We start from the raw sequence: 51,868 nt of genomic DNA, 5'->3' as shown, positions 1-51,868 counted from the left end.
ACGTGATCAGCTGTCAGCCAATGACAGCTGATCATGTGATACAACGGAGCCGGTAATCGGCTATTTTTCTACCTCGCGCTGACAGCGCGAGGAGAAAAAAAAAAGCCGATCATCGGTGGCCGTGATTGGGACATCAGTCCCGATCACGGCCAGCTTACCAGTACCCACCTGCCCCCTGCCAGTGCCACCTCTGTAATAAAAAAAGGGGCCCTCCATCAGTGCCACCCAGCAGTGCCCATAGTGCCACCCAGCAGTGCCCACAGTGCCACACATCAGTGCCCACCGTGCCACACATCAGTGCCCACAGTGCCACCCATCAGTGCCCACAATCTGCCTCAACAACGGTGCTGCACCCCAGTGCCACATATCCGTGCCCATCAGTGTCATCTACCAGTGCCCATCAGTGCCACACATCAGTGCCCAGCAATGCCACCTATCAGAGCCACCTATCAGTGCCACCTATCAGTGTCCATCAGACCCATCTATCAGTGGTACCTATTAGTGCCACCCATCCGTGCCATCTTATCTGTGCCCATCTTTGCCCATCAGTGCCGCCTTATCTGTGCCCATCAGTACTGCCTTATCTGTGCCTATCGGTGCCACTTTATCTGTGCCTATCGGTGCCACTTTATCTGTGCCTATTAGTGTCGCCTTAACTATGCCTATCAGTGCCCACCAGTGCCGCCTCATCAGTGCACTTCAATGAAGGAGAAAAATGACCTGTTTGCAAAATTTTATAACAAACTATTAAACATGATTTTTTTATTTTTTTGCATCTTTTTTTGTTTGTTTAGCAAAAAATAAAACTCCCAGCTGTAATTAAATACCACCAAAAGAAAGCTCTATTTGTGGGAAAAAAATGATAAAAATTCCATTTGGGTACGGTGTTGTATGACCGCGCAATTGTCATTCAAAGTGCATCAGTGCTGAAAGCTGAAAATTGGTCTGGGCAGGAGGTGGGTTTAAGTGCCCAGTAAGCAAGTGGTTAAAGTGGTGCTCAGGCCAAAATTACACTTTTTAAATAAAAATACCCCTATAATACACAAGCTTAATGTATTCAGTAAAGTTGGTCTGTAAACTAAGGTCTGTTTTGTTAGGTCATTACAGCATTTTGAAAGTTTATAAACTAGCAGCAGACTGTGGCCATCTTAAGTGTGGGCATCTGAAGCCAGACCGTATTTCTTCCTGGATTTCAGCCTTGCAGATCTCGCACATGCTCAATGCTGCACAAGCAGTGTAATAAGTTTCAGGTCAGGTTTCCATGGCAACGGCAGTGTTAGAGGAAGTTGCCACCCATATCTATGCAAACCCCTCCTCCCTCCAGGAACCAGTAAATATACTGCATGTACAAGAAATATTATTCAAGAAACACACACACACACTATATATATATCGTGTTCTGTACATATACACACACACACATATCTACACTCAGCTGATACTTTTTTCTGTACAGCTTTTCATTTAACCACTTCAGGACCGCCGTATTGCCAATGTACGTCAACACAATGGCACAGGCAGGCACAATCACGTAGATGTACGTGCCTGCCTTCCAGCGGGTGGGGGGTCAGATCGGACCCCCTCCCGTTGGATACGACGGTCCGGTTCGCTCCAGGAGCGCTCCGTGATGAGGGGATGGCCGTTGGTTTTCGGCCACCCCCTCTGGATCACTCCTGGCCAATGAGAAGCTTCCTCCCTCTGTGTATTGTTTACACAGGAAGGAGGAAGTGATGTCATTCTCCTCGGGGCGGTCTTTTTGACCGGACTACGAGGAGAAGACTAATAGTAAGTGTGCACCAACACTACACTGACATGTAGGTACACACAGGCACACAAACCCCCCCCCCCGATCCCCCCCCCCCGATCGCCCCCCGATCGCCCCCCCTCCCCCCCCAGTCACAGTGTCACTGATTGCATTGATCATTTCTTTACTGATCAATGCATTCAGTGTCAGTTGTGACAGTAAAAACTGTCAGGACAGTTAGTGTTAGGTCCAGGGTAGCCCCCTATCACCCCCCAATAAAGATTTAACCCCCTGATTGCCCCTAGAGTTAACCCTTTCACCCCCTTTTGCCAGTGTCACTAAGCGATCATTTTTCTGATCGCTGCATGTGTCGCTAGGTAGCTAGTTATTTTTTTAGGTTCACCGCCAGGTTTTTATATCGCTAGGTACCCCGATATACTACCCAATAATGGTTTTAACCCCCTGATTGCCGCTAGTTAACCCTTTCACCCCCTTTTGCCAGTGTCACTAAGCGATCGTTTTTCTGATCGCTGCATTAGTGTCGCTACAGTCGCTAGGTAGCTAGTTATTTTTTTAGGTTCACCGCCAGGTTTTTATAGCGCTAGGTACCCCGATATACTACCCAATAATGGTTTTAACCCCCTGATTGCCGCTAGTTAACCCTTTCACCCCCTTTTGCCAGTGTCACTAAGCGATCATTTTTCTGATCGCTGCATCAGTGTCGCTAGTGTCGCTAGGTAGCTAGTTATTTTTTTAGGTTCACCGCCAGGTTTTTATATCGCTAGGTACCCCGATATACTACCCAATAATGGTTTTAACCCCCTGATTTCCGCTAGTTAACCCTTTCACCCCTTTTGCCAGTGTCACTAAGCGATCGTTTTTCTGATCGCTGCATTAGTGTCGCTACAGTCGCTAGGTAGCTAGTTATTTTTTTAGGTTCACCGCCAGGTTTTTATAGCGCTAGGTACCCCGATATACTACCCAATAATGGTTTTAACCCCCTGATTGCCGCTAGTTAACCCTTTCACCCCCTTTTGCCAGTGTCACTAAGCGATAATTTTTCTGATCGCTGCATCAGTGTCGCTAGTGTCGCTAGGTAGCTAGTTATTTTTTTAGGTTCACCGCCAGGTTTTTATAGCGCTAGGTACCCCGATATACTACCCAATAATGGTTTTAACCCCCTGATTGCTGCTAGTTAACCCTTTCACCCCCTTTCACCAGCGATCACAGTATAAGTGTCACTGGTGACGCTGGTTAGCCAGTTAGTTATTTAGGTTCCCCGTCAGGTTTTTATATAGCGCCAGGGACCCCCATATACTACCTAATAAAAATTTTAACCCCCTGATTGCCCCTAGTTAACCCTTTCACCACTGATCACCGTATAAGTGTTACGGGTGACTCTGGTTAGTTTGTTTTTTATAGCATCAGGGCACCCACCATTTATTACCCAATAAAGGTTTAACCCCCTGATCACCCGGCGGGTGATATCAATTAGGTTTTAGGGTCAGGGTCTGCGTCGCCCCAGGCAGCGCTAGTTTAGTGCCAGTACCGCTAACACCCACACGCAAAGCATACACCTCCCGTAGTGCTATAGAATCTGAACAGATCAATATCTGATCTGATCAGATCTATACTAGCGTCCCCAGCAGTTTAGGGTTCCAAAAAAACGCATTGTTAGCGGGATCAGCCCAGATACCTGCTAGCACCTGCGTTTTGCCCCTCTGCCCAGCCCACCCAAGTGCAGTATCGATCGATCACTGTCACTTACAAAACATTAAACACATAACTGCAGCGATCGCAGAGTCAGGCATGATCCCTGCCATCGCTAACAGGTTTTTTGGTAGCATTTTATATTTAAATCCGGAAGGCAGTGCTTGGTTTTCGGGGTGCCGTGCGCGACTAGACTCCCAAAAAGTCCCACACATGTGGTATCCCCGTACTCAGGAGAAGCAGCAGAATGTATTTTGGGGTGTCATTTCACATATGCCCATAGCATGTGTGAGCAATATATCATTTAGTGACAACTTTGTGCAAAAAAAAAAAAAGTTTGTAATATTCCCGCAACTTGTGGCAAAATATAAAATATTCCATGGACTCAACATGCCTCTCAGTAAATAGCTTGGGGTGTCTACTTTCCAAAATGGGGTCATTTTGGGGGGTTTTGTGCTATTTTGGCATTTTATGGCCTTCGAAACTGTGATAGGTAGTGAGGAGTTAAATCAAAAATTTGCACCCTTAGAAATCCTGAAGGTGGTGATTGGTTTTCGGGGTGCCGTGCGCGACTAGACTCCCAAAAAGTCCCACACATGTGGTATCCCCATACTCGGGAGAAGTAGCGGAATATATTTTGGGGTGCAATTCCACATATAACCATGGCATGTGTGAGCAATATATCATTTAGTGACAACTTATTGTAAAAATTTTTTTTTTTTTGTCATTATTCAATCCCTTAGGACAAAAAAAAAAAATATTCAATGGGCTCAACATACCCATCAGCAATTTCCTTGGGGTGTCTACTTTCCAAAATGGGGTCATTTGGGGGGGATTTGTACTGCCCTGCCATTTTAGCACCTCAAGAAATGAGATAGGCAGTCATAAATTAAAAGCTGTGTAAATTCCAGAAAATGTACTCTAGTTTGTAGACGCTATAACTTTTGCGCAAACCAAAAAATATACGCTTATTGACATTTTTTTTACTAAAGACATGTGGCTGAAAAAATTTTGCCCTCAATGTATGACTAAAATTTAGTTTATTCGATTTTTCTTATAACAAAAAGAAGAAAATATCTTTTTTTTTCAAAATTTTCGCTCTTTTTCCATTTATATCGCAAAAAAAAAAAAATCGCAGAGGCAATCAAATACCATCAAAAGAAAGCTCTATTTGTGGGAAGAAAAGGACGCAAATTTTGTTTGGGTGCAATATTGCATGACCGCGCAATTACCAGTTAAAGCAGCGCAGTGCGAAATTGCAAAAAGACCTCTGGTCCTTAAGGTGTTTATTGGTCCGGAGCTGAAGTGGTTAAAAATAAAAAAAAAATAATAAAAAAAATAATAATGTCAGCAACACAATTCATTTATGCATCTAGACGTATTGAAGACGACTTTATGAAGTTCAAACTGTGCATATTAATTTTGAAAAATTGTGCTTGTGTTAGGCCCCTTTCACACGGGATGGATCAGTAATGATCCGCCCCGTGATGATCCGCTTGCTCAGCGGGGATCACTCTGTTGTCCCCGCTGAGCCGGAGGATAACAGGGCGGTCCCAGTACACTGTGCATGGACCGCCCTGTCAGCTCTCCGCTCTCCTCTATGGGGGATCGTCTGTCCGTGTTCATCCGATCCGCTCTGCAGACGGATAGAAAAATAGGATTTTCCTCCGTCTGCAGAATCGGACAATTGCGGAGGCGGACGATATCGGGTGTTTGCGGATGTTCATCCGCCGACTCCCGCTATCCCATAGGAATGCATGTATGTCCGTACTTCATCCGCAAACGGATGGATGAAATACGCACATAATGTCCGCATGTGTGAATGGGGCCTTAGATGGGATGGTGGGAGTATTTAAAAACACAACTTATTTACAACTATTTGCACAAACAACTTTCTCTATGTTACATAGATAATCGGGTTAAAAATAAGAAAATATTCCCCCAGCACATCGCATCACCCCCCTCCCCGTAAAATCGCATCGCCCCAGCACATTGCATCACAACGCCCCCAGCACATCGAATCGCATCTCCCCCAACACTTCTCATCGCATCGCCCAAAGCACATTGCATCACCCCGGCACATCAAATCGCATTAGAACATCGAATCGCGTCGCCCCCAACAGATCGCATCAAATCGCATCACCCAAGCACATCGCATTGAATCGCCCCAGCACATTAAATCGCATCTCTCCCAGAACATCAAATCGCAACACCCAAGCACATCGCATTGCATCTCCCCCAGAACATCGAATCGCATCACCCCCAGAACATTGCATCACCCCCAACACTTCGAATTGTATCAGTACATCGAATCGCATCACCCCAGCACATCTCATCACCCCAGCAAATCGAATCGCATCTCCCCCATCACATTGCATCTCCCCCAGCACATTGCATCACCCCCAGCGCATCGAAATGCCCAAAGCACATCGAATCGCATCTCCCCACAACATTGAATCGCATCTCCCCCAGCACATTGAATCGCCCCCAGCAAATTGCATCGCCCAAAGCACATTGCATCACCCCAACACATCAAATCGCATCAGAACATCGAATCGCGCCGCCCCAAAACATCGCATCGAATCACATCACCCAAGCACATCGCATTGAATCGCCCCAGCACATCGAATCGCATCTCCCCCAGAACATCGAATCACATCACCCCAGCACATTGCATCACCCCCAACTCTTCGAATTGCATCATCACATCGAATCGCATCGCCCCAGCACATCGCATCGCCCCAGCAAATCGAATCGCATCTCCCAGCACATCGAATCGCCCCAGCACATCAAATCGCATCACCAATCGCATCGAATCGCAACACCCAAGCACATCGCATTGAATCGCCCCAGCACATCGAATTGCATCTCACCCAGAACATTGAATCGCATCACCCCAGCACATTGTATCACCCCCCAACACTTCGAATTGCATCAGCACATCGAATCGCATAGCCCCGGCACATCTCATCGCCCCCAGCACATCACATCTCCCCAGCAAATCGATTCGCATCTCCCCCAGCACATTGCATCTCCCCAGCACATCGAATCGCCCCAGCGCATCAAATCGCCCAAAGCACATTGCATCACCCCCAACACATCGAATCACATCAGCACATCAAATCGCTTTGCCCCACCACATCGCATCGAAACACATCACCCAAGCACATCACATCGCCCCAGCACATCGAATTGCATCTCCCCAGAACATCGAATCGCATAACCCCCAGCACATTGCATCACCCCAGCACATCGATTCGCCCCCAGCACATTGCATCACCCCCAAAACATCGAATCGCATCAGCACATCGAATCGCTTCACCCCAACACATCGAATCCCATCGCCCAATCGCATCGCATCGCGTCTCCCCAGAACATCGACTCTCCCCAAAGCACATTGCACCACCCGCAACACATCGAAACGCATCGCCCACAGCACATCACATCAAATCACATTGCCCCAGCATATTACATCACATTGCCCCCAGCACATAGAATCGCATCTCCCCCAGCACAAAGAAACGCATCTCCCCCAGCACATCGAATCGCAACTCCCCCAGCACATTGAATCACCCCCAGCACAACGCATCGCCCAAAGCACATTGCATCGCCCAAAGCACATTGCATCACCCCCAACACATCGAATCGCATCAGCACATCGAATCGCTTCACCCCAACACCTCAAATCCCATTGCCCAATCGCATCACATCTCCCCAGAACATCGAATCGCCCCCAGCACATCACATCGAATCGCATCACCCCAGCACATCGCATCGCCCCCCAGCACTTGGCATCACATCGAATTGCATCTCCCCCAGCACATCGAATCACATCTCCCCAGCACATCGAATCACCCCCAGCACATCGCATTTCCCAAAGTACATTGCATCACCCGCAACACATCGAATCGCATCGCCCCAGCACATCACATCAAATCGCATCGCCCCAGCACATCGCATCGCCCCCAGCACATCGCACCACATTGCTCCCAGCACATAGGATCGCATCTCCCCCAGCACATCGAATCGCATCACCCTCAGCACATCGAATTGCATCTCCCCAGCACATCGAATCACATCTCCCACGAACATCGAATCACCCCCAGCACATCGCATCGCCCAAAGCACATCGCATCACCCCAACACATCTAATTGCATCAGCACATCAAATCGCTTCACCCCAACACCTAGAATCCCATTGCCCAGAAGGAAGAAAGAAATTACTGCAGATCCAGAACTTCCGATTGCCTTTTATATTGTTTCACAAAGATAACACCAAAGACACCAAACTATGGTCATGTGGACGCATTTCACACATACATCTTGTGCTCATTCCAGTCATCTGCAACGAGATATTGGTAACATTAAAAAACACAAGGAGGATGATATGGGGCTTTAGGCCCCAATTATTGCATTAACAACCTTTAAAACACACTGCACTCAATTGTAATATTGACAAGCTAGGCATTTTAAAACAATAAAATGCTTTCCTGGCTTCTAAAAAAATAAAGCATTCAGCAGTAAAAAATATACATAATTTTCACATTATGGTTCTAATGCTAACTAATAACCGCACTAAAGCCTAACAAAAAAATTAAAATAAATCAATGATGTCCATTGTGTCTGAATACTGCTCTGTTGGGACCACAAAGAGCTGGAAACCAATGGGAAATCAATCACAATGCATTCTATGCTGTGCCAGGCTGGGCATGAATCAGCAGCAAAGGGCAAATCAATGGCATTGTATACAAACAATGCTACCGTGGGCTTGGGAGGGGGTCCTGTCGAAAGCCTAGCTGCAACAAATGGGCAGCAAGAAATCTATGTGCATTGCATCTGAACACTGCTCTGTTGGGACCACAGGGAGCCTGAAACGGGAAATCAGTCGCAATACATTCTATGCTGCGCCAGACTGGGTATGAATCAGCAGCAAAGGCCGAATTAATGGCATTGTATAAAACCAATGCTACAGTGGGCTTGATTGTGAAACACATCATTTGCATTTCATATAACTGGCTCCCCTAGAGCAGCCAATCACTATCTGCATTGCTTATGAATGCTGCTTTGTTAGGACCACAAAAAGCATATGCGCAAGGTGAAATCATTTGCAATGCATTCTACACTGCTCCAAGTTGGGCATATAAATGTGTAGTGGATGGGGAATTAATGGCATTGTAAACAAACAATGCTTCAGTGGGCTTGATTGCACAACACATCATTTGAATTTCATATAAACCAAAGGTCGGCTCTAGTAGAGCAGCAATTTACTATTTACATTGCCTATGAAATGTGCTCTGTTGGGACCACAGAGCATATGCGCAAGGGGAAATCACTGGCAATGCATTCTACACTGCTCCAAGGTGGGCATACTAATGAGCAGCAAACGGGTAGTTAACAGCATTATATACAAACAATGCTACAGTGGGCTTGGGAGGGGGTCCTGTCTAAATCCTGCTCTAGCAAATGGGCAGCAAGTGATATCTACGTGCATTGTGCCTGAACCCTACTCTGTTTTTGCTTGCTACTGGCTACACTATACATGGACATTAATGAATAGTTTTCATTGAAAACTTTCATATGGTTTAAATTATGGACGTTTAAACCTATTTGTGTGGGAATGGCATGTGTCATACCTTTTCCCCTATGGGGAGAAGACATCTTGACCCAGTCCCTAAAGTCTGAACCAAGAATAGGGCACGTTGATTTTGGCCTGGCCAAAGTTTGTTGGCTGTAGTATGGTGCCCTCATACTCTAACTAAGAAAAGCTAAGAACCATTCCAAGATCAAAACACCGAATTCCCAGGAAGAAAGGATAAACAGTTAGAATAGGATCTGCCATTCACTTCATAGGCCATAACCAAACATTTGGACTGCCTGCCATGTTGCCCTAGAAGCAGTTGGAAGAGAGAGAGAGAGAGAGACTGAATCAGATCTAGCCCGGCCTTCTCAGAGGAATGAGCACTCTTCCGCCAGTCCAGCACGAACTGAGATTGACCCAGTCCCTCAGCCCTCTACTTCAGAACAACCTAGCAACCAGACTAGAGGCTTAATTATAGCTTACAATTGAAATGTAAGATGGTCTTCCAACAGCCACCCTTTACTTTCAGAGAGCGGGGGCTCTCTGTAGACTTTCCCAAGAGGGATCAGACTGAAATCCCTGCTCTCTTTCTTATTCCTAACTCCATCCAGCAATATTTTTGGGTCCACAAAATTCAGTGGGTAAACCCAAGCAATGAGTTATGATTAAAGCTCATAACTCAGGCAGTTGATTGAGCTATATACTTTTTCATTTCTAACGCAGTCAAGCAATATTTTTGGGTCCACAAAATTCAGTGATGAACCCAAGCAATGAGTTATGATTAAAGCTCATAACTCTGACACTGCTTCTATAGCATGTTAGACAATTTATTTTATCATCCTTAACCACTTAAGGACAGCTGCATGGCAATGTACGTCGGTGCAGTGGCACCAACAGGCACAAGGGCAGCACAGTGGTGTAGTGGTTAGCACTCTCACCTAGCAGTAAGAAGGGTCACTGGTTCAAATCCCAACCACAACACTACCTGCCTGGAGTTTGCATGTTCTCCCTGTGCCTGTGTGGGTTTCCTCTGGGTACTCCGGTTTCCTCCCACAATTCAAAGACATGCAGGTAGGTTAATTGGCCTCTGTTCAAAATTGGCCCTAGTATATGCATAGGGACCTTGGATTGTGGGCTCCTTGAGTGTAGGGACCAATGTGAGTGTGCAATGTACAGGAATAGGGACAATTGTAGACACTCACTCAGGTTGAACTGGATGGACTGGTGTCTTTTTTCAACCTAAATAACTATGAAACTATGAAAGCACGTACATGTACGTGCTTGCCTTCCAGCGGGTGGGGGGTCCGATCGGGAGGGGATGGCCGTTGGTTTCTGGCCATCCCCTCTCGATCGCTCCTGGCGAATGAGAAGCTTCCCCCGCTGTGTATAGTAAACACAGGCAGGGAGGAAGTGATGTCATTCTCCTCGGGGCGGTCTTATTGACCGGACTACGAGGAGAACAGTGAAAGTAAGTGTGCACCAACACTACACTGACATGTAGGCACACATAGACACACAAACCCCCCCTCCCCCTCCCAGTCACAGTGTCACTGATTGCAGTGATCATTTATTTATTGATCACTGCATTTAGTGTCAGTTGTGACAGTAAAAGCTGTCAGGGCAGTTAATGTTAGGTCCAGGGTAGCCCCCTACCCCCCCAATACGGTGATCGCTGGTGAAAGGGTTAACTAGGGGCAATCAGGGGGTTAAAACCATTATTGGGTAGAATATCGGGGTACCTAGCGATATAAAAACCTGGCGGTGAACCTAAAAAAATAACTAGCTACTTAGCGGCACCAGTGACACTAATGCAGCGATCAAAAAAACGATTGCTTAGTGACACTGGCAAAAGGGGGTGAAAGGGTTAACTCTAGGGGCAATCAGGGGGTTAAACCTTTATTGTGCAAAAGTCTGCCACCCCTACCCATTCTTTTTTTCCCCCATCATTTAGGAAGAGGGGAGGGTTTTTCCTAACTCGTAATCCCCTAGGGGAGATCTTAGTTTCTATGTATTTTTCTAGAAAGAACCTATCCCACCATTGTGAGCTGGTCATGTGGATGGTCCTTTCTAGTTGTTTAAATTTTCCACAAAGAGTGTGGCGGATTCTTCCATTGAGATTAACTACAATGGAAAAATCCAAAGGTGATAGGTGAGAATATAGTTGATCAAGTGTGGTGTATCTATGGTGTGTAATGGCTGAAATGATATCCATTATTAACAAGAACTACAACACCACCACCAAAACATAACAAAAAATAAATAAATGATATGTATAAGTGTATACGTAGACAACAGTAGTAATATTATTTGATATGCAGCACAACGGTTCCACATATATAGTACACAACAAGTAAAGGCGCAAAAATCAAGTCCCAGGAAAGTGCATTTCGTTCCTTGGATAGGAATTCAACATACAGGGCTGCCACCGCAGGGAGCTGAAACCAGGCTCCTAGACTGTTACAGAGATATAAAAGAAGAAGAAGGGGGCGCCTCTGGGTGTAGATTTTTTTAAAAGCAATTTATTCACAAGTCTAAAACAGAGAGATTTTGCACTCACATTTTCCATAAAATAAATGGACATGTAGAATAAGAGGGGTCATCTGATTTGTCCGTCACTTCTTCAGATGACCCCTCTTATTCTACATGCCCATTTATTTTATGGAAAATGTGAGTGCAAAATCTCTCTGTTTTAGACTTGTGAATAAATTGCTTTAAAAAAAATCTACACCCAGAGGCGCCCCCTTCTTCTTCTTCTTTTATATCTCCGTAACAGTGTAGGAGCCTGGTTTCAGCTCCCTGCGGTGGCAGCCCTGTATGTTGAATTCCTATCCAAGGAACGAAAGGCACTTTCCTGGGACTTGATAACCAAAAGATCTCATATGTACTATCATCTTATATAACTTTATACAGACAGCCTCTTTGAGTATATTATTATGTGATTTTTGCGCCTTTACTTGTTGTGTAGTTAGCTACATAGGTGGATATAGCGGTGTGTGCTGGGTTCAGAGCACGCAGACAGCACGCACAATCTCCTACAACTGACTGCAAGCTCTATTTAAAAAGAGCAAGATAGTTAGCTACATAGGTGGATATAGCGGTGTATGCTGGGTTCAGAGCACGCACAATCTCCTACAACTGACTGCAAGCTCTATTTAAAAAAGAGTAAGATAGTTAGCTACATAGGTGGATATAGCGGTGTATGCTGGGTTCAGAGCACGCAGACAGCACGCACAATCTCCTACAACTGACTGCAAGCTCTATTTAAAAAGAGCAAGATAGTTAGCTACATAGGTGGATATAGCGGTGTATGCTGGGTTCAGAGCACGCAGACAGCACGCACAATCTCCTACAACTGACTGCAAGCTCTATTTAAAAAGAGCAAGATAGTTAGCTACATAGGTGGATATAGCGGTGTATGCTGGGTTCAGAGCACGCAGACAGCACACACAATCTCCTACAACTGACTGCAAGCTCTATTTAAAAAGAGCAAGATAGTTAGTTATATGGGTGGATATAGCGGTGTATACTGGGTTCAGAGCACGCAGACAGCACACAGAATCTCCTACAACTGATAGCAAGCGCTATTAAAAAAGAGAAATATAGCTAGCTATATAGGTGGATATAATGGTGTATACTGCGGTCAGGGCACGCAGACAACAGCCACTACAGAAGGCAAGAACGCAAAATCGGCCGATAACGATCGGTGTATACTGTGCTTAAGGTACACAGAACACCCACTAACTCCTACAGACGCTAACATACTACACAAGGCCGCCGCGCTGGCGGCCTTATATAGTGTGGGGCATGTACTACACAGCCTGAGCTATGATTGGCCAAAGGCATCCTGCCTGTGGCCAATCATGGCTCTCCTCGCTGCCGGCGCTGTGATTGGTCAAGCATGCGGGGTCACAGTGCATGCTTGGTGCACGAATTTGGCGCGAACGGCCCACACCGTTCGGAATTTGCTTAACGGGTGAACAGCCGATGTTCGACTCGAACACGAAGCTCATCCCTAGTGAGGGGTGGGTCTGTGGGGGGGCAGCATAGTACATTACACAGGGGGGGGGGGGAATAGCACAGTACATTACATGGTTGGCACAACACATTACATGGTGGATACATGGATACAGCACATTTAATGGTGGGCAAAGCACAGCAAATTACATAGTGGGCACAGCACGTTACATGGTTGGCACTGCCCAATACAGCACATTACAAGGTAGGCACAGCACATGACATGGTTGGCACAGCACTTGACATGGTTGGTACTGCACAACACAGATAATGCACAAAGTGGGCATAGGACTTAATATGGTGGGCACAGCACATGACATGGCGGGCACAGCTAAGCACATTACATGGTGGGCACTGCACATTAAAAGTGAGCACTGCACAGCGCATTATATGGTGGGCACAACATATTATATGTTGGGTACTGCACATGGCATAGTGGGCACTGCACAGCACATGACAAGGTGGGCACTGCATGACACCACATGACATGGTGAGCCCTGCACAACACAGCACATTGCATGGTGGTCACAACACAGCACATGCACAAGGTGGGCACAGGACCTTATATGGTGGTCACAGCACATGGCATGGCGGACACAGCTGAGCACATTACTTAGTGAGAACTCCCCATTACAAGTGGGCACTGCACTGCAATTTACATGGTGGGCACTGTACATAACATGGTGGGCACTGCATGACACATCACATTACATTACATTGTGGGCACTGCACGGCACAGCACATTACATGGTGGGCACAACACATTACATGGTGGGCACTGCATGGCATAGCACATTTCATGGTGGGCAATGCAACTGCACATTACATGTTAGGAATGGCATATTACATGGTGGGCACTGCTGAACAGCACAGCACATTACACAGTGGGCACAACACACTACATTCTGAGCACAACACATGGCAGGGTGGGCACAGAACAGCACATGACAAGGTGGGAACTGCACATGATGTGGTGGGCACTGCATGGAACAGCACATTACATGGTGGGATCACTGCATGGCACAGCACATGACATGGTGGACACGGCAAATTATATAGTGGGCAGTGCAAGGCGCAGCATATGACATGGTGGGCACTGAATGGCACAGCATATGACATGGTGGACATTGCACATGACATGGTGGGCACTGGGTGGCACATCACATGACATGGTGGGCACTGCATATTACATGGCAGGCCCTGCATGGCACAGTACATGACATGGCGGGCACTGCATGGTACATCACATGACATGGCGGGCACAGCACATTACATGGTGGGAACAGCACATGACATGGTGGGCACTGCAAGGCACATCATGACATAGTGGGTACTGCAAGGCATAGCACAACATAGTGGGCACTGCAAATCACATGAAGAGCAATGAAATGCACAGCACATTATATGGAGGGCACTGCAATGTACAGCACATGGCATGGTGGGCACTGCACATTACATTGTGAGCACTGCAATGCACAGCAAATTACATACTGGGCACAGCACATTACATGGGGGCACTGCAATGCACATGACACGGTGGGCACAGCATGACAAGGTGGGCACTGCACATGACAAGGTGGGCAGTGCACATGACATGGTGGGCACTGCACATTACATAGTGGGCACTGCATTGCACAGCACATGACATGGTGGGAACTGGGTACAAGAGAGCACATGACATGGGGGGAATCAGCAGTGTATCCCCTAGCACAATAATTACACAACACCTCCCTAACAAATTTACTAACCTTATGTCAACAGCATGGGAGATGTCCTTCCTCCCGGGCTCCTGCTGGTTAGGCCAACATTAGCGCCCCTTCCCCAGACAGCTCCCAAACACAGAGGATCTGTGTGAGTGTAACTAGTGATGGGAAGTCCGGATCTTTAAAGTGAATCGGTTCATTTCGAACTGCTCACTGAAATGAACCGATTCAATGAATCGATTCTTCGGTTCACTTGCTGAGTCTACTGACAAGCAAGTGAACCGAAGCTCTGATTCAACTACATTAAATGATTAACCACTTCCCACCCGGCCAATGCACATATACGGCCGGGTGGGAGCCGTCTACTCCTGATAGGACGTTCAGGAACGTCCATCAGGAGGAGCGGGATCATGCGCGCGCGTGCCCGCGCAGCGGCGCAATCCCGATGCGCCCGTGTCACCGAGACACGGCGCATCTCAGATCGGCAGGAGGGCTCTGTGATTGGCCCTCCTGATCACATGACGGCCGTGTCCAATCACGGCCGTCATGTGATGTAAACAAACAGCCGGTTGCTAGGCAATCGGCTCCTCCTCTCCTCACACAGAAGTCATCGCTGAGGAGAGGAGAGCAGATTGCTGCAGCCGGCTGATGATCAGTGAGTATGAGCTGTTTTTTACAGCTTTTTACTCACTGATCTTCAGTCTAGTGTAAACACACAACACACCACACAGTGTAAACACAGTCCCCACATATGTCCCCATAACACACATGTCCCCAAAACATACATGTCCCCACATGTCCCTAATAATAAAAACATGTCCCCCACATATGTCCCACTAAAATCACTTGTCCCAATGATTATGTGCACACATATGTACGTGATCACCTGCACATCATTTGCGTACATATGTCCGTGATCACACAAACCAATTATTATACACTTAACGGAATTTTTTTTACCAAAAACATGTAGCAGAATACATTTTGGCTTAAATTTATGACAAAATTTGATTTTATTGGATTTCTTTTAAAATAGAAAAAAGAAAATATTGTTTTTTTTCCAAATTTCCGCTTTTTTGCGCTTATATCACAAAAAATAAACAACGGTGTCGTGAATAAATACCACCAAAATAAAGCTCTATTTGTGCGAACAAAATGATAAAAATTTCATTTGGGTACAGTGTAGCATGACCGCGCAATTGTCACTGAAAGCGCTAGAGCGATGAAAGCTGAAAATTGGGCTGGGAAGGAAGGGGGCGAAAGTGCCCTGTATTGTAGTGGTTAAAATCAGAAGAGTGATTCACACAGAAGGTTGGCAGGTCCTGGGGACGTTTACTTTGATTTAGTTGATTGGTGCAGAGCACAAGCCTATTGTCACATTAGCTCAGTGTCATGAATTTTGGTGATACACAAACAGTTGTGTTAGGCTGGGTTCACACTTGTGCAATGCGGAAACCCTGCGATTCCACTACGGGTTCCTGCATCGCACCCGACTCGCACGACAGTTTACAATGACATATGCAAACTGCTGGGGAATGTCATACAATGTTAATGACACCCCCATTTCAGCTCACATGTCGCACTGCAAAAGTGTCAGTTTGGACATGAATCGGATTGCATGGGTGCCAATGCGATACGATTCTGGTGCGGACCAAAAAAAGGGTCCTGTGCGAGTTTAGTCCAGATGTGATACGATTTCAGCCATACTATCTGTATGGCTGAAATCGCATTGCACGGGCATTGCCTGAGATTTGCACTGCAGTGCAAATTGCATGCGATTTTGCACAATGCAGCAGTGTGAACTGGCCCTGAGCCTAGGTTTCCGCAAATTTGATGGATAGCAATGTTAACTGTGAAGTTGCCCCAGAATGCAGTTCACATGCACACAAACCCCACTTTTCATTTAGGCTCTGTTTCCACTTGTGCAACTTGTCCTGTGACTTTGGAATGCAAAGTTGCATGACAAGAAGTACCCGATTTCCAATGAGTACCATTCATATCTGTGCGACTTCAAGTCACAGCAACTTCAAAATAGTCCCTGCACTACTTTGGTCCCATTTTAATGTGACTCGAGGTCCCTAAACCTCCAGAATACACAGGCATTGCTTCAAGTCGCGGCAGAATCGTGCAACTTTCAGGCTTTTTAGGCTAACGCAGCCTGAAAGTTGCACAATTCTGCCGCAATTTTGATGCGACTTTAAAGCAATGCCTGTGTATTCCGGAGGTCTATGGATCTCAAGTTGCATCAAAGTGGGACCAAAGTAGTGCAGGGACTACTTTGAAGTTGCACAGATATGAATAATACTCATTGGAATTCATAGCGTTCAAAGTCGCAGGACAAGTTGTACAAGTGGAAATGGAGCCTAAATGAAAAGTGGGTTTTTGTGCATGTGAACTGCATTCTGATGGGACAACTTCACAGTTAACATTGATAGCCATCAGATTTGCCCGTAGCCTTTACAGCCCATGCGCAGTAATGATGATCAGATTTTACTACCACTATCATGGGCGAAGTACCCCTGGTAGTAAAATTCAATCGTTAAGGCTATTTTTACACTTGTGCGACTTGAAAGTCAAGTGCTTTTGCCATGATTTTTGCCATGACTTGAAGCAATGTCTGTGTAATCTTGAGGTCTCTGCCACAAGTCGCATCAAAGTCGGACAAAAGTAGTACAAAAACTACTTTTAAGTCGCACAGATATGAACTAAACTCGTAGGAAATCACGGGTTATGACTTGTCATGTGACTTTGCAGTCTCAAGTCGCAGGACAAGTCGCACGAGTGTGAAAGGGCCTTAGGCTGTCCGTACCACCTTATCACTGCTGCTACCTCATTGGTTTAGGGTATTGTTTTACTGGTGGTGACTTGTGGTTCTTTCAGTGTACTGGGTTCTAAAAACTGATATGATTCTTTAACTCGGTAACTTGTATGATTCTTTAACTTGGTAACTTGTATGATTCTTTAACTCGGTAACTTGTATGATTATTTAACTCGGTGTACTGTGTACTCCTGACTCTTGTTTTAAGTTTGTATCCAGTTCCTGAGTGTCACTGTGCTGTGAGTCAGCTGATTGGTTGCAGGGAGGGGCCGAGGTCTCTCACTCTAGGATCATATTACCAGGCCTGCTCTACTGTGTACTGAGTGCATAGTGAACTGTTTCAAACGAATCAGTTCACTCAGATGAATCGATTCATCCAGTTCACTGAAAAGAATCGATTCAAAAGAACGATTCGTTCATGAACTGGACATCACTAAGTGTAAAAGATCTTGTGACAGGAGTCAGACATCTGCAGAGACAAGCCTTGGCTGCAGTGACTAACACTTGTCTCCTCCATGTGTGCAGTGCACAGAGGGCTCCTCTTCTTTCAAGAAGGCACACCGATATTGATAAGCCACTGGCATGGGCCTATATCGAGGGAGGGGCCTGGAGCTGCAGCTCCACAAGCCCCTATGTTAATCCGGCCCTGTATGTTTGCAAGGGTAATGGTTCGGCCTGCGTAGGAGCCTTTTAGAAAGAGGAACCTGCCTTCTTTATCGGATTGCATGTCGGTGTACTGGAATGGACAATTTTTGTGTATCAGAATGGCCACACCTTTTGTTTTGGCTAATGGGTTTGTAGCATGGTATACTATAGGGAAATGGCGACTAAACAGTTTAGGAATGGCATTAGAGCGGAAGTGAGTTTCTTGAAGGAATACGATATTGGCTTTGTGTTTCTGCATCTTAAGGAGGGTTTGGGAGCGTTTTTCCGGGGTATTCAAGCCTTTGACATTCAGTGATATAATTTTTGCAGTTAGACTGGTGGCCAGCTTGGTGGCACTATTACGCTTGAGTGGCATGGCTGATACAAGTAGCTAGATTTACTTAGGTAGGATAGGTGTCAAATAGGGGAGTCTGACTCAGGAGCAGAATTGTGGTTTTGGAGGTAACGCTAAAAGGCTCTCAAGAGCCTATTGGAGGGGGTTCTAGTAAAAAATCGCAGGTATGGGGATGGGGGAACGAGGTGGGTTAAGGGGAGTGTCTCGTGTATCGGTGGTGTCTCTCACCCCTTGATAGGAGGGAGGGAGATACTGCGTGGGTTATACCGATGAAAGTCAGTGGTATACTATGTAATCGTGTTAATGAAAGTGTGGTTACGACCGCTGTGTGGGAGGTGACCGGTCTATTGAGAAGATAGATATTCGTTAACTACCAAATATGTCGATTCTGTCCGTCCCACCCTCAGCCCAAACAAAATGTTTCCGTATAGAGGCGAGGATGTGGCTCTAATAGCCTTAGCATATTAAAAAAAAGCCTACAGCTCCTGGTATTCCCATGCGGTGTACTATCCAGGTACTAACCAGGTTCGACCCTGCTTAGCATCCGAGATCAGATGAGATCGGGCGCATTCAGGGTGATTTACAGTAAGCGATCTTTCTGGCCACTCTCAACCCTCTTGACAAACGCCAACATATTCACCTTGGCAAACAACCAGCAAAATGAAACAGGTCGTCGACGCCAACAACGTATTAAAAAAAAGCCTACGGCACCTGGAATTCCCATGCGGAATCCCACCCAGGTACTAAACAGGCCCGACCCTGCTTAGCATCCAAAATCAGATGAGATCGGGCAAATTCAGGCTGATTTGGTCGTAGGCGATCTTTCTGGCCACTCTCAACCCTCTTGACAAATGCCAAGATGGTCACCTCGGCAAACAAGCAGAAAAATAAAACAGGTCATCGACGCCAACAACATATTAAAAAAAAGAATACGGCACCTGGTATTCCCTGGCGGTTTCCCATCCAGGTGCTAACCATGTCACCCTGAATGTCCCTAGACCTAAGTGCAGCGTTTGATACAGTAGATCACAATACTCTACTCGTCTGCCTCACAGAAGTAGCCGGAGTCCAAGACATAGATCTCCAATGGTTCGCGTCCTTGCTAGGAAATCGGTCACAGACAGTGAAACTAGTAAAATTCCTCTCCAAAACTCAGGCAGTCACCTGCGGAGTCCCTCAAGGCTCTCCTTTGTCACCCGTTCTCTTCAACATTTACATTCGCCCACTCCTTCAAATCATCAGATGCTCAGATCTCTGCTTCCACTCTTATGCTGACGACACGCAACTTTATTTCCGGATCAATGGAAAAAAAGATCACCAACAACAACTTGAAAACTGCCTCAAATCAATAGAGGACTGGATGACCACTAACTCCCTCCAGCTGAACGAATCAAAGACAGAGCTTCTTATCTTACACCCAAATCATAAGCCTGAAACCAAAACCTCCTGGTCTCCACCAACCGTCTTTGGGCAGACTATCTCCCCAAAGACCAAAGCGAAGAGTCTCGGGGTTATTTTAGACGCACAAATGTCAATGGATGCGCATATAGGAGCAGTAGTCAGTGGATCTCACCATCTGCTGTGCATGCTTCGCAGACTCATCCCTTTTATCCCAAAGAATGACAAAGCAGTGGTAGTTGGAACAATCATTAATTCACCACTGGACTACGCAAATTTGCTTTACATAGGATTACCACAATATCAACTTGCGCGATTACAACTGATCCAAAACACGGCGGCAAGGCTGATAACAGGAAAAAAAAACCTGGGAATCCATCTCTCCTTCGCTGAGGAGCTTACATTGGCTATCCATAAAAAATCGGATCACGTTCAAGACCCTTTGCCTCACCCACAAATGCGTGCATAGAGAAGCTCCGCAATACCTAATGGAGAAAATAAATCATTACACACCAAACCGCAGTCTTAAATCCAAGGGGGATCGGAGATTCGCTGTCCAAGGGCCTCGGCTATGGAATGCTCTACCAATCAACATCTGCCTGGAAGAAAATCACCTGGCTTTTAGGAAAAACCTCAAGACCTTCCTCTTTTAGCAGATGATCAATGCTCACCACAGCGCCTAGAGGTGATTCAGTTCGCATTGTGCACTATACAAGTATTTCATTGATTCATTCATTTGTTCATTCCCAGGCGGTCTCCCATCCAGGTACTAACTAGGCCTGACCGTGCTTAGCATTCAAGATCAGACAAAATCGGGTGCATTCAGGGTGATGTGGCCATAGGCTATTTTGCTGGCCACTCTCAACCCTCTTGACAAATGCCAAGATGGTCATCAAACAAGCAGAAAAATAAAACAAGTCATTGACGCCAACAACATAATAAAAAAAAGCCTACAGCACCTGGTATTCCCAAGCGCTCTCCCATCAAGGTATTAACCAGGCCCAACCTTGCTTAGCATCCGAGATGAGGCATATTCCAGGTGATGGGGCTGTAGGATCTTGTTGGCCCCTCACAACCCTCTTGACAAACGCCAAGATGGTCACCTCGGCAAACAAGCAGTAAAATAAAACAGGTCATCGATGCCAACAACATATAAAAAAAAGCCCACGGCACCTGGTATTCTCCAGCAGTCTCCGATCCAGGTACTAACCAGGCACGTCCCTGCTTAGCATCCACAATCAGACGAGATCGGACGCATTCAGGGTGATGTAGCTGTAGGCCATCTTGCTGGTCACTCTAAACCCTCTTGACAAACGCCAAGATGGTCACCTCAGCAAACAAGCAGAAAAATAAAACAGGTCGCCAAAAACATATTTAAAAAAAGCCTACGGCACCTGGTCTTCCCAGACGGTCTCCCATTCAGGTACTAACCCTGCTTAGCAATCGATATCAGATGAGATTCAGGGTGATGTGGCCATAGGGGTTCTTGCGGCCACTCTCAACCCTCTTGACAAACACCAAGATGGTCACCTCGGCAAACAAGCAGAAAAATAAACAGGTCGTCGATGCCAACATATTAAAAAAAAGCCTACGGCACCAAGTATTCCCAGGCGGTCTCCCATCCAGGTACTAACCAGTCCAGAACCTGCTTAGCATCCGAGATTGGGCGCATTCAGAGAGATTTAGCCATATGCCATCTTGCTGGTCACTGCAAACCCTGTTGACAAATGCCAAGATGGTCAACTCAGCAAACAAGCTGAAAATTAAAACAGGTTGTCGACGCCAACAACATATTAAAAATTAGCCTACGGCACCTGGTATTGCCAGGCAGTCTCCCATCCTGGTACTAACCAGGCCTGACCCTGCTTTGCATCCAAGATCAGATGGTATCGGGCGCATTCAGGGTGATGTGGCCGTAGGGGATCTTGCTGGCAACTCTCAACCCTCTTGACAAATGCCAAGATGGTCACAAACAATCAAAAAAGAAACAGGTCGTCGACGCCACCAACATATTAAAAAAAAGCCTACGGTACCTTGTATTGTTAGGCGGTCTCCCATCCAGGTAACAACCCTGCCCGACCCTGCTTAGCATCCAAGATCAGACAAGCTTGGGCACATTCACGGTAATGTGGCCATTGGGATCTTGCTAGCCACTCTCAACCCTCTTGACAAACGCCAAGATGGTCACCTCAGCAAACAAGCAGAAAAATAAAACAGGTCGCCAAAAACATATTTAAAAAAAGCCTACGGCACCTGGTCTTCCCAGACGGTCTCCCATTCAGGTACTAACCCTGCTTAGCAATCGATATCAGATGAGATTCAGGGTGATGTGGCCATAGGGGTTCTTGCGGCCACTCTCAACCCTCTTGACAAACACCAAGATGGTCACCTCGGCAAACAAGCAGAAAAATAAACAGGTCGTCGATGCCAACATATTAAAAAAAAGCCTACGGCACCAAGTATTCCCAGGCGGTCTCCCATCCAGGTACTAACCAGTCCAGAACCTGCTTAGCATCCGAGATTGGGCGCATTCAGAGAGATTTAGCCATATGCCATCTTGCTGGTCACTGCAAACCCTGTTGACAAATGCCAAGATGGTCAACTCAGCAAACAAGCTGAAAATTAAAACAGGTTGTCAACGCCAACAACATATTAAAAATTAGCCTACGGCACCTGGTATTGCCAGGCAGTCTCCCATCCTGGTACTAACCAGGCCTGACCCTGCTTTGCATCCAAGATCAGATGGTATCGGGCGCATTCAGGGTGATGTGGCCGTAGGGGATCTTGCTGGCAACTCTCAACCCTCTTGACAAATGCCAAGATGGTCACAAACAATCAAAAAAGAAACAGGTCGTCGACGCCACCAACATATTAAAAAAAAGCCTACGGTACCTTGTATTGTTAGGCGGTCTCCCATCCAGGTAACAACCCCACCCGACCCTGCTTAGCATCCAAGATCAGACAAGCTTGGGCACATTCACGGTAATGTGGCCATTGGGATCTTGCTAGCCACTCTCAACCCTCTTGACAAACACAAAGATGGTCACCTCGGCAAACAAGCAAAAAAATAAAATAGGTCGTTGATGTTAACAACATATTTAAAAAAAGCCTACGGCATCTGGTATTACCAGGTGGTCTCCCATCCAGGTACTAACCAAGCCGGACCTTGCTTAGCATCCGAGATCAGATGAGATTGGGTGCATTCAGGGTGATGTTGCCATAGGCAATCTTACTGTCCACTCTCAGTCCTCTTGACAAACGGCAAGATGTTCACCTCAGCAAACAAGCAGAAAAATAGAACAGGTCATTGACGCCAACAACATATTAAAAAAAAGCCAACGGCACCTGGTATTCCCAGGCGGTCTCCCATCCAGGTACTAACCAGGCATGACGCTGCTTAGCATCCGAGATCAGACGAGATCGGGCGCATTCTGGGTGATGTTGCTTTAGGCAATCTTGCTGGCCACTCTCAACCCTCTTGACAAACACCAAGATGGTTACCTCAGCAAACAAGCAGAAAAATAAAACAGGTCGTTGATGCCAACAACATATTAAAAAAGAGCCCACGCAACCTGGTATTCCCAGGCAGTCTCCCATCCAAGTACTAACCAGGCCCCAACCCTGCTTAGCATCCGAGATCAGACGAAATCGGGTGCATTCAGGGTGATGTAGCCATAGGCTGTCTAGCTGGCCACTTTAAACCCTCTTGTCAAACGCCAAGATGGTCACCTCGACAAACAAGCAGAAAAATAAAACATGTCGTCAACGCCAACAACATATTAAAAAATAGCCTACGGCACCTGGTATTCATAGGCGCTCTCCCATTCAGGTACTAACCAGGCCCGACATTGCTTAGCATCCGAGATCAGATGAGATCGAGCGGATTCTGGGTGATGTGGCCATAGGCGATCTTGCTGGGCACTCTCAACCCTCTTGACAAACACAAAAGATGGTCACCTCGGCAAACAAGCAGAAAAATAAAATAGGGAGTTGATGTTAACAACATTTTAAAAAAAACAAGCCTGACACTACTTAGCATCTGAGATCAGATGAGATCGGGCGCATTCAGGGTGATGTTGCCGTAGGCAATCTTGCTTTCCACTCTCAACCCTCTTGACAAACGCCAAGATGTACACCTCAGCAAACAAGCAGAAAAATAGAAGAGGTCGTTGACGCCAACATATTAAAAAAAAAAAGCCAACAGCACCTCGTATTCCCAGGCGGGCTCCCATCCAGGTACTAACCAGGCACGACCCTGCTTAGCATCTGAGATTAGACGAGATTGGGAACATTCATGGTGATGTGGCCGTAGAGAATCTTGCTTGGCACTCTCAACCCTCTTGACAAACGCCAATATGGTCAATATGGATTTTATTTAATTTTTTTACTAAATGGGAGGGGGGGGGGTGGCACCCGGGCGCCCCCTATGGATGGGCCTCCACTGCTCCTGGGAATACCCAGTGCCACGGGCTTCTTTTTGTTTTTTTTGCCATCAACTTGTTTTTTTTCCCTTGTTTCCCAAGGTGACCATCGTAGCGTTTGTCAAGAGGGCTGAGGCTGCCCATAGATATTGCCTATGGGCACATGACCCTGAAAGCGCCTGGTCTCAAAGGCTAAGCAGGGTTGGGCCTGGTTAGTACCTGTGTGGGAGACTGCCTGGGAATACCCAGTGCCACAGGCTTCTTTTTTTTTTTCTTTTTTTTTGCGTTTACTTGTTTTTTCCCTTGTTTCCCAAGGTGACCATCTTGGCATTTTGTCAAGAGGGTTGAGCGTGCGCAACGAGGTTCCCTATGGCCACATCACCCTGAAAGCAACAAATCTTGTCTTATCTCAGAGGCTAAGCAGCATCGGGCCTGATTCGTACCTGGATGGGAGACTGCCTGGGAATATCAGGTGCCGTAAATGTTTTTTGTTTTGTTTTTTGGTGTTGACTTGTTTTTTTCCCTTGTTTCCCAAGGTGACCATCTTGGTGTTTGTCAAGAGAGTTGAGGGTGCCAAAAGCAATTGCCTTCAGGCACGTCACCCTGAAAGCACCCCATCTCGTCTGATCTTGGAGGTTATGCAGGGTCGGGCCTGGTTCATACCTGGATGGGAGACCGCCTGGGAATACCAGGTGCCGTAGGTTTATTTTGTTTATTTTTTTGCCGTTGACTTGTTTTTTTTCCCTTGTTTCCCAAGGTGACAATCTTGGCATTTGTCAAGAGGGTTGAGGGTGCCCAAAGAGATTGTCTACAGCCACATCACCCTAAAAGCGCCCCATCTCGTCGCATCTCTGAGGAGAAGTAGGGGTGGGCCTGGTTAGTACGTAGATGGGAGACCGCCTGGGAATACTAGGTGCTGTAGGTTTCTTTTCTTTTTTTTCTCTTTTTACCCATGGATACCATCTTGGCATTTGTCAAAAGGATTGAAGGTGCACAAAGAGATTGCCTACGGCCACATCACCCTGAAAGCGCACCATCTCATCTGATCTCTGAGACTAAGTAGTGGCGGGCCTGGTTAGTACTTGGATGGGAGACCGCCTGGGAATACCAGGTGCTCTAGGCGCTTTTTTTTTTTTTGCCATTGACTTGTTTTTTTTGTTTTCCATGGTGACAATCTTGGCGTTTGTGAAGAGGGTTGCAAAGAGATTGTCTATGGATTCATCACCCTGAAAGCATCTGATCTCAGAGGCTAAGCAGGTTCAGGCCTTGTTAGTACCTGGATGGCAGACCACCTGGGAATACCATGTTCCATAGGCTTCTTTTTTTGGCGTTGGCTTGTTTTTTTCCCTTGTTTCTCAAGGTGACCATCTTGGCGTTTGTCAAAGAGGGTTGAGGATGCCCAAGAGATTGCTTACGGGCCATATCACCATGAAAGCGCCCAATCTCATCTGATCTCGGAGGCTAAGCAGGGTCGGGCCTAGTGACCATCTTTGCGTTTGTCAAGAGAGATGAGGGTGCCCAAAGAGATTGCCTATGAGTAGGGTCGGGCCTGGTAAGTACCTGGATGGGAGACCGCCTGGCAATACAAGGTGCTGTAGGTTTCCTTTTTTTTTATTTTATTTTTTTTGGGGCGTTGACTTATTTTTTCCCTTGTTTCCCAAGGTGAATCTTGGTGTTTGTCAAGGGGGTTGAGGATGTCCAAAAAGATTGGCTATGGCCACATCACCTTGAAAGAGCCCCATCTTGTCTCACCTCGGGGGCTAAGCAGGGGCTGAGCCTGGTTAATACCTGGATGGCAGACTGCCTGGGAATACCAGGCCCCTGTGCTTCTTTTCTTTTTTTGCATTTACTTGTTTTTTTCCCTTGTTTCACAAGGTGACTATCTTGGCGTTTGTCAAGATGGTTCAGGGTGTCCAAATAAATTGCCTATGGCCACATCACTCTGAAAGCGACCAATCTTGTCTAATCTCAGAGGCTAAGCAGGGTCAGGCCTGGATGGTACTTGGATGGGAGACTGCCTGGGAATACCAGGTGGCATAGGCTTCTTTTTTTCTTTTGGCGTTAAATTTGTTTCCCTTGTTTACCAAGGTGACCATCTTGGCGTTTTTCAAGAGTGTTCAGGGTGCCCAAAGCGATTGCCTAAGGCCACATCTCCCTGAAAGCAACTGATCTCATCTGATCTCGGAGGCTTTGCAGGGTCGGGCCTGGTTAGAATCTGGGTGGGAGACCCCCTGGGAATACCTAGTGTCGTAGGTTTCTTTTTTATTCATTTTTTGGCATTGACTTGTTTTTTGTCTTTTGTTTCCCAAGGTGACCATCTTGGTGTTTGTCAAGAGGGTTGAGGGTGCCGAAAGAGATTTCCTATGGCCACATCACCCTGCGTGGTATCAACAAAATTCCAAGCTTCCAGGAATAGGAATTTCTCCAACTTTAGACAAGGCAGAGACCCCAAAAAGAATTGGAGGAGTACTCAGGCCACGTTTCTAAAGGCAAATAGAGAAGCCTCTCCAATACGCAGGAGGGGACAAAGTCCTTTTGACAAAAGGCCACTGCAGCCAGGTTGAAGCAAAAGGGATTTTGCACCAGTTTTGTTTTGATGCTGCGTCGGCTGCCCATGGCTTTTATAATGTCGTCCTTTGGTACATCTTCTCGGATGACTACTTCAATGTTTTCTGTCCAAACTTTAATGGCATTAGACACCAAGGCTAAAGCCACAGCCAGTCTACATGCTCCTCCAGCCAACTGATAGGCTTTTTTCAAATCCATCTATACGCCTGTCCAGAGGATCTTTAAAAGGAGGCTGAATCCTCCATAGGTAGGGTGATGTTCTTGGTTAAACGCACCACTGCTGCATCAACTACTGGAGGTGTATCCAGGAAGGCTGTATCTGACTTGGCCAGCGGGTACAACTTCTGGAGTCTATTTAGGGAGAAGCGTTTATCCGTCCTCTTCCATTCCCCTTCTATTAAATCCTTTAATTCTTCTAGAAAGGGAAAAAAATGAATTTCCTTTTCAGAAATGGAAAAAAGGTTTTTGTCTTTTTAGGAGGCTCTTCCACCTCTTCCCAGCAGATAGCTTGTTTAACCGCCAAGGCAAAAGGTTGTACTAATGAAAAATTAAACCCCGAGGGTTCTGATTCATCTGAGGAATCCTCCGACTCGGGACTGTCCCCAGCAGATAAGGGAGGCAGGGTTGAAGAGGTGCCTGCTGGGTCCGCGGATGATTGACCCTGGTTAGTCATTTCTGACGTTTGACCCCTAAGCGTGGAGGGAGTTGTATGAATTAGCTCTGCTAATGAGTCTTTAACCACTTAACAACCGGCCCATAGTCGAATGACGGCTACAGGGCGGTTGTTTAACTCTGGGAGGCCGTCATATGACGTCCTCCCAGAATTCCGCTCTCACGCGCCCCCTGGGGCGCGCACTCGAGAGCATCCTTGACTGCCGGGTCCATAGGACCCGGCGCATCACGGATCACGGTAAACGGCCGCTCATCGCGGCCGTTTACCACGTGATCGCTCCGTCAAATGACAGAGCGATCACTTGTAAACAAACCGGCGTCATAACATAACATAACGGCGTTCCGCGATGTGCTTGGGTGATGCGATTTGATGCGATCTGTTGGGGGCGACGCGATTCGATGTTCTGATGCGATTTGATGTGTCGGGGGGGTGCAATGTGCTTTGGGCGATGCGATGAGAAGTGTTGGGGGAGATTCATCTACGAGATAATACCGCCCAACTGAATTCTGGACGGCTGTTTTTTCTTTTCTTTTCTTTTTTATTTTATGGTTATAGTTATGGTTCTAAAAGTTACTATGATGCATCTGTTAATTGTTTTTTGATTCACATGTTTCAACCGACTGACTAAAGGTGACATTGGCCCTTTCTCGGTACGCACAAACCAACATCCCTCCACATCATTCACTCTAACATGCAGACACACAAACTATTTAAGGAAAAGGTCATCGGTTTCCACACGCTCTGGGATAAACATCCCATTCCCTCTCAAGCTTGCCAAGGTGACCATCTAGGCGTTTGTCAAGAGGGTTGAGAGGGGCCAGCAATATCGCCTACAGCCCCAACACCCGAAATATGCTTCATCTCGTCTGATCTCAGATGCTAAGCAGGGTCGGGCCTGATGGGAGACCGCTTGTGAACACGAGGTGCTGTAGGCTTATTTTTTTAATATGTTGTTGGCGTCAACGACCTGTTTTATTTTTTTGCTTGTTTACCGAGGTGACCATCTTGGCATTTGTGAAGAGGATTTAGAGTGGCCACAATGTTTGCCTACGGCCACATCACCCTGAATGCGCCTGATCTCGGCTGATCTCGGATGCTAAGCAGCGTTGGGCCTGCTTAGTACCTGGATGGGAGACCGCCTGGGAATACCATGTGCCGTAAGCTTTTTTTTAATATGTTGTTGGCGTCGACGACCTGTTTTATTTTTCTGCTTGTTTGCCGAGGTGACCATCTTAGCGTTTGTCAAGAGGGTTGAGAGTGGTCAGCAAGATTGCCACATCACCACATCACTGCTCACGCTCAACCCTCTTGACAAAAACCAAGATGGTCACCTCAGCAAACAAGCAGAAAATTAAAACAGGTCGTAGACACCAACAACATATTAAAAAAAAGCCTACAGCACCTGGTATTCACAGGTGGTCTCCCATCCATGTACTAACCAGTTCCGACCCTGCTTAGCATCCGGTATCAGACAAGATCGGGCACATTCAGGGTGTCGTGGCTGTAGGCGATCTTGCTGGTCACTCTCAACCCTCTTGACAAATGCCAAGATGGTCACCTCGGCAAACAAGCAGAAAAATAAAACAGGTCGTCGACGCCAACAACATATTAAAAAAAAAAGCCTATGGCACCTAGTATTCCCAAGTAGTCTCCCATCAAGGTACTAACCAGGCCCGACCCTGCTTAGCATCCAAGATCAGACGAGATCAGGCACATTCCGGGTGATGTGGCCGTAGGCGATTTTGGTGGCCACTCTCAACCCTTTTGACAAACACCAAGATGGTCAGCTTGGCAAACAAGTAGAAAAATAAAACAAGTAGTCGACGCCAACAAAATATAAAAAAAAGCCTACGGCACCTGGTATTCCCAGGGGGTCTCCCATCCAGGCTCTAACCAGGCCCGACCCTGCTAAGCCTCCGAGATCAGATGAGATTGGTTGCTTTCAGGGAGATGCTTTCAGGGAGATGTGGCCGTATTCAATCGCATTGGGCACTCACAATCCTCTTGAAAAACGCCAAGATGTTAACCTTGGTAAACAAGGGAAAATAACAAGTCAACACCCAAAAAAAAAAAAGACTTGCACTTTGAGTGAGCGGTGGGCAGTGCTTCTGACGTCACTCAAGGAAGTGACGTTGGCACAGCACTTCTCTGTTCTGCCCGCCTGAGAGGATCAGGTAAGGGGCTGCCGCATGGCAGCTTACAAATTCGTTATTATTTATTCAGCCCCTCCAAATCCACAGGGTTACTATGGTGGTCGCACTCGGCAGCATACCCCAACCCCCTTCACCCACCCTGCTAAAAAAAATTAAAGAAAAAGTGTTATTATCGGTGGCCGGCAGCATACATCCCCCCCAAAAAGCTTTAAAAAAAGGGTTATTAATAATAACCCTTTTTTTAAAAAAACTCTTGTTTGGGGGGGCAGGTATGGGGGTTAATGTTGCAGACCACCGATAATAACCCTTTTTTTTTTAAATCTTGTTGGGGGGGTTTGCTGCCGACCACCAATAATAACTTATTATCGATGTTTGGCAGCATATCCCCCAAACAAGATTTAAAAAAAAAGGGTTATTATCGGTGGTCGGCAGCATACTCCCCCCAAACAAGATTTACAGGTTGTAGATATGTGCTATTTACAGGTTGCAGATATGTGTGATTTACAGAATGCAGATATGTGCGATTTACAGAATGTGATTTACAGAATGCAGATGTGCGATTTACAGCATGCAGATATGTGCGATTTACAGAATGCAGATGTGTGATTTACAGAATGCAGATATGTGCGATTTACAGAATGTGATTTACAGAATGCAGATATCTGCGATTTACATGTTGCAGAATGCAGATATGGGCAATTTATAAGTTGCAGAATGCAGATATGTGAAATTTACAGGTTGCAGAACGCAGTTATGTGCGATTTTTAGAATGCAGATATGTGTGATTTACAGGTTGCAGAGGGTAGATATGTGTGATTTACAGGTTGTAGATATGTGCTATTTACAGGCTGCAGATATGTACGATTTACAGAATGCAGATATGTGCGATTTACAGAATGTGATTTACAGAATGCAGATATGTGCTATTTACAGGTTGTAGATATGTGCAATTTACAGGTTGTAGATATGTGCGATTTGTATGTTGTAGATATGTGCAAGTTACAGGTTGTAGATATGTGCAATTTACAGAATGCAGATGTGTGATTTACAGAATGCAGATATGTGCAATTTACAGAATGCGATTTACAGAATGCAGATATGTGTGATTTACATGTTGCAGAATGCAGATATGGGCAATTTACAGGTTGCAGAATGCAGATATGTGCAATTTACAGTTTGCAGAATGCAGTTATGTGCGATTTACAGAATGCAAATATGTGTGATTTACAGGTTGCAGAAGGCAGATATGTGTGATTTACAGGTTGCAGAATGCAAATATGTGCGATTTACAGGTTGTAGAAAAGGTGCCTGATGTGGTTATACACAAGATAGGCATGATTCATCTGCTTTAGTAGAGCCCAGTGTATAATGTGCAGCCTGTTATATGATGTTGATTCACTAAGGGGTGTGGCTTGTGATAAGTGGGGGGGGGGGGCAAATCTGAGGGTGTGTGGTCTTGCGCCCCCCCATCCTAAAACTTCACCAACCGCCACTGCCCAGGAGGTCTCCCATTTGTTACTAACCAGGTCAGACGCTCCTCAGCCTCCGAGATCAGACAAGATCGAGCACTTTCAGGGTGATGTGGCCATAGGAAATCTCTTTTGGCACCCTCAACCCTCTTGACAAACACCAAGATGGTCACCTTGGGAAACAAAAGACAAAAAACAAGTCAACGGCAAAAAATTTATAAAAAAGAAACCTACGGCACTAGGTATTCCCAGGGGGTCTCCCACCCAGGTTCTAACCAGGCCCGACCCTGCAAAGCCTCCGAGATCAGATGAGATCGGTTGCTTTCAGGGAGATGTGGCCTTAGGCAATCGCTTTGGGCACCCTGAACACTCTTGAAAAACGCCAAGATGGTCACCTTGGTAAACAAGGGAAACAAATTCAACGCCAAAAGAAAAAGAAAAAAAGAAGCCTATGCCACCTGGTATTCCCAGGCAGTCTCCCATCCAAGTACCATCCAGGCCTGACCCTGCTTAGCCTCTGAGACAGAGCAGATTTCATAGGCAATGTAAATAGTAAATGGCTGCTCTACTAGAGCCGGTGCCACATCACCAGGTGGCACCAGGAATACCAGGTGCCGCACGCTTTTTTTAATGTGTAGTCGGCATCAAAGACCTGTTTTATTTTTCTGCTTGTTTGCCGAGGTGACCATCTTGGCGTTTGTCAAGAGGGTTGAGAGTGGCAAGCAAGATCGCCTAAGGCCACATCACCCTGAATCCGCTAGATATCATCTGATCTCGGATTCTAAGCAGGGTCAGGCCATGTTAGTAGCTGGATGGGAGACCTCCTGGGAATACCAGGTGCCGTAGGCTTTTTTTAATATGTTGTTGGCGTCGACGACCTGTTTCATTTTACTGCTTGTTTGCCGAGGTGACCATCTTGGCATTTGTCAAGAGGGTTGAGATTGGCCAGCAAGATTGCCTATGGCCACATCACCCTGAATGCACACGATCTTGTATGATCTCGGATGCTAAGCAGGGTTGGGTCTGGTTAGTACCTGGGTGGGAGACTGCTTGGGAGTACAAGGTGCCGTAGGCTTTTTATAATATGTTGTTGGCGTCGACGACCTGTTTTATTTTTTTGCTTGTTTGCCGAGGTGACCAGCTTGGGGTTTGTCAAGAGGGGTGAGAGTGGCCAACAAAATTTCCTACGGCCACATCACCCTGACGGTTTTCAGATCCACAAGCTTGTCCTCCGGCAACCTGCATTCCATCGCTTCAGAATCCAACACAATACCCATAAAGGTGATGACCTTCCTGGGCCCTTCCGTCTTGTCGGGTGCCAACGGGATGCCGAACCGTTCCACAACGTGTTCCAGCGTCGCCAGCAACACCCCGCACACTCTGGAATCCGGCGGACCCACGCAGAGAAAGTCATCCAAATAATGGATAACAGAGTTCAGCCCTGCGACATCCCGGACCACCCATTCCACAAATGAGCTAAATGTTTCAAACACCACGCATGAAATGGAGCACCCCATGGGGAGGCAACGGTCAACATAAAACATGTTGTCCCAATGACACCCCAACAACCGAAAACTTTCGGGAGAAGTAGGGGTGGGCCTGGTTAGTACGTAGATGGGAGACCGCCTGGGAATACTAGGTGCTGTAGGTTTCTTTTCTTTTTTTTCTCTTTTTACCCATGGATACCATCTTGGCATTTGTCAAAAGGATTGAAGGTGCACAAAGAGATTGCCTACGGCCACATCACCCTGAAAGCGCACCATCTCATCTGATCTCTGAGACTAAGTAGTGGCGGGCCTGGTTAGTACTTGGATGGGAGACCTCCTGGGAATACCAGGTGCCGTAGGCTTTTTTTAATATGTTGTTGGCGTCGACGACCTGTTTCATTTTACTGCTTGTTTGCCGAGGTGACCATCTTGGCATTTGTCAAGAGGGTTGAGATTGGCCAGCAAGATTGCCTATGGCCACATCACCCTGAATGCACACGATCTTGTATGATCTCGGATGCTAAGCAGGGTTGGGTCTGGTTAGTACCTGGGTGGGAGACTGCTTGGGAGTACAAGGTGCCGTAGGCTTTTTATAATATGTTGTTGGCGTCGACGACCTGTTTTATTTTTTTGCTTGTTTGCCGAGGTGACCAGCTTGGGGTTTGTCAAGAGGGGTGAGAGTGGCCAACAAAATTTCCTACGGCCACATCACCCTGACGGTTTTCAGATCCACAAGCTTGTCCTCCGGCAACCTGCATTCCATCGCTTCAGAATCCAACACAATACCCATAAAGGTGATGACCTTCCTGGGCCCTTCCGTCTTGTCGGGTGCCAACGGGATGCCGAACCGTTCCACAACGTGTTCCAGCGTCGCCAGCAACACCCCGCACACTCTGGAATCCGGCGGACCCACGCAGAGAAAGTCATCCAAATAATGGATAACAGAGTTCAGCCCTGCGACATCCCGGACCACCCATTCCACAAATGAGCTAAATGTTTCAAACACCACGCATGAAATGGAGCACCCCATGGGGAGGCAACGGTCAACATAAAACATGTTGTCCCAATGACACCCCAACAACCGAAAACTTTCGGGAGAAGTAGGGGTGGGCCTGGTTAGTACGTAGATGGGAGACCGCCTGGGAATACTAGGTGCTGTAGGTTTCTTTTCTTTTTTTTCTCTTTTTACCCATGGATACCATCTTGGCATTTGTCAAAAGGATTGAAGGTGCACAAAGAGATTGCCTACGGCCACATCACCCTGAAAGCGCACCATCTCATCTGATCTCTGAGACTAAGTAGTGGCGGGCCTGGTTAGTACTTGGATGGGAGACCTCCTGGGAATACCAGGTGCCGTAGGCTTTTTTTAATATGTTGTTGGCGTCGACGACCTGTTTCATTTTACTGCTTGTTTGCCGAGGTGACCATCTTGGCATTTGTCAAGAGGGTTGAGATTGGCCAGCAAGATTGCCTATGGCCACATCACCCTGAATGCACACGATCTTGTATGATCTCGGATGCTAAGCAGGGTTGGGTCTGGTTAGTACCTGGGTGGGAGACTGCTTGGGAGTACAAGGTGCCGTAGGCTTTTTATAATACGTTGTTGGCGTCGACGACCTGTTTTATTTTTTTGCTTGTTTGCCGAGGTGACCAGCTTGGGGTTTGTCAAGAGGGGTGAGAGTGGCCAACAAAATTTCCTACGGCCACATCACCCTGACGGTTTTCAGATCCACAAGCTTGTCCTCCGGCAACCTGCATTCCATCGCTTCAGAATCCAACACAATACCCATAAAGGTGATGACCTTCCTGGGCCCTTCCGTCTTGTCGGGTGCCAACGGGATGCCGAACCGTTCCACAACGTGTTCCAGCGTCGCCAGCAACACCCCGCACACTCTGGAATCCGGCGGACCCAAGCAGAGAAAGTCATCCAAATAATGGATAACAGAGTTCAGCCCTGCGACATCCCGGACCACCCATTCCACAAATGAGCTAAATGTTTCAAACACCACGCATGAAATGGAGCACCCCATGGGGAGGCAACGGTCAACATAAAACATGTTGTCCCAATGACACCCCAACAACCGAAAACTTTCGGGAGAAGTAGGGGTGGGCCTGGTTAGTACGTAGATGGGAGACCGCCTGGGAATACTAGGTGCTGTAGGTTTCTTTTCTTTTTTTTCTCTTTTTACCCATGGATACCATCTTGGCATTTGTCAAAAGGATTGAAGGTGCACAAAGAGATTGCCTACGGCCACATCACCCTGAAAGCGCACCATCTCATCTGATCTCTGAGACTAAGTAGTGGCGGGCCTGGTTAGTACTTGGATGGGAGACCGCCTGGGAATACCAGGTGCTCTAGGCACTTTTTTTTTTATTGCCATTGACTTGTTTTTTTTGTTTTCCATGGTGACAATCTTGGCGTTTGTGAAGAGGGTTGCAAAGAGATTGTCTATGGATTCATCACCCTGAAAGCGTCTGATCTCAGAGGCTAAGCAGGTTCAGGCCTTGTTAGCACCTGGATGGCAGACCACCTGGGAATACCATGTTCCATAGGCTTCTTTTTTTTGGCGTTGGCTTGTTTTTTTCCCTTGTTTCTCAAGGTGACCATCTTGGCGTTTGTCAAAGAGGGTTGAGGATGCCCAAGAGATTGCTTACGGGCCATATCACCATGAAAGCGCCCAATCTCATCTGATCTCGGAGGCTAAGCAGGGTCGGGCCTAGTGACCATCTTTGCGTTTATCAAGAGAGATGAGGGTGCCCAAAGAGATTGCCTATGAGTAGGGTCGGGTCTGGTAAGTACCTGGATGGGAGACCGCCTGGCAATACAAGGTGCTGTTGGTTTCCTTTTTTTTTATTTTATTTTTTTTGGGGCGTTGACTTATTTTTTCCCTTGTTTCCCAAGGTGAATCTTGGTGTTTGTCAAGGGGGTTGAGGATGTCCAAAAAGATTGGCTATGGCCACATCACCTTGAAAGAGCCCCATCTTGTCTCACCTCGGGGGCTAAGCAGGGGCTGAGCCTGGTTAATACCTGGATGGCAGACTGCCTGGGAATACCAGGCCCCTGTGCTTCTTTTCTTTTTTTTGCATTTACTTGTTTTTTTCCCTGGTTTCACAAGGTGACTATCTTGGCGTTTGTCAAGATGGTTCATGGTGTCCAAATAAATTGGATTAAAAAAACTGCAAATCGCAGTAAAAATGCAGTGCTTGCGTTTTTTGATGCAGCTCCATTGACTTCTATTACATGAAAAAACGCTGCATTTTTGCATGAAAAAAATGCCCCGCCCTTTCCAAAAATGCCGATGCACAAAAATGCATTGATGTGAACATGTTCCATAGGAACCCATGTTAAAAAAAAATGTCCCTGCATTTCTGCAAAATGCATCAAAAAACGCGTTAGTGTGAATCCAGCCATAAAATCCATTATATTTTATTTAGAAATTTCCTCTAAATGACTATAGATGCAGCCTTGACAGTGCCAGTGTAAATGAGGCCTAATAGTCAATAATCTGGTGTAAAATGCATAAAAAAGCACACCTATGCTTTTTTTTTTGTGCATTTTCAGTTTTGCATAAATACCCTACAGTCCATTTAACATGGTTTCCTATGGATGTAGTTCACATCTGTGCATTTTTTGGAAAGGGCCAGGGATTTTCTGTTTTTTGGTTACATTAGATGGTTTAACCACTTCCCGACCAGCGCACGACTATGTACGTCGACAGAATGGCACGGGCAGGCATATTGGCGTACAGGTATGTCCAATATTCAATGCCGCCCTGCCATCGGGAGCGTGCCGCCGGCGGCGCGCTCCCGCGCTGGTCGGGACCCCCGTGAGTCCGGTTGCGGGACCCGCGGACTCGATCGCCGCGGGCATCCCCGCGATCGTCTCACGGATCGGTCGAATGGAGGAAATGCCGAGTAAACAGCATTTCTCCATTCTGCCTAGCAACTAGTGACGCTGATCTCTGCTCCATGTGATTGGAGCAGAGATCAGTGTTCACTAAATGAAAGCCCAACCCCCCCACAGTTAGTAACACACCCCTAGGAACACATAACCCCTACACTGCCACCCACTGGTTAACCCCTTCACTGCCAGTGTCATTTACACAGGAATCACTGCATTTATATAGCAGTGATTACTGTGTAAATGACAATGGTCCCAAAAATGTGTCAAAAATGTCCGATGGGTCCCCCACAATGTCCCAGTCACAATAAAAATCACTGATCGCCGCCATTACTAGTAAAAAAAAAATAATAAAAAATTATTAATAAAAATGCTATAAAACTATCCCTATTTTGTAAACGATATAACTTTTGCGCAAACCAATCAATAATCGCTTATTGTGATTTTTTTGACCAAAAATATGTAGAAGAATATGTATCGGCCCCTAAACTGAGGGAAAAAAATGTTTTTTTATATATTTTTGGGGGATATTTATTATAACAAAAAGTAAAAAATAATGCGTTTTTTTCAAAATTGTCGCTCTATTTTTGTTTATAGCGCAAAAAATAAAAACCACAGGGGTGATCAAATACCACCAAAAGAAAGCTCTATTTGTGGGGGGAAAAAAAACGTCAATTTTGTTTGGGAGCCACGTCGCACGACCGCGCAATTGTCAGTTAAAGCGACGCAGTGCCGAATCGCAAAAAGTGGTCTGGTCTTTGACCAGCAAATTGGTCCGGTCTGAAAGTGGTTAAATGATCTAAAGATGTGCATTGAAAAATGCTAAATACGCCTGCAATATGCAAACTGCAACCTGCACAAGTGTGAATCAGACCTTGGACAGATTTAGAAGCTGCAGTGTGCATGGGCACTTAGGCTGGATTCACGCCTGTGCATTTTGGAGATTTGTACTACAGAACGTGTTCCATATGAAAACATGTTAAGTGGACTGTAATGATAATCTGCAGAATGCAAAAAGCACAAAAAATGCATGGGTGTGAATCAAGCCTTATAGCGTATGAAGAAAAAACTATCCAAGGAAAAACCCTTACCTTTTTTTTTATGTATAGGTTTTGCTTGCAAAAGCTTTCTTCTGTCTCCCAGGATGCCAGTTTTTCAGACAAGAGATTGGCAGCATTTTTTTAAAATTGGAGCACTGGCCTTTGCTTGTGACCAGACAGTGAACCCTAACTTGTTACAATGTTGTATCCTCCTATCAGGACAGGGATGGACAACAAACCAACCAAAGATGGAAGACATCCTTGAAAGCTGGAAACCCAACATGGACAGGGGGAAGGCTAAAGAAGAAATGGACCTAGAAAGTCACATCGCCTTACAAGACTGGAAGGGGCTTGCCATTATAAAAGACCGTGTTGGAAACACTGGGGAGACGGTCTTTACGACCTTGCCATTCAAGAAAGGTGAGGTGGTCTGTGACTACCATGGACCATTAATTCCGTGTGAAAGAGGAGAGGAGCTTATGAGTGCCATGGCAGAAGGTAAGATGGTGAGGTTGGCAAAACATGACTATCAAGCGATCACATGTGTTAATCTGATACCATTGATTCTGCACACTACACTTCTCCCCCTGCTGTCAATCACAGCCAGTAATAGAGCAGGGGTTTGGAGGATGTGCCTCCATAGCAAGCGGCCACAAAAGGAGGATTGGGTCTGCTCTGTGCAAAAACTTTACACAGAGCAGATAAGTATAATCTGTTGTGTTTTTGTCTTTTCTAAAAAAGTGCTCTATTGCAATCACTTTCAGGGGGTCAAATAAACCCAGTCAGTGTACCACTTAAGGGGGTTCAAGTTATTTCATTTATTCAACAGCATGTTTTATGGGTATAAAGATATTTTGATATACATGTGTCCATTTCTAGTTACTTATTTTGCTGATTGAGACATACCTTTATTTATTTTTGTCTTTTTATTAGCAGCATGGCACTTATTATTTCATTTATTTGGCAGGTGAGATGGGCTACCTCTTCTTTTTTGAGGACAAGAGGAACAATCGGAAGCTGTGCATTGATGGCAAGAATGTCCCGTGCCCCTGTCATCCCTCCCTACCAACAACTTTTGGGAGGAAGATCAATCATTCCAAAAAGCACCCGAACCTGAAGCCAAGGCTGAATTACCGGAGCGATGGCACCACCCCCGTTCTTCTGTTTGTGGCCATAGAAGATCTTCCAGTTGGCACGGAGCTGAAATACGACTATGGGGTCACGAATCGCTCCTTCTGGGGGGAAGGGGCAGATGTTGCTTGGTTTAATACATAAGAACCCAGCTGACGCCTGCCTCTATGGTACCGGTAGCCGGATGACCTCTAGGGTAAGTCATTTTTCCCCTGCTCCTAAACTGCTCTTCATCTATCCTCCAAACATTCCATTTTTTTTTCTCCTCCATCAACCTTGCTCATTTCTGTCCTACCAAGTCTTTTCTTTACATCTTACCCTGCCTACTCATCATTTTTACTCTTCCTCTCTTTCTGTCTCCCTCATTTGTCTTTTTGCTTTGTGAATTACCCTGCATTTATAAAAAGCTCTCATTGTATTCCCCTTACTGCATCACTGGGAGCTGTGTATCGGTGTCACAAGAAAAGGAACCTTAACAAGTTAACAATTAACAGTGGATATCTGCGTAAGTTCTATACAGCCATTGATGTGACTTGAGCTTATGCCGCGTACACATATAGCCGTCTATCCGACGGACTAAGTCTGGCGGACTTCCCGCCAAACTGTCCGTCGGACTTTCCAAACGGGCTACTTGCCCACACACGGCACTTTTTTAGCGGACTAATACGGCGTACTAAGTCCGCCGTACTATCCGCCCTACTTTTGAAATGAACGGACTTGCCGACACACGCGGAGGAAAGTCAGCTCATTTCGAGCGGGTCTCCAGGTAAGCGGGGCCTGTGCGAAGGAGACGTCGCTGGCCCCACCACCTAGTGTGGACTTAAAGGGGAACCTCAACACCGGAAAAAATCATCGTGGGGGTCCCCCCAGGTCCACATCAGACCCTTGTCCGAGCACGCTACCCGGCCGGCCAGGAAAGGGGGGACGCGCGAGCGCCCCCCCCCCCCTCCGAGCCGCGTGCCCTCAACATGGGGGGTGCCTTGGGGAAGGGGGGGCCGTGCGGCCCCCCCACCCCAAAGACCGGGCCACCGCCTGTAAAAGAGCTAGAAGAAGGCGCGGTGGCCCGGCAGAAGAACCGAAGAGGGGGACAAGACCCCCGAAGTCGGAAGAAGAGGGCGGCAGCGAGGAAGAAAGCCGGGCTCCTCCACTAGTAAAAGAGCTACAAGAAGATAGCGGAGGAGTCCGGCGAGAAGACCCCCGAAGACGGAAGACCCCCCAGAGATGTGCAATAAACTATTTTATCTTGTGTGTTGTGTTTTTTTTGTACTTTATTTTACAGGTGAATGGGTAGGGGTACATTGTACCCCATACTCATTCACATAGGCTAGGGGGCCGGTATCCAGGGGCCCCCTTATTAAAGGGGGCTCCCGGATTCCGATAAGCCCCCCGCCCGCAGACCCCGACAACCAACGGCCAGGGTTGTCGGGAAGAGGCCCTTGTCCTCATCAACATGGGGACAAGGTGCTTTGGGGAGGGGGGGCCCCGCGGCCCCCCCTTCCCCAAGGCACCCCCCATGTTGAGGGCACGCGGCCTGGAGCGGCTCGGAGGGAGGGCGCTCGCGCGTCCCCCCCTTTCCTGGCCAGCCGGGTAGCGTGCTCGGACAAGGGTCTGATGTAGACCTGGGGGGACCCCCACGCCGATTTTTTTCGGCGTTGGGGTTCCCCTTTAAGTCCATACCAGGTGACGGGGCCAGCAACGTCTCCTTCGGGGGCCCTGCCTACCTGGAGACCCGCTCGAAATGAGCGGACTTTTCTCCGGGTGGGAAAAGTCTGTTCATTTCAAGAGTGGCATACACACGGCCGGATTGTCCGCCGAAATTCAAGTCCGGCAGGAAGATTGGAGTGCAAAACTACTTTCTAAGTCCGCCGTACTTTCGGGTGAAAAAAGTATGCCGGAGGCTACACACGGCGGAATTGTCCGGCGGACTTGAGTTTGCCGGGCTTTTCCACCCGATTGTTTGATCGTGTGTATGCGGCATTACTGATCATCAGGCAAAGGTGCTTATTTTTGTTTCAGGAGCAACCTTTTTCACAAGCCATAATATGACCCAAGCAACAACATGGATGAGACAGACTTGTGGGTTTGGCTTTTTAAATGTTTAAAGCCTTGATTCTCATTGTTCTTTAAAAAAAAAAACAAAGAAGGAAAATAAATGGGCGCAACTAGAACTCAATTTCTCTTGCTGGGACTTAGGCCAGCCATACACCAAGTGAATTTATTTCCTGCAACCATGGGTTGCAGGAAAGATGCTTGATTCTACCATCAGCAGCACAGACAGTGTTGATTCAGGAATCCCTCCTTCCATGGCCATAGTCTTCTCCCAGCAGGGGAAGCTGTCCCAATGGGAGAAAACGGTGATTATTGGAGGAGCAGAGAAGAAATGCTGAATGACTGTCAGCAGCTCTCCTCTCAGATCTGTGAGAGCCTAGCCAGTGGCTCAGTTATCAGTGCAGAGATGGCGGGGGACAGCTGCAGCATTGGTTTGATGCTGCATCCACCTGGGTAAGTATGAAACTAAGGGAAAAAAATCTCTTGATTATTGCAAAGTCTTAACGTGTATTAAATTGTATACTTACCTGCTCTATGAGATGAAATTGCATAAAGTGGCCCTTACCCTCCTCTTTTGTCAGTGCTCCTCTCTGCTCCTTTTTTCTCTTCACACCCCTAATCGCAAACTGATGCTGCACTGCCTACAACCACAGACACAGCGTGGCTTGGCCCTGCCTCATGCTTGCTCCACATAGGTTTAGACTGACGGCAGAAGCCATTGGCTTTTGCTTTAGCAAATCCTGCGAGAGGGAAGGGGGAGCTGCTACCGACTGGCACAGAGCTGGTCGAGTGGGGACTCTGGTAATTATAGAGTGAGGGGGCAACTGCTACCAAAACATGTGTACCTTAGTGCAGGGAATGTATTAAGGTAAACCATGGTTTTTAGGCTTTAGAACCAAAAACTTGTTTACCAAGGTTACATAGTTAGTAAGGTTGAATAAAGACATCAGTCCATCCAGTTCAACCTGAGTGAGTGTCTACAATTGTCCCTATCCCTTTACATTGCACACTCACATTGGTCCCTACCCTCAAGGAGCCACAATCCAAGATCCCCAGTTGTATACTAGGGCCAATTTTAGACAGAAGCCAATTAACCTAACTGCATGTCTTTGGAGTGTGGGAGGAAACCGGACTACCTGGAGGAAACCCACGCAGGCACAGGGAGAACATGCAAACTCCAGGCAGGTAGTGTCATGGTTGGGATTTGAACCAGTGACCTTTTTTACTGCTAGGCGAGAGTGCTAACCACTACACCACTGTGCCGCCCTGTTAACATCTTGGCATTTTTCAAGAGGGTTGCGAGTGCCCAAAGCGATTGAATACGGCCACATCTCCCTAAAAGCAACCAATCTCATCTGATCTCGGAGGCTTAGCAGGGTCGGGCCTGGTTAGAGCCTGGATGGAAGACCCCCTGGGAATACCAGGTGCCGTAGGCTTTTTTTTAACATGTTGGCGTCGACGACTTGTTTTATTTTTCTGCTTGTTTGCCGAGCTGACCATTTTGGTGTTTGTCAAGAGGGTTGAGAGTGGCCAGCAAAATCGCCTACGGCCACATCACCCGGAATGTGTCTTATCTCATCTTATCTCGGATGCTAACCAGGGTCGGGCCTGGTTATTACCTTGATGGGAGACTACTTGGGAATACCAGGTGCCGTAGGCTTTTTTTTAATATGTTGTTGGCGTCGACGACCTGTTTTTTTTTCTGCTTGTTTGCCGAGGTGACCATCTTGGCATTTGTCAAGAGGGTTAAAGGCAATACAATATTTACTGCCATCAATATTGCCTACCCCATTGATCAAAGCAACGGGAACATCACAGCTTTCATTTCAATAGCTGTATGTTCCCGGCCACACGCCGTCGCATACAGCCCCTTCCCCTTGTCCGGGCACTTTGATAGACAGATCACCCGCAGGATTTGATCTGTCTATCAAAGTCCCCGGACAAGGGGGAGGGGCTGTATGTGACGGCGTGTGGCCGGGAACACACAGCTATTGTTCCCGGCGCTGTGATCAAACAGGCGGCAGAGGTAGCTCTCCTCTCTTCCCTTCACAGGCTAGCTGCAATAATGAGGGGACACTCTGGCTGCAATAATAGGGGGACACTGGTTGGCTGCATCTGAGGGGCACTGGTGAGGCTGCATAGATCTCTTTTATCATGTGTGCAGTTTCTCCTGTACCACGCCCTCTGTCTCTGACCATCTCCTGTACCATGCCCTCTGTCTCTGACCATCTCCTGTACCATGCCCTCTGTCTCTGACCATCCCCTGTACCATGTCCCCAGTCTCTGACCATCTCCTGTACAAAAATATTTTTTAAAAAAATATGTTTCGGTATCGGTGCTGTTTCGGTATCGGTTTCGGTTTTCGGCCTAGTGTATTGTTCATTTTCGTTATCGGTTTTGGCACCAAAAAACCCATTCGGCGCACCCCTAATTTTGAGGGATATTTATTATAACAAAAAGTAAAAAATGCATCTTTTTTCAAAATTGTCGCTCTATTTTTGTTTATAGCGCAAAAAATAAAAACCGCTGGGGTGATCAAATACCACCAAAAGAAAGCTCGATTTGTGGGAAAAAAAAGGATGTCAATTTTGTTTGGGAGCCACGTCGCACGACCGCACAATTGTCAGTTAAAGCGACGCAGTGCCGAATCCTAAAAAGTCGTCTGGTCTTTGACCAGCAAAATGGTCTGGGGCTGAAGTGGTTAATATATATGTATAATTTTTACTTTTTTACACATAATCTCAATGACCTAATCGAGGTGTGCCCAACTGCTGGCCCTCTGATGTGGCCCGCCATGTCTTGCTCTGAGATGGCGGGTCAGCATGCCCAGATCGCGGGTTCCCGACCCGCCATCTCTGAGCATCAGCGCAAAGAACGGAGCTGTTGCTAGAGGAAGCAGAGCCGATGCTTCCTGTATAGCGCCAGCTCCTTCACAGGCGGAGTGATACCAAATGTACTACCGCCTGTGACAGGAAGCATTCTCTCTGCTCTCTACAGCAGCCGCATGCTTCTGTTTTCTGCCACACTAATGCATGGGAACCCGCGATTTGGACGCAAGTACCAGAGCCGACCAGCAGTAACTGCCACCAGTAACAGCCAGAAGTACAAGTACCTACAAGTAAATGAATTTTGTTGCTGAGATTATTATTTTTATTTTTTTAATGAAAAGCTGTACAGAAAAAAGTAGCCGCCGGGTGTAGATACACACACACACACACACACACACACACATAACGAGATACATATATATATATATATATATATATATATATATACACACACACACACACAAGATGCATATATAACAAGAGATATGTGTGTGTATGTATATATCTATATAGATATATCTATATCTCTTGTTATATATGTATCTTGTTATGTGTGTGTATGTATATATCTATAACAAGATACATATATAACAAGCGATATAGATATATCTATATAAATATATACATACACACACATAAGATACATATATAACAAGCTATATATCTCTTGTTATCTAGATATATCTGCACTTCATTTACAATTTGTATATTTATAAGCTTCCTTCCTTTTGTTGCTTGTTTTTTGTTGTTATAAATGCAGTATATTTCCTGGTTCCTGGGGGGAGGAGGGGAGGAGAGGTTTGCATAGCTAAGGGGCGGTAACTTCCTCTGACACTGCCGGTGTAGTGTCACAGTTTGCTGCCTATCACAGGATGGTGCGGAAGTGACGTTGTTGCGTACTGCGCATGCGCGATGCGTTCCAAACGCTCGCGCCGTGCGTTCCAACATAGTTTCGGCAATACAGTTCAGCGAAACCATCACATAATGTTACGGAAGTGATGTTACACACAACACAAACACGGGCCACGTTGTTGCGTACTGCGCATGCGCGATGCGTTCCAAACACTTGCGCCGTGCGTTCCAACATAGTTTCGGCAATACAGTTCAGCGAAACCATCACATAATGTTACGGAAGTGAAGTTACACACAACACAAACACTGGGCCGTTCGTTACAACACTAATACTTCCCTTGTTACCTAGTAGGTTTTGCATTGCTGGGACTTGTAGTGCCTATCCTGAGCTACATGCTTCAATGTTCAGTGTCCTCATCCCTATCCCCCTGCTTCAATGTTCAGTGTCCTCATCCTTATCCCCGAGCTTCAATGTTCAGTGTCCTCATCCCTATCCCCCTGCTTCAATGTTCAGTGTCCTCATCCCTATCCCCGAGCTTCAATGTTCAGTGTCCATCCTTATCCCTGTGCTTCAATGTTCAGTGTCCTCATCCCTATCCGCAAGCTTCAATGTTCAGTGTCCTCATCCTTATCCCCATGCTTCGATGTTCAGTGTCCTCATCGAAGCAGGGGGATAAGGATGAGGACACTGAACATTGAAGCTCGCGGATAGGGATGAGGACACTGAACATTGAAGCAGGGGGATAAGGATGAGGACACTGAACATCAATGTTCAGTGTCCTCATCCCTATCCCCCTGCTTCAATGTTCAGTGTCCTCATCCCTATCCGCGAGCTTCAATGTTCAGTGTCCTCATCCTTATCCCCCTGCTTCAATGTTCAGGGTCCTCATCCTTATCCCCGAGCTTCAATGTTCAGTGTCCTCATCCCTATCCCCCTGCTTCAATGTTCAGTGTCCTCATCCCTATCCGCGAGCTTCAATGTTCAGTGTCCTCATCCTTATCCCCCTGCTTCGATGAGGACACTGAACATCGAAGCATGGGGATAAGGATGAGGACACTGAACATTGAAGCTTGCGGATAGGGATGAGGACACTGAACATTGAAGCACAGGGATAAGGATGGACACTGAACATTGAAGCTCGGGGATAGGGATGAGGACACTGAACATTGAAGCAGGGGGATAGGGATGAGGACACTGAACATTGAAGCTCGGGGATAAGGATGAGGACACTGAACATTGAAGCAGGGGGATAGGGATGAGGACACTGAACATTGAAGCTCGGGGATAAGGATGAGGACACTGAACATTGAAGCTCGGGGATAGGGATGAGGACACTGAACATTGAAGCTCGGGGATAGGGATGAGGACACTGAACATTGAAGCATGGGGATAGGGATGAGGACACTGAACATTGAAGCATGTAGCTCAGGATAGGCACTACAAGTCCCAGCAATGCAAAACCTACTAGGTAACAAGGGAAGTATTAGTGTTGTAACGAACGGCCCAGTGTTTGTGTTGTGTGTAACTTCACTTCCGTAACATTATGTGATGGTTTCGCTGAACTGTATTGCCGAAACTATGTTGGAACGCACGGCGCAAGTGTTTGGAACGCATCGCGCATGCGCAGTACGCAACAACGTGGCCCGTGTTTGTGTTGTGTGTAACATCACTTCCGTAACATTATGTGATGGTTTCGCTGAACTGTATTGCCGAAACTATGTTGGAACGCACAGCGCGAGCGTTTGGAACGCATCGCGCATGCGCAGTACGCACCAACGTCACTTCCGCACCATCCTGTGATAGGCAGCAAACTGTGACACTACACCGTTGCTATGAAAACCTGACCTGAAACCTATTTCACTGCTTGTGTAGCACTGAGCATGTGCGAGATTTGCAAGGCTGAGATCCAGGAAGAAATACAGTATGGCTTCAGATGCCCAAACCTAAGATGGCCACGGTCTGCTGAAAGTTTATAAAGTTACAAAATGCTGTAATAACCTAACAAAACGGACCTTTGTTTACAGACTAACTTTACTAGAATGCATTAGGCTTGTGTATGATAGGTTATTTTTATTTAAAAAGTCTAATTTTGGCAGGACAACCACTTTAAGAGACACACAGCGCGACTCGCGCATGCGCAGTAGGGAACCTGGCAGTGAAGCTGTAATGCTTCACTTCCCGATTCCCTGACAGAGGATGGCGGCGGGGGCAGCAGCGACAAGAGTGATCGCTCGTCATCTGGCGCCGACATCGCTGGACCCTGGGACAGGTAAGTGTGATTTTATTAAAAGTCAGCAGCTGCAATATTAGTAGCTACTGGCTTTTAATATTTTTATTTTAGGTGCAGAACCACTTTAAGGTCTGAGTCTATCTTTTTTTGATTTCTCATCTCCACCTTTGTCTGTGACAAGTCTGGGACATCATGCCTCATTAGCATTAAAAAATAAATAAATAAATAATATCACACCTGTTCAGTATTGCTCTTCAATGTTGATGTATATGTTCTACTGAAACAGACATCTGAGTCTCAAATTGCTTCATAATTGTCACGTTATAAAAGTCTAATCTCTTTACGCGCAAAAACAATTCTCCCCAAATATGCAAATCATAGAACTCATTTTAAAGCGGAGGTCCACCCTAAAGTGGACCTTCCGCTCATCAGAACCCTCCCCCCCTCCAGTGCCACAATCGGCACCTTTCAGGGGGGAGGGGGGTGCAGTTACCTGGATAATCCAGGTAACTGCACCCACTTCCGGGATAGCTCTCTGCGGAAAGGGGCGTAACTTACGCCTCTTTCCGCAAGTGCCCGCCCCTTCCTGCAAGTGCCCCGCTGCCTGCTGGGAAACACACAGATCCCAGAGGCAGCGGGGAGCGTCCTTATTGCGCAGCGCGATTCGCGCATGCGCAGTAGGGAACCGGGAAATGAAGCCGAAAGGCTCCATTTCCTGATTCCCATACCCAAGATGGCGGCGACAGGACCCGACAGACGACCTAGAGATCGGCTTCGGGTGCCGACATCGCGGGCACGCTGGACAGGTAAGTGTCACTATTTTAAAAGTCAGCAGCTGCAGTATTTGTAGCTGCTGGCTTTTAAAAAAAAAAAAAACGTGGAGTCCCGGTGGACTCCCGCTTTAATAGATGTCGTTTTAATTTTCTGCCTTAGTACCTGAAATTTTAAGTTTTAGCCCAGTTTCACACTGCTGCGATCTCAGACATAGCATGTGATTCGCCCCGCACTGCAGGTGTCGAATCACATGCGCTTTCTATGTAATGCCAGTACAGGCACACAGTTGTATGTCTGAACTCACATTAAATTCACAGGGAAAAACAAAAGTAAAGGGACCCCCTCCCACACTGAAAATCGGATGGCATAGGTGTTCTTACCTATGCAAGTTCACAGTTCACACTGCGATCTGTGAACCAATCTGGTGGTGTCAATAACAATGTAATGACATCTGCCGTGGTTTGCAGAAGCCAGTGTGAACTGCCTGTGGGAGAGGAGCGATGTGGGAACAAATGCTGGAATTGCACTTGTTCCTACATTGCAGCAGTGTGAACCTAGGCTTAGGGCCAGTTCACACCAGATGCCGTTCTGTGTGATTTTCTCTGCGCTAAAAAAGCATATTTATCTAATACATTTTCCATGTATTCCAATGGCTCCAGTTCACACCAATGCAGTCAGTTCGTCAGTTTCTGCATGGTAAACTGACTGGAACTGACTGCACTGGTGTGAACTAGAGCCATTGGAATACATGGAAAACACTGTGTATGCATATAATGCATAAAAAAGCGCACGGAACTGCATGCAGTCAGACTTTGGGGTGATTTTTCAGACATTTATGTGGGTTCATACAAATAAATCCCTTCAAATCACCCTTGAAGTCGCCAAAAGTAGTACAGGCATTACAACAAAGTCGGCGTTGCACCAATTTGGACGGTGCCATTGCCGGCAATAGTCAAATCGACTCAATGTGAATGTGGGCTATTTTTTTTTTTTTAACAAAGTTACATGGCCCTTTGTCATTTCCAGCAGCAATGCACATGATGATGGTGGCTCACATTTTTAAAACCATCATACCTCCTTCCTGGTCAACGGGGAATGGCGGTAACGTCAGGGTGAGCGGCGTGCTGACGTTACCGCCATTCCCCGTTGACCAGGAAGGACGGGCAGTGTTAATAGGAGAGAGCCGGCCGGCTCGTGATTGTACTTACGCTTGTACTCAACTGGAAATTTGTGAGTTTGTTTTACTTTTATTTCGTTCGGATTAAAAATTTTATGCGGAATTACGCTATGGGAGCCTTTCTTTCTTTTTTTACCTAATAATTACGGTGGAATGTGAGACGCTGTAAGAAAGAGATATAAGAGGTGGAGACGCCAGCAGAACCCATTGGAGAGACCAGGAACGATCGTTTTTCTTCATGCTTGTACGATCTCCCTAAAAAGAGATCTTGGCAGCTGGTAAGCCTCATTGAAATAGGTGGTGGATAGAACTTTCTCTTTGGGCGCACCTGCTATACATCTGAAGGGTGTTTGTAAAGAGTCACTTCAATGGACTAAATTCATACCTTTGTGCTTCCCTCCTTTTGGACTTTTTATGTGTTTTAAGTTTGATGATTTTTTACACAATTTTTGATAGTACACACTGTCAAGCCTTAGGCCGCGTACACACGGGCGGACTGTTCGCCCAACTTTGTCCGCTGAACAGTGTTTCAGCGGACAGTCCGCCCGTGTGTGGGCTTTCAGCGGACAGTTTCAGCGGACAGTTTGACGGACAAAGTCTTTCGGAAATTCCGAAAAACTGTCCGCTGAAACTTTGTTTGAGCGAACAGTCCCCCCGTGTGTAGGCTACTTTCGAAATGAGCAAACTGTTCCCGCTCGGAGGAAAGTCTGCTCATTTCGAGCGCGTGTGAAGGTAGGCGGGGCCCGCGACGGAGACGTCGCGGGCTCCGCCGCCTGGAATGGACTTAAAGGGGAACCCCAACGCCGAAAAAAATCGGCGTGGAGGTCCCCCCAAAGTCCACAACAGACCCTTGTCCGAGCACGCTACCCGGCCGGCCAGGAAAGGGGGGCGAGCGAGCGCGCCCCCCCTCCTGAGCCGTACCAGGCCGCGTGCCCTCAACATGGGGGGCGCCTTGGGGAAGGGGGGGCCGCGCGGCCCCCCCACCCCAAAGCACCTTGTCCCCATGTTGATGAGGACAAGGGCCTCTTCCCGACAACCCTGGCCGTTGGTTGTCGGGGTCTGCGGGCGGGGGGCTTATCGGAATCCGGGAGCCCCCTTTAAGAAGGGGGCCCCCGGATACCGGCCCCCCACCCTATGTGAATGAGTATGGGGTACAATGTACCCCTACCCATTCACCTGTAAAATAAAAGTACCCAAAAAAAAAACACAACACACGAGAAAAAATATTTTATTGCACAGCTCCGGGGGTCTTCTCGCCGGACTCCTCCGCTATCTTCGTGTAGCTCTTTTACTAGCGGAGGAGTCCGGCTTTCTTCCTCCGCGCCGCGGGCCTCTTCTCCCGACTTCGGGGGTCTTGTCCCCCTCTTCGGTTCTTCTGCCGGGCCACCGCGCCTTCTTGTAGCTCTTTTGCAGGCGGTGGCCCGGTCTTCTGTCGCCGCCGCCTTCCGTTCTTCTGCCGGGCCACCGCGCCTTCTTATAGCTCTTTTGCAGGCGGTGGCCCGGTCTTCTTTCCTGGCCGGCCGGGTAGCGTGCTCGGACAAGGGTCTGTTGTGGACTTTGGGGGAACCCCCACGCCGATTTTTTTCGGCGTTGGGGTTCCCCTTTAAGTCCATTCCAGGCGGCGGTGCCCGCGACGTCTCCTTCGCGGTCCCCGCCTACCTGTACACGCGCTCGAAATGGGCGGACTTGCCTCCGCCTTACGTGGGCGAGTCCGTTCATTTCAAAAGTTGAGCGAACTGTTTGGCAAACAGTTCGCTGAAACAGTCCGCTCGTGTGTGGGCAAGTCCGCTCATGCAAATTTTGAGCGGACTGTTGCGGCAACTGTTTGACGAACAAAGTTTCAGCGAACAGTCCCCGCGTGTGTACGCGGCCTTATTATAGGCTTTCCTGTAGGTAAAAGTTAAAAAAATTAGTTTACAACCACTTTAAGGCTGATAGTACATTATTAATGTTAGGTGCCTTTCACACATGGCATGTCCATTTTGACAGACTGCTAGCTCAGCGATGATCACTCTGTTTATGAGTTGCATTTAAAGCGGAGGTCCACCCTAAAATGGACTTTCCGCTCATCGGATTCCTCCCCCCCTCCGGCACCACAATTGGCACCTTTCAGGGGGGAGGGGGGTGCAGTTACCTGGATAATCCAGGTAACTGTACCCACTTCCGGGCTAGCTCTCTGCGGAAAGGGGCGTACATTACGCCCCTTTCCGCAAGTGCCTGCCCCCTTCAGCAAGTGCCCCGCTGCCTGCTGGGAAACACACAGATCCCAGAGGCAGCGGGGACCGTCCTCATTGCGCAGCGCGGCTCGCGCATGCGCAGTAGGGAACCGGGAAATGAAGCCGAAAGGCTCCATTTCCTGATTCCCATACCCAAGATGGCGGCGTCAGCACTCGAGTGTCGATCTAGAGATCGGCTTCGGGTGCCGACATCGCGGGCACGCTGGACAGGTAAGTGTCACTATTTTAAAAGTCAGCAGCTGCAGTATTTGTAGTTGCTGACTTTAAAAAAAAAAAAAACGCGGAGTCCCGGCGGACTCCCGCTTTAAAAATGGAAAGGTAGAAAAAGTAAAAAGCCCCACCTACTCAATGGGCAGGGGCATTTTGAAAGCTCTAAATACAGTGCTTCCAAGCCGCTCAAAAATGCTGCTTGGAGGAATTTTTCTAACATCCCGCAAGTGCACTGCCCCAGTGTGAAAGCACACAATGCACAGAATGGGAGGCAGTTTCCAGGCACTTTTTAGAGGCCATTTCTAGTGCTAAAATGTCTGAAAACTGCCTCAGTGTGAAAGGGGTCTTAAAGCAGAGGTCCACCCTAAAATGGACCATCCGCTCATTGGAATCCTCCCCCCTCCGGCGCCACAATTGGCACCTTTCAGGGGGGAGGGGGGTGCAGGTACCTGTACAGTACAGGTATCTGCACCCACTTCCGGCGTAGATTCTGCAGAAGGTACGCCCCTTTCCGCAGAATCTACGCCCCTTTCCGAAAGTCCCCCGCTGCCTGCTGGGAAACACACGGATCCCAGAGACAGCGGGGACCATCCTTATTGCGCAGCGCGACTCGCGCATGCGCAGTAGGGAACCGGGAAATGAAGCCGAAAGGCTCCACTTCCTGATTCCCATACCCAAGATGGCGGCGGCAGCACCCGAGAG

The 51,868-nt window shown here is 47.1% G+C and overlaps 19 pseudogenes; 8 read left to right on the top strand and 11 right to left on the bottom strand.

Annotated features, from left to right (window-relative positions):
• Nucleotides 1-19,040: 19,040 nt before the first annotated feature.
• LOC143958491 (5S ribosomal RNA) lies at nucleotides 19,041-19,158 on the bottom strand (annotated as a pseudogene).
• Nucleotides 19,159-19,266: 108 nt separating this feature from the next.
• On the bottom strand, nucleotides 19,267-19,385 carry LOC143958564 (5S ribosomal RNA; annotated as a pseudogene).
• Nucleotides 19,386-21,767: 2,382 nt separating this feature from the next.
• LOC143958518 (5S ribosomal RNA) lies at nucleotides 21,768-21,886 on the bottom strand (annotated as a pseudogene).
• A 740-nt stretch (nucleotides 21,887-22,626) lies between these two features.
• On the bottom strand, nucleotides 22,627-22,745 carry LOC143958517 (5S ribosomal RNA; annotated as a pseudogene).
• Nucleotides 22,746-23,071: 326 nt separating this feature from the next.
• Nucleotides 23,072-23,190, bottom strand: LOC143958603 (5S ribosomal RNA; annotated as a pseudogene).
• Nucleotides 23,191-23,298: 108 nt separating this feature from the next.
• On the bottom strand, nucleotides 23,299-23,417 carry LOC143958658 (5S ribosomal RNA; annotated as a pseudogene).
• Nucleotides 23,418-23,525: 108 nt separating this feature from the next.
• LOC143958351 (5S ribosomal RNA) lies at nucleotides 23,526-23,645 on the bottom strand (annotated as a pseudogene).
• A 108-nt stretch (nucleotides 23,646-23,753) lies between these two features.
• LOC143958689 (5S ribosomal RNA) lies at nucleotides 23,754-23,872 on the bottom strand (annotated as a pseudogene).
• A 1,099-nt stretch (nucleotides 23,873-24,971) lies between these two features.
• On the top strand, nucleotides 24,972-25,090 carry LOC143958778 (5S ribosomal RNA; annotated as a pseudogene).
• A 3,582-nt stretch (nucleotides 25,091-28,672) lies between these two features.
• Nucleotides 28,673-28,791, top strand: LOC143958407 (5S ribosomal RNA; annotated as a pseudogene).
• A 226-nt stretch (nucleotides 28,792-29,017) lies between these two features.
• Nucleotides 29,018-29,136, bottom strand: LOC143958686 (5S ribosomal RNA; annotated as a pseudogene).
• Nucleotides 29,137-29,246: 110 nt separating this feature from the next.
• Nucleotides 29,247-29,365, bottom strand: LOC143958409 (5S ribosomal RNA; annotated as a pseudogene).
• Nucleotides 29,366-31,476: 2,111 nt separating this feature from the next.
• On the bottom strand, nucleotides 31,477-31,595 carry LOC143958736 (5S ribosomal RNA; annotated as a pseudogene).
• Nucleotides 31,596-32,205: 610 nt separating this feature from the next.
• LOC143958443 (5S ribosomal RNA) lies at nucleotides 32,206-32,324 on the top strand (annotated as a pseudogene).
• A 655-nt stretch (nucleotides 32,325-32,979) lies between these two features.
• Nucleotides 32,980-33,098, top strand: LOC143958534 (5S ribosomal RNA; annotated as a pseudogene).
• Nucleotides 33,099-33,205: 107 nt separating this feature from the next.
• On the top strand, nucleotides 33,206-33,324 carry LOC143958441 (5S ribosomal RNA; annotated as a pseudogene).
• A 655-nt stretch (nucleotides 33,325-33,979) lies between these two features.
• LOC143958533 (5S ribosomal RNA) lies at nucleotides 33,980-34,098 on the top strand (annotated as a pseudogene).
• Nucleotides 34,099-34,205: 107 nt separating this feature from the next.
• Nucleotides 34,206-34,324, top strand: LOC143958440 (5S ribosomal RNA; annotated as a pseudogene).
• Nucleotides 34,325-34,979: 655 nt separating this feature from the next.
• Nucleotides 34,980-35,098, top strand: LOC143958302 (5S ribosomal RNA; annotated as a pseudogene).
• Nucleotides 35,099-51,868: the final 16,770 nt, after the last annotated feature.

Source organism: Lithobates pipiens, unplaced genomic scaffold (assembly GCF_037356315.1).
Source record: "Lithobates pipiens isolate NorthernLeopardFrog02 unplaced genomic scaffold, aLitPip1_a1.2 Scaffold_61, whole genome shotgun sequence".
Classification (NCBI taxonomy): domain Eukaryota; kingdom Metazoa; phylum Chordata; class Amphibia; order Anura; family Ranidae; genus Lithobates; species Lithobates pipiens.
The sequence above is the reverse complement of the archived record's forward strand: the minus strand, read 5'-3'. Positions and strand labels throughout refer to the sequence as shown.